General features: G+C 35.2%; 5 protein-coding genes and 1 pseudogene across 6 annotated transcripts; all 6 read left to right on the top strand.

Annotated features, from left to right (window-relative positions):
• Positions 1-20,771: 20,771 nt before the first annotated feature.
• LOC115966685 lies at positions 20,772-21,170 on the top strand. Its single transcript, XM_031085864.1, has one exon. It carries the CDS (start codon positions 20,772-20,774, stop codon positions 21,168-21,170), a length of 399 nt encoding a protein of 132 aa, XP_030941724.1.
• Positions 21,171-31,294: 10,124 nt separating this feature from the next.
• On the top strand, positions 31,295-32,328 carry LOC115969520. The gene is made up of 2 exons (XM_031089186.1): positions 31,295-31,449; positions 31,827-32,328. The coding sequence occupies exons 1-2, from the start codon at positions 31,403-31,405 to the stop codon at positions 32,113-32,115; spliced, it is 336 nt and encodes a 111-aa protein (XP_030945046.1). The 5' UTR covers positions 31,295-31,402; the 3' UTR covers positions 32,116-32,328.
• A 4,400-nt stretch (positions 32,329-36,728) lies between these two features.
• Positions 36,729-38,639, top strand: LOC115966683 (annotated as a pseudogene). Its single transcript, XR_004086397.1, has 3 exons — positions 36,729-37,014; positions 37,049-37,392; positions 38,029-38,639. The product of XR_004086397.1 is annotated as an F-box protein SKIP22-like (transcript).
• A 15,126-nt stretch (positions 38,640-53,765) lies between these two features.
• Positions 53,766-55,883, top strand: LOC115968099 (F-box protein SKIP22-like). Its single transcript, XM_031087329.1, has one exon. It carries the CDS (start codon positions 53,956-53,958, stop codon positions 55,549-55,551), a length of 1,596 nt encoding a protein of 531 aa, XP_030943189.1. The 5' UTR covers positions 53,766-53,955; the 3' UTR covers positions 55,552-55,883.
• A 1,990-nt stretch (positions 55,884-57,873) lies between these two features.
• Positions 57,874-62,644, top strand: LOC115968097 (protein SHORT HYPOCOTYL IN WHITE LIGHT 1). Its single transcript, XM_031087328.1, has 2 exons — positions 57,874-58,466; positions 62,087-62,644. Exons 1-2 carry the CDS (start codon positions 58,005-58,007, stop codon positions 62,240-62,242), a joined length of 618 nt encoding a protein of 205 aa, XP_030943188.1. The 5' UTR covers positions 57,874-58,004; the 3' UTR covers positions 62,243-62,644.
• A 1,951-nt stretch (positions 62,645-64,595) lies between these two features.
• Positions 64,596-67,391, top strand: LOC115967493 (tubulin alpha chain). The gene is made up of 4 exons (XM_031086598.1): positions 64,596-64,828; positions 65,607-65,841; positions 65,939-66,309; positions 66,540-67,391. Exons 1-4 carry the CDS (start codon positions 64,736-64,738, stop codon positions 67,191-67,193), a joined length of 1,353 nt encoding a protein of 450 aa, XP_030942458.1. The 5' UTR covers positions 64,596-64,735; the 3' UTR covers positions 67,194-67,391.
• The last annotated feature ends 4,698 nt before the right edge of the window (positions 67,392-72,089 follow it).

Genomic DNA, 72,089 nt, shown 5'->3' with positions numbered 1-72,089 from the left:
GTGAGCTACAGTAGCAAATGTTTCATCAAAATTTACTCCTTCCACTTGAGAGTATCCTTGGGCCACCAGACGAGCCTTGTTGCAGATTACATTTCCTTCCTCGTCAGTTTTATTGCGGAATATCCACTTTGTGCCAATGATGTGCTCTCCTTCCGATCTAGGTATTAGGATCCAGACATCATTCCTTTGAAACTAGAGTAGTTCATCATGCATAGCCTCAACCCAGCTTTCATCCTAGATAGCATCCTCAACCTTGGTTGGTTCAACTTACGACAAATAGTAAGAATAAGACCTAAAGTTAGCAACACATTTATCAACTGTACGCTTTCTTAGTGTAAGTTCATTCATATTTCCCTTAATAACTTTAGGAGGGTAATTTAGCTTGATCCTTGAGGAAGGTCCTTTCTCTTCATGAGATTCAGACTGAAATGATGTAGGAATATTTGCTGAGACTTCTACAACACTTCGAGTACTTGGAGAAACGGGCTCTTGATCAACTTCTTCTTGAACAACTTTAGGCTTTGCAGAAAGAATTTCCATAGGTATTTCCTCACTACTTTTCTCATAACCAGAATCTAAAGCTTTATCATTAACAACATTGATGGTTTCCATCACTTTCTTGGTTCTTTTGTTGAACACCCGATAAACTTTGCTTGTGGAGGAGTATCCCAAAAATATTCATTCTTCGCTTCGGGAGTCAAACTTTCCCACATTATCTCTATCCTTCAAGATAAAACAAGTACTTTCAAAGATTTTGAAATACTTCGCATTAGACTTGCTTCCCTTCCACAATTCATAGGGAGTCTTCTTTGTACCAGGTCTGAAATATACCTTGTTAACCGTATGACATGTGGTGTTGATTGCTTGTGGAGGAGTATCCCAAAAATATTCATTCTCTGCTTCGGGAGTCAAACTTTCCCACATTATCTCTATCCTTAAGGATGAAATAAGTACTTCCAAAGATTCTGAAATACTTCACATTAGGCTTTCTTCCATTCCACAATTCATAGGAAGTCTTCTTTGTACCGGGTTTGAAATATACCTTGTCAACCGTATTACATGTGGTGTTGACTGCTTTTCCCCATAAATTTTTGTCCACATCTTTATTGTGTAACAAGGCTCTAGCCATCTCTTGAATGACTCTGTTCTTTCTTTCTACTACACCATCTTACTAAGGAGTAATAGGAGTAGAAAATTCTTGAGATATACTAGATCTAGTGCAAAAAGATTCTATATATAAGTTCTTGAATTCTTTACCATGATCACTGAAAATTCGATCAATCTTCATGTTCTTCTCATTTTGCAATTTTGCACACAAAGCTTCAATGTGCTTAGGAGCATCTGTCTTGGATCTCCAATCATGTGTCTCGAGCATCACTATCAAGGTACCATAAGCAAGTGTCCATTTCCTTAAATGCAAACTTCATCATAAAGCACATTTCATGCTTGCTTGATAAATCAATAGGAATGGTTTTCTCTCTCATTTGCCATTTATGAACGAAACCTTTAATATTCACTCTTCTCAGACGAACTCCTTTGCACATTTTCATTTTGAGATAGTCTAGTTTCTTCTTTGTCACACTAAGACCTTTTTCAACAATTATCAAGACAGCTTTCAAATAACTTTTAGACTTACATTTTCTGAAAGATTCAATCAAATAGAGATTAGAAAAGTAAGATGCATTTGAAATAAAAGATCTTTTCATGCCGCTAGTGGCCACAACAATAGGGGTCAATAGATCACATAGCAAAGATTAAACCTAATCAGAGTGTGCCCGCTCTGATACCACTTGATAGGTCCAAAATGTATTGACCCCTTTGGCAATAGCGTGGTAGTACAAACAAATCACCAACTAAGTTAAATGCAGCAGAAAATAAGTTTGATACAGGTAATTTGTTTACGAATAGGGAAAACCACCGAGGCAAAACCCCATTGGGTGAATTTAAGGTCACCACTCCCAAAAATCCACTATTATCAATCACAAGTGGTTACAAGTAAAAGGAATCCCAGTATCCAATACCAACCTATAGTTGAACCCTTACCCCAATACCGAATTGGGCTTGTATTGTAGTGGCAATCTCTCTGCTCAATGCAAGAATCCTAGTACGTAACTAACTAATGATGCACGGATCCCAGTACATGACTAACACACTAACTTGAGGAAGATGTTAGCTGCAAAGTTCTTCAGTTCATCCAACAATGAAGATCATGGCTCCTTGGTCACAAAACCCTTGTCGTAAAGACACAATAACTTCTATAGAGAATATGATGAACTTGAGTAATTTCTGTCTCCGATCGCAATATGCATGTATTATCACTTTGCATCACCTTGCATTCATGTGACGGCTCTAAAATAATCCTTATATATGTCTAAGGTTGTGAGAAAAGAAACCCTAAACAAATACTCATGGATATGCGTGTAATTATATTTGGAAAACTTAATTTTGTAATTCTCAACAGATACAGCTTGTGTCAAGCTTCTGTCGAACTTCAATAGCAATTCTCGATAGAAAGGATTCTGCCGAGATTTAATGAGCAGCACAATCTTCACTTATTTCTTGGTCATATTTGCATGGCTTCAATACTAAACTTGAACACTTGTTCCTTGAAGTACTAAACTCATCCTAGATCTACCCAATTACAAGTAAAGTGCATTTTATCAAAGGATTAGCCAATTATATCAAATATGTCCTTAACAGAAAGGGTATATGAATGCTCGAAAATGTGTGAAAACACACGAGCTTGTTTAGATCCCCAATTAAAGATTACAGCTAGATTGCTTTTACTCTAACTTATCTAAGTGCGAAACAAGAGTAAATGAAGTGCAATAAATCGATAAAACTACTCTAGTACATAAGCATGAACAACAAGCATTAAAAGTAAAACACAAGAGTAAGGGAAGAGAGAATGCAAACACAAGATAACATGCCGATGTGTTATCGAAGACGAAACCGAAGAACTCGATGAAAAACCTCTCCACTGCCCTCTAAGCGGTAATCGATCCACTAGACAATTAGTTTGGATTCATGGGTTAGCAAGAGACCCTCCAAGCCTAATCTACCCGATGTACCTAAGCCCTCCAAACTCCTACTCCAATAAGGCTTCTTGGAATCGTGTTTTGTCTAGCTTTCTGGATCCCGCAACAAGCTTAATGTTACATCCGCCATTCTTGACTTCTTCCAATGCTTTCGAGTAGCACCAAAACCTCACTGAACACTCTAAAAAGGTGTGGTAAATGTTTGGATTATCAACCTCTCAATGGTATAGAAATTGAGAGGTAAAAGTTAAGGAAAATTCACAAGTAATTGTGTAGAGAAATGTGGGTATAACAATCTCTAACTATCAAGGTTTGTGGTTAGGGTTTTCTCTTTCAAGCACTCCTCAACATCTATGGGTAATATTAGTATATATAGTGTGGGTACAGAAAGTATTTATCAGATAGGACAATCTGGTAAAACAGAATGTTTCGCGAGTGTCTTGCGGGAAGGAAATCATGGACTAATTTTAGATTTTCAAGAAAGGAAATCTGTCCAAAAAAACACCAGCAGTACCAGCATCAACTCCAGTAGAAGCTGCAGTAGCTCCACATCTCACCAAAAAAAAAAAAAATATATATATATATATATATATTTCTTACCATCTTCGTACATCTTAAAAGATATCAAACACTCTTCCAAGAACATATTACAAAGCCCTTCTCATGGAAGACATATAATTATAATGTTAAAAGCCCTTTTTATGAAGGACACAAACTTATAATACTAAAAGCCCTTCTTATGGAAGACAATATCACTCATATTTGACTAAAAACTAAAAGAGTATTACATGGAGAAAATCATTTAAGTGCATGATAAAGGGGATAAACTTAACCAACCTATGCACACGGTTGGACATATTCTCTCTCCCTCTAGTTGAACCCATTTTTCCCCTTCAATCATGAAGTCACCACGAAAGGATTCATAATATCATACTGTACCACTGGACTCATTTTATTATGTTTCTGGAAATGTTATAAGTTCACTAATGTTATATGGTTGGAGCCACAAACCACATAAAGATAAGTCATTATGTCTTTATCTTTGAATTTACATTATTGAATATATTTTACTTCATTATCATTGTACTATTGGACTTATGTTATTATGTTGTTGGAATGTTATCAGCTCGCTAATGCTATAAAGTGGGAGCCACAAATCATATAAAGTGATGTTATATGGCTGGAGTCAGAAACATACAAGATAAGTCAATGTTTCACTACCTTCAAGATTACATTATTAAGTATACGTTAACTCGTCATTATTGTACTGCTAGATGCAAACTATTATAATTTTATCTCACTATTTAATAAACATGGATTCACTAATTGATGCGGGAGACGCAAGAAGATTATTATTTAGTATTATTTATGTTTGCAAGTCAATTGTATTTTTATATTTTAGGTCCTATTAGTTTATTAGGCTTTTAGTATTTTAATTTAGAAGTAAGGTTATTTTTGTAATAAGACAATTAGGGTTTCCTAGCCAATTAGAATTAGAGTTTAACAATCTTTTATAAGCAACCTATTGTACTCCTTGAGAGATATTTGATATTTTGATGAATGAAAAAATGGTCATTTGGTCTTTCTTTGGTCTGGTGCTGACTCCAGGTCTACCCTAGGTGCTGACTCCTAGTGGTTTCCTCGCTTAGTGCTGACTCCAAGCAAGGTCTAGGTGTTGACTCCTAGGTCATATATCTTTATTTTATTATTATTTCAGTTTTGTTCTGGTTGTCCTGTGTCAGTTTTGGTATCAGAGGAAAATGATGCGGGAGATGCAAGAAGATTATTATTTAGTATTATTTATGTTTGCAAGTCAATTGTATTTTTATGTTTTAGGTCCTATTAGTTCAATGGGCTATTAGTATTTTAATTTGGAAGTAAGGTTAATTTTGTAATAAGGCAATTAGGGTTTCCAAGGCAATTAGGGTTTCCTAGCCAATTAGAACTAGGGTTTAGCAATCCTTTATAAGCAACCTATTGTACTCTTTGAGAAGATAGTTGATGTTTTGATAAATGAAAATATAGTTGATATTTTGATGAATGAAAAAATGGTTGTTTGGTCTTTCTTTGGACTGGTGCTGACTCCCAGTGATTTCCCTGTTTGGTACTGACTCCAAGCAAGACCTAGGTGCTGACTCCTAAGTCATATCCCTTTATTTTATTGTTGTTTCAATTTTGTTCTGGTCGTCCTACGTCAGTTTTGGTATCAGAGCAAACACCAATCTGTTGAAGCATCATTACAAGAAAGAACCAAAAAATATCACCCAAAAAAAAAAAAATTACTTTCATTGCCATCTTTCTCATCCCATCAAACCACAATACCCACACAAAAGCCAACCACCATAAAGGAAACCAGATCTAGAAAACCCATAATCCACTCCACCAAAACAGTATCGCAAGAATTCATTAATACCAATCTCACCCCATCGTTCCAAAGCCGCTACCCATAACCATCACAAGCTGCTAGAAGGGACAGCCACCACAACCACAACACCATCGGAAGCCTTAGCCTCGCATGCCGCTGGTTCTACAACGCCAAACTTGCATCTATCCAATCTCAAAGGTAATGCCTAACCTAGTCCTTTTTCTTTTTAACTCAAGTACCCTTTAGTCTTTGAAAACCCTCATCCGACCCATTTGATAATCAAGTTCCCCCTCTTGTTTTTTGACCCACTCAATTAGGAAGCCTTTTGGATTTTAATATTCCTTGACCCAGTCCAATTAAACTACACAAACCAACCCAAGTCAGATTTTAAACCCAAGCCTTTAAGTGAGTGCTCATCCACTATCCTAAATAAAAAAAATAAAAAATAAAAAAATAAAAAAAAAAGAGAGAAAGAAGAGCACGAAATCCAAACCTATCAACAAGCCCAATCCTAGCAACTATTTGGGAGAATAGTCTTAGAAGCCCATTCCAACGATTTGTTCAGAGAAAATCACAGCAACTATTTGTTGAAGCACTATTTTAGCGAATCATGGTAATATTAGAAGCACCTTATTTTGATGGTTGTAAAACTTATCCACGAGATTTTGTCAATTGGATGAATGGGATGGAGCAATTCTTTGAGCAAGCAAATTTTGCAAATAACAAAAAGGTTAGGTATGCCAAGTTGAAGTTAAGAGGTAAAGCACAAAGGTTTTGGAAGAATCTTGAATATTTCCGCTATCTACAGTATGAACCTGCCATTAGTGTGTGGAAAGATATGAAAGAAAAGTTTTGTTATGAGTATTTGTCACCATACTATCAAGTTAAGTATCTACCACAATCTCAGTGTGGTACTTTTCAAGTTGAAGCAAATACGATGAATCCTCATCATCATCCCATTTCATGTCCTTAGCGCACTTTTGAACAATCTATCAAGGAATTATCTACCAAGGAATTAAAGGAATTATCTGTAAAGCTCATGAAAGATGTTCAAGACAGGATTGCTCAGATGAAGCAAAAGAAGACTCAAACCAATTCAATTTGGAAACTAAGGATACTTGATCACAATGAACTTATTGCTACACCAATAAAAGACAACATTGATGATGATATCTTGGTCGTGGAGAATCCTCCAGCAACACCAAAGCCTAATGTTGACACAAACGTACATGCCTTAACAAGTGTTGCTTTAACATGTGTGCAAGGAAATGAATTTATTGAAGAGCAGCAAGGTGAAGAAATGGTTCCTAAAGAGAGTATTATGTTAGAGGGTGCACATAATGTGATATTAAAAGCTAATGAATCCGCTTTTGATCAGCCTTCCATGGTGCATGAAGACAAACAGTTCGCAAAAGTGGAGAAAGTGGAGAAAGTGGATAACATAGTGCTTCCAATTGTTCAAGATAAGATTACATTGATTTTGTTATTCCAGAAGAGTTTGACATGGTGGAATTCAATATTTTTCTTTTCTCTATGCTCCCTAGGGTGATTCTAGACTTGAAGCAAGTGTTACTTGTTAGCATCCTAATCCTTCAACGCTTTAGAACTAGAGGTCGAGTTTTCTCCAACCAGAGAAGAATGATGCGAGAAACGCAAGAAGATTATTATTTATGTTTGCAGGTCAATTGTATTTTTATGTTTTAGGTCCTATTAGTTTATTGGGCTTTTAGTATTTTAATTTAGAAGTAAGGTTATTTTTGTAATAAAACAATTAGGGTTCCTAGCCAATTAGGATTAGGGTTTAGCAATCCTTTATAAGCAACCTATTGTACTCTTTGAGAGATGATTGATATTTTGATGAATGAAAAAATGGTTGTTTGGTCTTTCTTTGGTCTGGTGTTGACTCCAGGTTTACCCTAGGTGCTTACTCCTAGTGGTTTCCCCGCTTGATGCTGACTCCAAGCAAGGCCTAGGTGCTGACTCCTAGGTCATATCCCTTTATTTTATTATTGTTTTAGTTTTGTTCTGGTTGTTTAGCGTAACTAATGCTTCAATAATAAACATATGTATTAATAAATTGAATCCATCTTACTACTGGATGCATATATCATTTGGACATGAACCACTGTTGGACATATATTATTTAGACATAAATCATCGCTGAACATATACTACATGAACCACAGCTGGACATAAACTACTTGACCATACATTATTTGGACATAGACCATGGCTGGACATACCTTATTATGTTAAACATGGGCCATAAATACAGACTATTTTGGACATCCCATTATTGGACAAATGACACTTAATTAATTATTCTTTAATATTGGATATAACTTAATATACATAATTATGATATTCAACTCGTCATTTAATCAAAGCTGTTATGCTAAACATATTATTTATTTATTTTAACCATTATCACAATTCTTAGACTTTGGGTTTTATCTATTTTGTAGGCTTAAAATTGCATTGAAAGCCATTGGTCTATGCAGCCCAATGTTGAGTTCCGAATTGAACTCCCTAAAACAAATCCAGATTTATTAAAGTCACATCCCCAGCAAAAGACACATGGCTACACACAAAAGTCTCCCCCGACACCAATGAAACTCCTTCCTAAGTTGGAATCGACATAAACTCTCCAGTGAGTCATAAAGGAAGGATCTTCCCCAATGGATCCTACATCGTTAGAGACTTTCTTGTAAGTCAAAAGCTACTTAGAAAAACTCCCTTGTGAGTCAGAATCATCAAGTAAACCCTCGTGCATGTTGGGAAGCCCCTCGAGTGAGCTTTCCATTCAAGATCATCACCATACTTGTGCATATATCCTATGGGAATTGAATATGTAGGCACAGATATGTAACCTTTTATCTCATAAAAGCACCTTATTTGTTTGGTTGATGGTTGAGGTCATTGACCATATTTGTTTTTCTTTTTTAGTGACTCTAGGATAGTGAGTCACTCACCTTTTGGTTCCAATTAGCAAACTAGGTTCTTTGATAGTGAACTTGTCATTGCTCATTTCTCGAGTAACACCTATAGGACTTCGGACATACAGATCTCACAGAACTCTGCAGAGTTGCACCCTACCCCATGTATACGTGTTGTTTGCCGTGTGTGTGGGTTGGGCCCAAGTCATATAATGAAACAAAATTTTTTGTCTCTTATTATTTTGATTCTGTTAGCAGAGCTCACAAATCAAAAGAGAGGCATTTGTAGACACCGCATTTTGTACCCCTTACAACTTTGGCCCCCGTTCGCCAATGATGTTAGAATTCTAAAGTCTAAGGTTGGTTTAGAGCTAATCAAATGAAAATTGACTTGAGGAAAGTGCTTGTGAAAAATATAACTTATTTTTGGACTAAATAAACTATTTTTGGAAAAAAAAGAAAAAGAAAAAGGCTTCAGAAACCCTAGGGCATGTGTATGCATACACAAGTATACGTACATATGCTTCATGCATATATACGCATACACATGCATGTGGGCGCATGCTAGGGTTCCAAAAGCTATTTAAGGCAAGTTTTTTGCATTTAAACTAGGTTTGAAACGAATCCCACATTATCTAGGAGCCACCCAAAACCCCTATTTTTGGACTATATAAAGCTATAAAATGTACTTTTTCAAGAAGGACGAATTCCAATGGTAAAACACATAAGACTCACTAGAAAATAGTGAATTAAAGAATGAGTTTTTCACAAAACATCCTTAAATCAAGTTTTGTTTGATTGGGACCTTTTTTGGTCTTGATCTTTGAGTTCTAAAGTTTACTAACTTATTTTGAATTGGTTATGACTAGATTAACTGAAGGGTGTAGACACTACATTTTGTACCCCTTACAACTCAGGCCTCTGTTCCCCAATTATGCTAAAATTCTAAGGCCCAAGGTTGGTTTAGGGCCCAATCAGATTCTAAATTGACTTCAGAAATGTTAAATTGAAAAATATAACTTTTTATGAGTAAATAAATCTAATTTTGGAAAATAAAGGCCAAGGGAACCCTCGTCCTGTGTTCGTAGGCAAAGACCTACGTACGCAAGTCTGATGCATATGTACGCAAGCACGGACTTGCGCACGTAGCTAGGGTTCTAGAAACCTATGAAAGGCAAGTTTTTTGTATTAAAGCTAAGGTTTGGAATGAATCCCACATCGTTTGGGAGCCATTCCAAACTCTCATTTTTCAACTATATAAAGTCTTACATGGTATATTTCAAACACGCGAAGAAAATCTTAAGGGAGAACATAAGATTTACTAAAAATAATGAATCAAAGAGGGAGTTTTTCATAAAACATCCTCAAGTAAATATTTTCTAATTGCGGCCTTTTCTGGCCTTGATCTTTGAGTTTTAAGATTACTAATCACTTCTTTGTTTGATTGTGAATAGATTTGACTGAGGTGAACAGTCAAAATCAAGCCTAGGAATTTTTGTTTTGAGGTATTGAATTCTAAACTCTTTTCTTTCATTTTTGCTTTAATCTTGTTTTTGATCTTATTTCCTTACTTTGTTTGTATTTAGATATGTTTGTTTAGCCTAGGGTTTAGTAGTTTGTGTGTTGAAAAGCATGTTAGGCTGCTAGATTTATTGTTTTAAGTCCTGCTTTGCTTTATGTGTTTCTGAGTTTCTGGGTTGGGATTCATCAGGCGTGTATGCGTTTGCATAATTCTGTATGCGCACGCAGACTTGTAGTATGCGTATGCATACAACTGGTCTACGTATGCAAGCTTATGTATACACACGCACACTCTTACCCAAAAACCGTAATTTGAGTTTTCTACTTTTGTTTCTTTGTTTCTTTTACATCATATGCCTCTGTTTGGTTCCTTTTTATGCTTTTTAAGTCTCTGTTCCACTATTTAATTACTTGTTTGCCACTAACATGCTAGATTAGGGTTTCTTTTTATTTCTTGCTTTAATGCCATGAACATGCATTCACATGGCCATCCATTGATGCAAAGGTATTGAGGTGCAACATGGTAAGTCATGCATTCCCAGGAACATGCATTTGTTTGTTATAGGAGCTTTATCTTCCTTTGATGAACACGCATATGCAAGTTTATATGCCATGTCTAGAATATGAAAATATGTTTGATGGTTGCCCATGTTTTCTACCTTGATTTCATATGTACATGTTTCTATTATTGGATGAGATGAGATGATTACCATGATAGATGTATGCTAGGGTTTGTAATGGTATGAGAAGCATGATAGATGTATGTTAGGGTTTTGGATGAAATGCCATGTTATATGCTTAGATGTATGCTAGTGTGTGTGTGAGTTTAAGATGCAATATTGAACATGCCTTTAATGTGATTAAGACGTAAGACACAATGAGTAAAAGCCGACCCACAAGTCGGGTGGTTTTGGGTGCTTAACACATTCCCAAAATTGTACCTAAACTCTGAACCCATACTCTGGTAGTAAGATCAGTCCTTCCACGTGAGGGTGCTATATATATGGTTCCTAAACCATAAAACTAGGTGGCGACTCATTTTCTCCGCCCCAGTCCACTCGGTCGAGACATACTCCTCAAACCACATGTTGTGCCCACAAGGGGAATGGTCAAAATCAAGCTCTAGAGAGTTCTAGTGTTAAGGTATAGTTTCTAACTTTGGCTCTTTACTTTCCTTTGATTTTCTTTGTTTCTTTACATTTTTATACGTGTTCATGTGTTTATAATATGTTTGTTTAGCCTAGGTTTACTCTTTGTTTGTGTTTAAAGCATGTTAGGTTGTTAAATTCTCGTTTTCTGAGTTTTTGTTCTATACCTTCTAGTTTCTGTGTACTAGGTGTGTATGCGTATGCATGCCTTATACATGCGCACGCATACTTATGATATGCGTATGTATACAAGCATGTGCACGCATACTCATGATATGCGTACGTATACTACTAGGCTGTATACGCATGCCCTATATATATGCATGCATATCTTTGTCTAGAAACCATAATCATGCTCCTACTTGTTTTCCTTTTATTTTATTCACATGTTTTAGCCTCTGTTTAACCCGTTTTGTCTGTCCTTGAGTCTTTTTATTTTTATTTTTTAACTTGTTTTGTTTTGTTTTATTCCTTTTATGCTTAGTAGGGTTTTAACTCATTTGAATACCATGAACATGCATATGAATATGATCACGCATTAATGTATGGGTGTTATGATGCGGTAAGGTAAGTAAGGTAAGTCATGCATTCACATTAACATGCATTGGATTTGTATGATAAGCATGATGTGATGGATGGACTTGAATATGCTTAGTTGAATACCATGGCTTTGATGTTTGGATGTTATAATGTGTTCATTTTATTTTGCCTTATGATGTTTCTGCCTTTGGATAGGTTCTCTTAATGCCATGATAGATGAATGTTTAGGCTTAGGATGATTATGACATGTTGTTTACTTTTAATGCATATTAGTGTGTATGTGGGTTAGAATAACATGTCAAATATGCCTTTATGAGATTAAGATTAATATTTGGAACATAATGAGTGGAAGCCGACCTACGGGTCAGGTGGGGTTGGGTGCCTAATAACTTCCCATCCTCATACCTAAACTCCGGACACGTGCTCTGGTAAAAGATCAGTCCTACAAAGGGCGCTATATTTTTGGTTCTTAAACCTAAACTAGGTGGTGACTTCATTTACACCCTCCACCATGGTCCACCGGCCAAGGCGTACTCACCCAAAACACGAGGATGACTTGTCGTGGGCACTTGCGTCCATAGGTATTGTTGTTATGAAAAGAAAATTGATCTTTGAAAGAGTGTTGGTTAGGCATTTGCCTTACTTGTTGCCTCTTGTGTTTTGGAGACAATGGTGAATGAATATTGTGGGCGTTCTTGAATGAAAGTGTGAGGTATTTTAAGAGTGTATTTTGGTATATGCATTTTTTGAATGTGTACTTTTGTGGAGGCATTTTTTTTAAATGACGTTTTGTAGAAGCATTCACATAAATCAAGTTGATGGGTATTTTATTTAACATTAATGGGCCAAACCCATTTAAATGTTGACCCAATTAACCACATAGCCTAGGTGTGTGAATTAAATTAATTTCTGGAATATACTGGGCCATTAGCACGGACCAAGTTCATGGGTTGTAAGCCTTCAACAATTGGTGAGCTTTCTTTTATGATTAATTGGTTTTTATGGGCAATGGCGGCTAGGGCTATCTAGAATGCACGCAACAAATTTTATTTTGAACACACTCAGTTACACTCGAAATCTATTTTAGAGGGAGGAATGGGTCTGTTGGAAGAATATCAGCGGCTTGTGTCTGCCCAGAAAAATTCTTAAGTATCTGTTGAGCCGTTTGGTTGAGATACAACTTCTTGTAATGTCCCAGTTGTTATTTGGGACCCTTTTTTGTTGTTGTTTTCTTTTGTCTCTTCCTATAGGGCTGAGTCCTTTTCTTTGTATACATCTTTTTTTCTTTTGCTGTTCATCAATACAATTTTCTATGTTTTATCTCAAAATAGGTTCTTGTGGGCCCTTTCTAAAGCTTATTTTAAGTCTTAATTCATATGGATAATGGGCCTTGATTCGACTGGGGGGGGGGGTTGGCTATAAATTTGTTTCTCAAAATTAGCAATTTTTATCATTTGAGAAACCAAAATTATCAAAATTAGTAGGCCTTGGATAATTTTTTTTTGGGCCCAATTCAACTCAATTTTAGTTGTTTATTTTCAAGGATATTGGACTGTGGAATTAGATTTTGGACTGACATTGTGGGCTTTAAGCTTGCTAGTTAGTCGTCCAAGAAAATTCCTTTGACAAAGTTGTAATAGTAAAACTACTTCCTAACAAACCAGCAACCCACACTAAAAACTCTAACCAATAATCTTTTAACACCTATACATGACCAACATTTTGGGATGAAGGGAGTACCATTTACTTATACACAACATAACAATCACTTAGTATAGATAGCAATTAAAGACTTGACAATTAATTCAATTTATTTTAAGATTCTAAATTGTGTGAAACTATTGTGGACATAGCACTATTTTAAGGTACTCATAGCACTTTTCAAAGGTACTCACTACATTTATTAACCAAGCATATTTATTGATAGACATTAAAATTTATTAAAAAATTAAAAAATAACTAAATTTATTGATAGACATTAAATTTTTTAAGGAAAGATAGACATTTAATAACTAAATTAAAAATAATTTATCGTGAGATATATTAATGAGTGCTAAAACAAAAAAAGAAGAAGTATATTTAATGCTAGACAATTAACTATTCATATTCATTAATGTAGGAAAAATTAATTATAGCGAATCATTTCTGTAAACAAACATGTTTATTGCAAGACATTTAAAAACCAAACTATGAAAAAATTAATTACAATGTAGAGATTAAATTCTATAAGGATGAAGTGTAAAATTCATATTTTACACCATCTAATAAGTGATTGTCACGTCAGCATTTTACTTAAAATTCAATACACCCTACCACACCTAATAACATCTCAATAAATTCCTAATTTGTTTGGATTTATATATGAGTATTAGAATTGATTGAGTATGATTGTGTTTATTCTTAAATATGTGATAAGATGATGTGGTATATTGAGATTGAAGGGGTAAAACATAGGTTTTACACCATGTCCTTATAAAATTTAATCTCTACAATGTATATTTATGGCAAAAACACATTTTACACTAGCTCACTTTGCCCAAAAACCATTTTGATTTTTTAAGTTGGTCATTTTAGTATGCTATCTTTCTCAAAAATCCCCATAAAAAAAAATATATATTTCTCAAAAATCATTTTGGTCCTTTAAATTTGAAGGTAGCCATTTTAGTTAGGTAACTTTATCCAAAAATACTCAAAACAATCAACTTAGAAGACTAAAATAATTTTTGGATAAAGTTACTAGACTAAAATGATCAACTTCAAACTTAAAGGACTAATTAAACGACCAACTTCAAAATTAAATGAATAAAATAATTTTAAGCCAATATTAACAGGCGTAAATTGCATTTTTACTTATATTTCAAGAGTAATGCTACAATTAGAAATTATTTTATAACATTTTTACAAAATATTGATATGACAAATTTTTACTAGTTCTAATCTGGCTCCACTACTAACATCACATTTTTATTTACTAATAATTATTTGGAAGATGCTAAAGTCACATCAGCAATTTGTAAAATTGTTCTAAAATAGTTTGTGTTGGTAGCATTACACATATTTTAATGTGAGTACATTTTATACGCAAGAATATTTAACGCTAGAAAATTAAAAATGCACATTTATTAATGTAAAACAAAGTAATTTGTACAAATATTAAAAAAGCTTATTTATTGCAATAATTTTAGTTCATTGATTTATTGCAAGAAATTTAATATCTGAGCAAAGACATTTAATAACCATGTATATTTAATATATTAAATATTTCAAACACATTTATTGAGACTTTTGTTAATGAACGCCAAAAATGGAAGGTGGGAAAATTGCACCATCCACCGTTGAGGTTTACTAAAATTACATTGTCCTTCCCTATATTTCTAATTGTACAAAGACCTCCTTCGTTTTTTAAAATAAACTACAATCACATTTCTTGCAACTCAACATTCTTAAATCTTCTTCTCAAAAAAAAAAAAAAAATGTTAAATCCACCAAAGAATATCATCAAAAACCATATGGCACAATTTTTTCCCTATTTAAATAATTTGAGTATGACATGGAGCTAAGCACAAAATAGCAAAAGGAATTCACATAATTTATCAAATTGCACAATTTCTTTCTAATTCTATGTTAAAAAAAACTAAAGAAAGGCAGAGGATGAAGGTAGTTTGGGGGAAATTTCCCAAAAAAAAAAGTATCCTTTCATCATTGCAAATTATCAATAAAACGATGATGACTTTCCCACCATTTTGTCAATTATTTTTTTACCTTTAGAAGAAAATAAAGTAAAACTACAAATAAAGAGGTGGAAAAACATTGCACACTTTTGAGATCAGTATTTTTAGGGTTTGTGCCCTAAAATCCAATTTATTGACATGTTATAAATAATTAAATTGTTTAATTATATGAGACTATTTATAAATGAACTAATGAGACATTATCATAGTCCTTTAGATGCATTGTATATGATTTATGTGATTTAGTTACAAAAGATATAAATCACAAGTTCCTTGTAAACTTAAAATATAGTTCGTAGTTGGTGATGAAATTGGATGTTTCATCTGCGAAGACTATAACACATTAATTAAGATGGTTTGTCTTAATCATAAAAGTCTCTTTTAGTTGAGTTGTTGATATGTCTTAAGTGTGTAAGACATATTGAACTGGACCACTGTGTGATTAATTATTCAATTAACAATTATCACATGAATAATTAATCTCACGACTTCTAATTTCATAGACTCTCAATCTTGAGAGGATAATGAACTCGATCATGAAATGTAAGTTACTTTGATATATTAGGAGTGAGATCTAGTTTAACGGTCAAAACCTCAGTATGTTGGGTAACCACACGTAGTATTGAGAGAACACTATTCTCAAGATGGAATTCATAATCTCTTTATATAGAGACACGAAATATTCCTCTTGAGATAAGTTTAATGAGAACTGGTTATTCAGGGCCGACCACTTTAGTAAAGAGTTACTAAAATTCATATTTTATGAAATTAGATTTCATAAATATGAATAAATAAAAAATTAAACTGGGTACTCAAGGAATAAAATAGTTGTTTACAAAGTGACAGTTTATTATGACTTTATTCACTATTGATATTTCATGGACGGGTTAAATGATATTATATTAGCGTCTAGGGATAAAATTTATTAATAAGGTCTAGAGTGCAATTATTTTTCCATAGTGGTACTTGTTATATAATTAATGGTAACTTTGGGCTTATCAAGAATTGATAGATAAGTCTGAGACCTATTGGAGTTAGAGCCTTAATAGTCCCTTTGGTCCCATCCCAAGCCACACACTTAAGCCCAATTGAGTTGGCCTAAAAGGCTAACCTAATTAGATAATAAGTTATTAGTTAATAAGAGTTATTAAATAAAGTAATTGCTAAGGCAGTTAATATGTACGCATGATTAAAAGAAGAGAAAATAGCTTTTCTCTATAGAATCTTCGAAATATACTTTTCCAAAAGAAAATCAACGTACTCAAGAATTGATTGAGAGACCACTCATCTTGGGCAACATGTGGAATTGGGATGAAGATTGAAGGTATTCTCAAGTTTTGTTTTTGAATTTTACTACCTCAAGGTACGTTTTCTCTTCTTTGTTCTAGAATTCAAGATTATATGTTATCTCTCATGAATGAAGTAGATCCTTGTGTTACTTTCGCTGTGGGCTTTGTATGAGATGCGAAACCAATTTTTCCAACAAGTATGTCTACGTTGATGCCCTGTATAAACAAAGAACTCATTAACACAAAACTTTTCATGTTGTATAATGAGGATTCCACCTTACACCATCTTTTCTCTCAAAATCAAAAATCAAGTAGCATTTAATTAGGGGCAGCAGATTGCTCCTAAGAGAGACCAAGCCCTCAAAAAGAGACAAGCATTAGCACCTCTCTTTTGGGGGTTTTGTGGAGTTGCCACTTATTTTTTATATATTACAAAAAAAAAAAGAAAAAACTAAAAATAAATACATCTTACATGAATAACATTGAGTTCTCATTAATTTGAGCAATTACAATTGATAGAAAAGCACTTTACATGACTTTGTTCCCTAGTTACAGTCTAATAAAAGAATTACATGGTCTTGTTTTCTAGTTACAATTTACCAACGATAAAGATAAAGCACTATTATACAAATCAAAACCTATGGTTTGGGGGCTAGGTTACAGAATGGGAAGGTGTTATGTACCCATTCTGCCCAGACAAAGTCCGGTTTTCTAGACTCTAAATGATCACTAAATACCCATATGCAAAATGTTAATGAGATGCAACAAAAGTCATGTCAAATTCAAGATCTAGGGTTAAAATACTATTTAAGAATCCTGATCTACAATCTTGTTTTGAATGAAAAAGTTTGATGAGATTTTTTGATTAAAAATTTTGATCTAAATTTCCATGTTGAGAAAGAATGAGTTTATAATAAAAATTTAGATCTGATTTTTTTTTTTTTTTTTGAGAGAGAACCAATTTTTATGAAATTGTAGATTTTTGTTGAAAAATACAGATTTGGTTTTGTTTTGAAAATATAGATTAGATTTTTATGAAAAATAAAGATCTAGTTTTTGTATCTTAAAAAAAGATCGGATTTTTATGAAAAATACAGATATTGTTTTGTTTTGAAAAAATACAGATCAAATTTCTTATGAAGAATACAGACCTAGTTTTTTAGAAGTAGAAAAGAATGAAATTTTTATGATAGATTTTCTTGCAGATCTAAGATCTTAAAGAGGAATTTAACCCTAGATTTATGCACGTTAATCAATCAGTGCATTAAAATCTAAACTAATCATGTGAATTTTTTTTTAAAAAAAGAAAAAAGGAAAAGCATGCAATAAACATATTAAGAACACAATTATATAAATAATGAAAGAAATAAACACATGTTCATAAAAGATATGGTAGAAACAAAAGCATGCTTATAAGAGACAAGATAAAAACATACATGCATGAATGTATTCTGCAAGAGGGGATTGCTTTAGAAGTCAGAGAAAATAAATCTCTCTGAAATCTAAAGTATGATCACTTAACAGAAAAGAAATTCTTAAAGCAAAGCTTCTAGAATTTCTTTAGCATTAAGGGGAGAAGGGGTGCTGAATGATTGGTGGTCTCTCTATTTATAGAGGTGTTAGTTGCTTCAAAATTAAGCTAGGGTTGCTTGAGAATTAAGGTTGCATTTGGATAGCTTATTTTTTGCCAACTTATTTTAATATTCGGCTTATTTTTGTTACTATTCATGGGTCTTACTGTACTATTTCAACTAACTTTTACCTTTATTTATGGTACTTTTAGCAAAAAGTTTTCAATTTTAGCAAAATAAACGGATTCCAAATAGATCTTAAGTTAGATTAGCTTCAAAAATAAGCAAAAGAAAAAATAAAAATGTGGGGAACATCCTTAAAAAAAAAAAAAAAAAAAGAGATTTGGATAAGAGTAAGCTAATTTTTCAAATCTAAACACATTTTAGTATTTTGATCATATCTCTCTACTCAAAATTTAGATTAAGCTGAAAGTTTGACAACTAAAGGAAAATTCGATTCTCTACAACTTTGCCAGAAATAGCATAGTCCGAAGTTCGAGTTTTACTATGCCAGAAATGCCCTGGAACATGAATCTAAAATCTGTTACATGACATGATGCACAATGAGGTTGAAGTATATGTTGATGACATGATTGTGAAATCCAAGGATAAAGGGGGGCATATCACCAACCTAAGGAAGTTTTTTGAAAGGATCAAGGAGTACAGACTGATATTGAACCCACAAAAGTGCACCTTTGGAGTAATTGCGGAGAAACCGCTAGGCTTCTTGGTGAGTGATAGAGGGATAGAGGTTGACCAATCAAAGATTAAAGCCATTTTAGATATGCCTCCACCCAAGAGAGAAAGAGATAAGAGGATTCTTAGGCCAGTTACAATACATCAGCCGATTCATCGCCAAGCTCACCTTTACTTGTAAGCCCATCTTCAAGCTCTTAAGGAAGAATGAACCCCATACATGAAAAGATGAATGTCAGAAAGCCTTTGAACTTATCAAGAAATATCTTTTTCATCCACCCATCCTAGTGCCCCCGAAGCAGGGAAAGCCATTACTATTTTATCTCTCGATTATAGAGAATGTGGTTAGAAGTATGCTTACACAAGAAGGTGATGATAAGAATGAGAGAGTCATGTATTACTTGAGCAAAAGTTTCCATGATTATGAGACTAGATACACCCCCATAGAAAAGTCATGCTTTGCTTTCGTGTGGGCTATGTAGAATCTAAGACACATCATCCCACCATTGTAGATATGGATAATAGCTAGAATGGACCCGTTAATGTATCTATTTGTGAAGCCTTCCCCAAGTGGAAGGTTATCAAGATAGTTGATCCTATTGCCAGAATTTGATTTGAAGTATATGGCTAGAAAAACCATCAAAGGAAGTGTCGTGTCAAACTTTTATGCCGAGAAACCCATAGAAAGAGAAAATGGTAAAGAAGATTTCCCAGATGAGGATATATTTGACATCGAACAAGGGGCATGGAAGATGTACTTCGATAGAGCTGTGAACTAATATGGAAATAGGATAGGATTACTTTTAATTACCACTAATGGATCTCACATACCTTTGGTAGTCAAGTTGAACTTCGAGGCAACCAACGACATGGTAGAATATGAGGCTTGTATCACCGGAATGGGGGCTCTTTGAGAGTTAGGGATAAAAGAGGCAAAAGTCTTTAGAGATTTAACTTTGGTCATAGCCCAAGCACATAAATTATAAAAGGTGAAGGAAGAACACTTCAAGCCTTATCAACAATATCTAAAGGATTTAACCAAAACCTTTGACAAGATTGAATACAATATCATCCCCAGAGCTCAGAATTAGTTTGTAGATGCTTTGGCTACCCTGGCCTCAATGGTTGATATACCCGAGGGAGTATGGACATGACCTTTGGAGATCGAGCAAAGTTATGAGTTGGTAAACAAGGAAAAGGTAAAGTCTTTAGTTTTGACTATAGAAGAGGAAGGAGTCCCTTGGTATTATGACATCATGAAATTTCTAGAATTGGGAGTATATCCTAACGATGCCGATAAGAGAGAATGTTGTTTGGTCAGCTCTACATAAGGTCATATGATGGTATACACCTTCATTGTCTAAAGAAAGAAGAAGCTGAAAAAGTCATGGAAGAAATCCATCAAGGAATTTGTGGTCCTCACATGAATGGGAGAATGTTGGCCAAGAAAATCCCAATGATGGGATACTATTGGAATACAATGGAAATCGATTACGTAGACTTTGTAAAGAGTTGTCATGATTGCTAGATATATGCAAATTTGAACCATGTACCACCCGGTGAGCTATACAGCATGACCTCTCCATGGCCTTTCTCAATATGGGGCATAGATGTGATTGAAAGAATAGCCTCTAAGGTCTCAAATGGACACGAGTACATCCTAGTGGCAATTGACTATTTCATCAAGTGGGTAGAGGTAGCCTTCTACTATGTATTAAAAGCCAAACATGTGGCTTGATTCATAGAGAACAACATCATTTGTCGATTTGGGGTACCATGTGAGATCATCTCAGACAATGGTTCCCACTTTGAGGGAGAGATTTGAAGGATCATGGAGTTCTACAACATTGAGCATCACAAGTCTTCACCATACTAACTGTAAACCAATGGAGCCATAAAAGCAACCAATAAAAACATCAAGAATATCCTAGCCAAGATGGTAGTGACATACAAGGATTGGGCCAAAAAGCTTCTGTTTTCCTTATGGGATTACAGAACTTTTATCCGTGCACCAACTGGGGCAACCCCCTACGCTTTGGTTTATAAGAGTGAAGCAATACTTCGCATTGAGGTGGAGATACAATCTTTGAGGGTGATAGTAGAAACCAAAGTCCTAGAAGAAGATTGGATGAGGGAAAGATATGAACAGTTGGCTTTGATAGATGAGAAGAGAGCTAGAGCATTTAATAAGAAGGTGAAACTTAGAAACCTTAAGGAAGGAGATCTAGTCCTAAAGGTACTTAGAGACGAAACTTTCAATCCAAGGGGAAAGATGAAGTCAAGATGGCCTAGGCCTTTTATTACCAAGGAGATCATGACAGGAGGTGTTATATGAATCATAGATTTGGATGGAGGAGAGATGCTTCACTCAATCAACATGGATAGACTCCAAAAGTATAACATTTGAAAGAAAGAGAGAAAGCCTGCTAGGTTGAAAACCCAAAAGGGCAACCTAGGCAAAAGTTAAGGCATAGAAACCCTGCTAGGTTTGATAGGTTAAAAATGTATTAACCCCTTGTGATGAATTAATTGATTAATTAGCCAAGTTTATTAATTAATCAAATTAACATACCCTAGGCAAAAGTTAAGGCATAGAAACCCTGCTAGGTTTGATAGGCTAAAAACGTATTAACCCCTTGTGATGAATTAATTGATTAATTAGTCAAGTTTATTAATTAATCAAATTAACATACAATGTATGTGGCAGCACAAAGAAATCACCAAATAAACTAAGTATGCAGCGGAAATTAAATTGACACGGTGATTTGTTTACGAATGGGGAAAACCTACATGGCAAAAACCTCACCAAGTGATTTTAAGGTCACCACCCTCGAGAATCCATTATTATCACAACAAGTGGTTATAAGTAAAGGAATCCTAGTACCTTATACCAACCTACACTTGAGCCTTTGCTCCAATACCCAATTGGACTCGTTTAGTAGTGACAATCTCTCATTTTCAATGCACGGCTCCTAGTACGTGAATAACCAATTGCATGGATCCCAATACGCGACTTGATCACCAACTTGAGAAGGATGTTGGCTGCAAAGTTTTTTAGTTCATCACACGATGAAGACCATGAAGTTGCTTGGTCACAAAACTCTACGATGTACAAACATAGCAGCTTCTTCAAGAGAAAGAAGAACTAGGGCAAACTAGATTTCCGGTCACACCTTTCTTCACGCTTGTGGAATTGTGCTCTTATGCAACTGTGTGTAACCTTTTACGGCCCTTAAAATAATCCTTATTTATGTTTAGGATTGTGAAAAAAGAAAGCCTAAACATACATTCACGGATTGGATGAAAATTAGATTGAAAAACTAAATTTCATAAATCTCGATAAATAGCCATCTATCGAGCTAGTTGTCAAGCCACGAGCTTTAGCAGCTTTTAAACTTCGATAGATGCTAGCTGTCGAGCTTTAAAATTCTACACTTTCTCACTTGATTCTTGGACAGACTTGCATGGCTTTAACACTTGAACTTAAAACTTTATTTCTTGAAGCATAAAACTCATTCTAAATCTACCTAATTACAAGTAGAGTGCATTTTGTCAAAGGATTAGCCAACTACATAAAATGTTGACATATGTTCCTAACATCAAATCACATATGTTCTAACAAGGTTGAAAACCCGAAAGGGCAATCTAGGCAAAAGATAGGGTAAAAGACCATGGGCATGGCAAAAATTCTCACAAGAACGTCATGGGAAAAAGTTACATGGCACAGAAAAAAGAAAAGAAAAATGAAGAAAAGAAAAATAAAGACAATAAGCAAAGATAATAAAATGGTTGATTCTTTTATTGCTCAAATTAAAAGATAATAAATTGTTTCCATGGGAGATTTGGAACATTCCAATCCTTTATTAAACTCAAAAGAAAAGACATGAGAATCATAAAGTGCAGAAAAGTAAAATTTAGGGCATATCAAGGTAGTCAATCAGTCCTTTTTCTTTTGTTTGACTTCTTGTAATCCTTCTCTTCCCTATAAACCAACCTCATGTTAGTGGATAACCAATCCTTGTACCCCAAAGTTGGATGGAGGAATTGAGGAAAGCGGACATCCCTAGTTATCATCCTCTATGAACAAGTTTTGCGAATTCTGCCCAAGACCCTCTCAGTAAATGCCAAGGTATGGAAGGAACCATCATCACTAGGAGCTCATTAACGATCTCCAAATTGCCTCGCAATGCGACATGTAAAGTAGTAAGAGCAACGAAAAAGCCCAGCCAAAAGAACACAGTTACCTTTGCAGCCACGATTGACCATGTCTGTGATGCACCCCCATTCCACCACCCATTGGACACCTAAAGGGGAGAGACGCATTAGGAATTCAATGAACTCGGCAGGATCCATCTCTTATTTTTGGGCTTACGGTCACAATAATACTTTGGCAGATATTGACTAGGAGAAATAGTGGGAGGATGAAGCAACTGGAGCCTCCTATATAGCCATATCTGAAGGAGAAAAAGAAGAAAGAATGAGTGTTGAGCAAAAAAATGAGAGATAAAAAGGAAAAAGAGAGAGAAATATTCAAAGACAATATAAAGAGCCTCGATGGGTTGAAAACAAAAAGGCAATCCGTGCAAAAATTAGAGGAATCCCGCTAGGTTGAGAACCTAGGCAAAAGTTAGAGATTATACCTGAAGGAGGAAAGGACCCCCCCGCAAAGAATGTTACTTCTCTTTTATAAATGGCATCCAAGCCATTGAGAGTTTCAGCCAAGATAATGATAATTGGGCTTCCCTGTCCACATAAGATGTCTCATGCACCAAGAAGTACCTCTCAAGGATGCAAAGACAAAAAGCATTGAGATATTGAGAACGCTTCACCCCGATGAAAGGGACATCCTACTGAGAAAAATACTTGAAAACCATCTAAACATTCAGCTTATCAAGTGTGCACCATCTTTTGGCCATAGCTAGAGGAACCCCTAAGAGTTGATGAGCTAGGTTAGAGAGATCTTCTTCAAAAGTGGGAAGAATAATGGTACCAAGGTTAGGCTCGCCCATGATTACACCAAATTCTTCAAGAGCGGGGCATAATTCCATGCCATTGAATTGGAAGACATGCCAAGTAAGGATCTAAAATTCAGTAACAACTCGGAGAAGAAGCTTGTGCACTCTAATTTGATGATAGAAAGGAATGCCAGAGAGACCAAGATGCATCTTTGAAATTGGGACTAAGCTTCTTAATCCATGTTGAAACTTCTAAAGGAGTGAATTCTGCCATTTGGGGACCTTATAGAGTGTTTTCTGGGCTTAGAATATGTTTTATGAAGATTTGGAGGCCTTCTGCAACTATTTTATACTAAGGAGAGTCAGCTATTTTATACTAAGGAGAGTTAGCTAGGGTTTTTCTGCCTGGCGACATGCGCACGCATGGTCAACACTTGCATACGCATGTGTGCGTATGCACATGCAAGCAGGCACATAAATTCGAATTCCTTCTCCTATTTGGAGTATGGTTCCTCCACCAAGGCTTCCCTCATAATTCTTACGACCTAGAGGATTACTCAAGGCATGCTTAAGCTCAGATTTTCAAGCATCAATGAAAAGAGAAAAGCAAGACAATATAAAAAAATTCCCATGAGTTGTAAATAAGTACATGTCCTAAATAAAAGTAGAAATATAAAAGATGTTTTTAAATTCAACCCAATGTCTCAAATAAAAGCCAAAGTTTAGAAATAAATGCTAAAGAAAAGAAAATGAAATAAATAAAAAAAATTTTAAAAAATGGAAATATGTTGTGTGTCTAGGTCTGTGTCTCTCTATCTGAACTACAGGATCATCACTGGTAATGCCTCTTCCTTGGCCGATAGTTGGGGGTGGTCTTTGGATTGTCACCATCATCATCATCATCTCTCGGGTGGGCAAACCCTTAAGGACCATAAATCTACCTAGAATACTCGGTCACCTCTAGCCTGAGGTTCCCAGCAAGCCAAACAAGCTCCTCATGCTCCTCCAAAGTGGGCTGAATTTGAAAAGAAGACAGTCTTAGAACAAGTGTTGAGAGATGGAAGAAAAGAAAATACAATACAAGGATGAAATAGAGCTCACTGCTTATGTGCCATCTAGAAAAGGGTAACCCATGACATTCAGGTTTCGTCCCACAGGACGCCTTCGAGCAAAGCCATCAAGGTCGTAGGCATAATCAACCAAGGTAGATGAGGGGGGTAAATAAGGCTACCACCAGTAGGACAAGCCGCACCCTGACATAATCATCACCGTTGAGTTTCACCATGTGCAAGAAAGTGCAAGAGAAGAGAAAGGAAATTGAAAAAGAAAGAATATACTCTCGTAGAGAGAGAGGGCATGAGACGAGTCTCATTGAACATGACATAGTCCAGGTCATCCATGAGCCGTTCGGCATAAGGAATGTCACTCCTCCACAATAGTACTTAGCATCAGTTATGGAAAGCGGGGCAAGCATGAATTATGGAGGATCCATCGGAACCCGCGGTGCATCCACGCCCACCAGTTGACAATAGACCCTCTCTACCAAGTAGAGGACCCTTAAACCAACACTCTCTAAGGGCTGCGTAATCCTAGAAGCCATGATGGCAACTGCTTCCAAGTTAGGGTCTGTAGCAGGAGGAACATTGGCGCAAGAACTCCATATGACCTGTGACAACACATAGGGTCAGAAAGGGGACCCTAGGAAACATGCAAAAGAAAGTAATAAAAGAATGTATAATTTCTACTCACCTCTTTAGAAGAATGCCCATCAAAGTGAGCCCTAACCGAAGGAAAGCTCCTTATGTCCACCTCCGCTCCATGAGCAATGAGTCCGTATCTCATGACACAACACTGAAAAGAGAAGGCACAATTTGCAAGATGACAGTTTGCAAGAAAATAAATGACAGTTGCAAAATGATAGTTTACAAGATAAAGACATGAACATAGCTTACAAAAGCATGAGAAGCAGTTTTGTAAACCTAGATGACATATGGAGGAACATAGTTTGCAAAGGAATAAAGTACATGTTGGTAGGAAGCTACAAAAAGAGAAGGAAGAAAGAACTAACCTTAAGGAGCTTCCAAGGCCCCACCAGCTAGCGTAGAGTCCCCCGACTGACTATGTCTAGGGATGAGTATAGTTAGGCAAGACAAGCCTGACCCCAGTTAGCTTCTTGAGCTTCCCCGAATTCATGGAAGAGAGCCAGGCATCTGCCCACCATCCGGGCATAATCCTCAGGCATCTCCTGAGGAAGAGGTCTGTGGTTTGTCTCAAGTTCAAAGTAACGAACAATCTCTATTGTGTGCCTCCACCCTACCAGATCTATGCTCAGCTGTATACCTGACTCAACCTACAAATTAAGGAGTGACCCATCACATCGAAGGCTAATCATCTAATGGAAATCATGGGGAGTCACTGTCATCTCCCTCTCAGTAATGTGTAAGGTGTGGGTAATGTCCCACCACCTCTCAGCCAGCGACTACACCAAGATGGTACTAGTATAACTCTTTGGAAGCAAACGGAGGATGGGCTCAAAGTCGGTTGTGTGCACCAAGGCCTTTGAGTCATTAGCCAAGGCCTTGTACCAAGAAGAGATGTGACTAGTGCTACCCTTATTTGAAAAAGGGGGTGGGATTTGCAAAAATATGAAAAGAGAACATGAGAATTTCCCCTGGATAAAGACATAGGTGAAAAGAAGTCAAAATAATGAAAATTAAGGTTTTTGAGTGCTAACATGCGCATGTAGGCCCACGCATGCGTGTGCTGGGTCCTTGCATGCGTACACATATTGGACCTTGTATCCATATGAACTAATGAACACAGACGTGTACGCAAGAATGAAGCATGTGTACACGTGAATACAAGCTGCACATGCATGCTCGATGCATGCGCACAGACAGAGAGGGCTTCTCGATATTTTGGCTAACTTTTGATCAAAACTCATCCTAAACATGTTCCGACCCGTCCTAAGGCATCAGGTTTTCATCTAAACCCATCACACAACAAAACTCAAGCATTTAAAAGTCTAAAAATGGATTAAAATGGAAGATCAAAGCAAAACTTGAAAATGAGAGAAGTTTGAAAAACTTACTAATTTGGCCCTTGCACCCTTTAAGAGATGATTTTGTGGCCTATATGTCAATGGAGGGGATTCAGTTAGCCTTATAGCCCCATTCCAATGTGTTAGATTGAAGACATCACCAGAAATCAAGTAGGAGGTTTTCTTGGTTTTGGACTTGGGCACCATGGAGAAGATGAGAGAGTTTGGGAGAGAAATAGATGATCAGATTATGAGAGATAAAGAAATGAAGAGGAGGCAGAAGGTTTTGTAGAGGGAGGATGGAAGTTGAGGAGTTAGAGAGAATATGAAGAGTTGAAAAAGATAAAGAAGAGCAAGAAGAAAAAGAAACGATTGGTAACTGTTGGAGAAAAATGAAGAGGTGGAAAGGTCTGATAACTAAACTACATGTAGTTTAGGCCTCCTACTAAACTATGTGTAGTTTAGGCCTCCTACTAAACTATGTGTAGTTTAGCAAATATATATATATATATATATTTCAGAATATCCCCAGTGGACTCCTAGAAGGGGGGTAAATGAAAAGAAAAATTCAAAAATTCATCCAAAAATGACAAAAATACCCTCAGTAAGATAGAAGACACAAGAACTCTCAAAGCATCTCCAGTGGATTGAAAAGATCAAGAACATCCCTCAGTGGATTGGAAATCACTAAGGGAACTCCCTCGTGAGTTAAGACCATCAGCCAAGTCTCCAGTAAGTTACAAAATGCACAGTTTTTCCCAAGTATCATGGAGGACTCCCCCACGAGTCCAAGGCACAAGAACAACTCCCTCGAGGGTTGTGAAGAAAAGAATTTCCCCAGAGAGTTGAGGAAACTCCCTTATGTGTAGAATCAACACAAGCTCTCCCAATTCCCTAGTGAGTCATGAAGGAGAAGAAGAGAATTTTCCCCCAATGGACTACACACTATCAGAGACTTCCTCGTAGGTCAAAATTGCCAAGAAGGCTCCCCTGTGGGCCATCAACACACTCCTCAGCAAATCATTCTCCCCAATGGATCTTACACCAAGGACTTCCTCGTGAGTCAAAATTACCAAGGCCACTTATGCACTTATCACAAGGGAATTGAATATGCAAGCACAGGTCTTATACAAGTTAGAAAAGAAGAGTACAAAACTTGTGCACATATCCCGAGGGAATTGAATATGTAGGCACAATAGAAGAGATAGAGATAAAGATAGATACAAAAGTCACTCAGAGGCAAGAGCCTCACCAAAATAGAAGAGATAGAGATGGAGCCAAAGACAAGTATTACCTAGAGACTCAAGCCACTCAGAGAAGTTTGAGGCAAGAGCCCCAGATGGACACCATAGATATATATCCTTTTAAGCTCATAAAAGCATCTTGTTTGTTTGGTTAATGGTTAAAGCCGTTGGCCATGTTTATTTTTTCTATTTTAGTGACTCTAGGATAGTGAGTCACTCGCCTTTTGCTTGCAATTGGCAAAATAGGTTCTGGGATAGTGAACCTATCATTGCTCATTTTCCAAATAACAAAGGTGGGACTTCGGACATAAGAATCCCACGCAACTCTTCGGAGTTGCACCTCACCCAATGTATGTGTTTTGTTTGCTGTGTGTATGGGTTGGGCCCGAGCCATATCTCAAAAAAAAAATGTTTTGTCTCTTATTCTTTTGATTCTGTTACTGAAGCTCATGAATCAAAAGATGGGCATTTGTAGACACTGTATTTTGTACCCCTTACGACTTGGGCCCCTATTCCCCAATGATGTTGGAATTCTAAAGCTCAAGGTTGGTTTAGGGCCTGATCAAATTAAATTGACTTGAGGAAAGTGTTTTCGGAAAAATATAACTCTTTTGAACTAAATAGACTATTTTTGGAAAAGAAAGGCCACAAAAACCCTAGGACATGCGTACATATACATGCATATGCGCACGCATGCTCAAGCTCTGCATGCCTATGCTTCATGCATGCGTATGCATACACGGGCATGTGTGCGCATGCTAGGGTTCCAGAAACTATGAATAACAAGTTTTTTATGCATTAAAGTTTGGTTTTGGAAAGAATCTCACATCGTTTAGGAGCCATTCCAAGCCCCCATTTTCTGACTATAAAAAGCCATACATGGTACATTTTTAAAACACACAGAAAATCCAAAAAAAAAAAAAAAAAACACAAGATTCATTAGAAATAGTGAATTAAAGAGGGAGTTTTTCACAAAATACCCTCACGTCAATATTTTTCTGATTGATGTCTTTTCTGGCCTTAATCTTTGAGTTTCAAATTTACCAATCACTTGTTATTTGTTTGTGAATAGATTGATTGAGGGGAATAGTAAAAATCAAGCTAAGGAGCTTTGTGTTTTTGAGGTATAATGTTCTAGTTCCTTTCCCTTTTCTTTTCCTTGTTTTGATCTTGTTTTTCTTGTTTGTTTATGTTTTAATATGTTTGTTTAGTTTAGGTTTACATAGCTTTTCTGTTTTTAAAAGCATGCTAGGTTGCTAGATTTGAGGTTTCTGTTTTGTTGCATTCTTGTGCTTTAGGTTAAGGTTTAGGACGTGTATGCATACACATGCTTACTGCTTGTACACGCATACTCGAAGTATGCGTACACATAAAACTGGGCTGCACATGTAGGCCCTATGTATGTGCACACATACTCATGCCCAGAAGCCCTAATCCAAACCATTTTACTTTTGTTTCTTTATTTTACTTATATAATATGTATTTACCTTGTCTTGTTTTATGCTTATGAGTCTCAACCTCCATGTTTGTTTGCTTTGTTTGTTCTTTGTATGCTAGTTTAGAGTTTTAACCCTTTGTTTTTGCCATGAACATGCACATAACATGTCCATGCATTGATGCATAGGTGTTGTGATGTGGTGATGTAAGGCATACATTCACATGAACATGCATTTGTTTGTGGATATGATCTCGTTTTGTCTTGAGGAAGATGATGTGAGTTTTGATGAACATGATGTGCAAGTTTATATGCCATGCCTTAGACATGCTAACATGATTGTTTGACTACTACCATGTCTATGTTTTTGCCTTGGATATGATATAATGCCATGTATGATAGATGTATGCTAGGGTTTGAGATATGATGAGATGCATGATAGATGTATGATAGGGTTTGTGATGATATGATGCCATGTTGTTTGCTAGATGTGTGTAAGTCTAGAATGATAAGTGTTGAATGTATCTTTAATAAGATTAAGACGTAAGACACGATGAGTGGAAGTCGAGCCACGAGTCGAGTGGGGTTGGGTGCCTAACATCTTCTCATCCTCATACCTAAACTCCGAACATGTGCTCTAGTAGTAGATTAGTCCTTCCACGAAGAGCACTATATATATGATTCCTAAAATTAATCTAGGTGGCGACTCCATTTTCCTTCTCTGCCCTGTCCACTTGACTGAGGCGTACTCCCCTCATTGCGCCCATAATGACACCCTTGTTGACCAAAATATTTGAATAGCACAACTCAAGGTTCATATGTATGTGTGATGAGCAGAATATTCACACCAAAGCAGTAAGCGCATTTTCAAAACATGAGCTTGATGATTTAAAAAAAAAAAAAAAAAATTACAGTTGATTACTTATTAATACACCTATAAAATAATATACTATAAAATATAAATTTAGAGTTAATTACTTATTAATACACCTATAAAATTATATACTATAAAATATAAATTAAGAGTTTGAACTTTGAAGCATAAAATTTTGTTGATAGTAATTCCATTAATTTGTTCCATTAACTAAATCAAGAAGGGAAGTTACTGTCATCAAACATGAATATACAAATGAAAATAAATATACACATATATTCATCTAATATATATATACATCTTATGCCCTAAAGCATATGAATCAACTGCTAGAGAATATTCTACCCAAAAAAGAAGAAGAAAACCACTGGAGAATAATACAATAAAGAAAAAAAAAATAATAAGGGTGCCGTGCAGAAAACAAGCTAGTCAAGTACCCACTAATCAAGAAAGGAAGAAAAAAGAACGATAGCCCACCCTTTTTTTTTTTTTTGAGAAGGACGATAGCCCACTCTTCGGAGAAGAACAATATCATATATTAATATTCCCAGTTTTTTTTTCCTCAATATTCTCCAGTATTGAAACAACACATGAGCAACAAATAAAAGTAAAGCATATCATAGGCCGTTTTTTAATGCATTGATAGAACATGAGTATTCCATATTGATAATCCAGATTTTTAATTAGAACCGCAGATTGATAGAAAGAACCTGCGTGTCTGAAATGGAAAATGCTTTGGGCCTCAACTTTAATGATTTCGCTTTTTATAAATTTTATACTTTTTTAAGGGACCTTCACCGCGTGTACTAAAGAACAGAACTTATTCTTTGGAGAAATTCAGACACGGCAAGCTCCACATTATATATGCTTAGTGTAGGCCAATTGGACTTTCATCAAATCCCAGCTTCAAATCTTGCAAGCAATATCTATCTTTGTGCCCATATACTTTGCCATTTTCTGTAGTCCTGTATTTTCTCTCTTTTTGCTTTTCTATTATTTTTCCATTGCAACTGAAGATCATGGCTAGAGGCAGCGCTGCAAAAACAACAAAGATGTTAATGCTCAGGTGATGTTCATCTATTGATCATGTTGATTATAAGTTTATAATTTATTATAATTTTGTAAAGGTTCATGATATAGGGTGCATGTTTTGGAATTTCTTGATTTTGCAAATTATGCTTTTCACACTTTTTATTTGTTGTCATTTTTTCATTAACGTGTAACCATGTATGTGTTTTGGTTAGCCCAGCTAGTAAAATCTTTTATCATTAACATTATGAGACGGACGCTATAAGTTAAAATGCTATTATATCAAAAAATTAATAAAAACTAATTGCAGTAACGGGCTCCATTAACTGAGATCTAAATGCAAATATCTTTACATTTTTGGCAAGCGGGGTGATATTAATGGCACATACTAATTGATATGATTAACTCATGCAGGGAAGCTATGCGAGTTGATCGTGGATTCAGCAAGCATGCAGGAGGAGCAGATTGGCATAAAAAACCAGCAAGTTCAATCAATCCTGGTGACAATAGAAGCTACTCGCCGTGCTGGGTTCCGCATCCACGGACCGGCATATACTACCCAAAAGGCCAGGAATGGGTGATGGACGATCTTCCTGAGCAAGCTGCTTCTTTAAACAGGACCCATTGGCTTAGGAACGTTGATGGTGTGGACAAAGCAGACCACAATACTCCATCTGATCTTTACCTTCATACTAGTGTGTGATAACATTCTATTGTGAATGACCTGACCTTAATTTAAGTCAAAATTGATATTTGGAGATCTTTTATTAGAGATGTCTACAGTTCAAATTCATCATCTCTTGCTTAAATTGTATCACCAAAATTCAATACTTATTCACCAATAATGTAAAAGTAGATGATTCGCTCTAGACTAATAACATGAATAACATGAAAAGTTACAAAGAGTTTTGATTAAGGTTGTAGCCATCAAGAGTTTGGTACTAAGAATAATTGTGGTCCCTTTGTGTGAGATATCAACTTTGTGCCTTAAAGTAGGGAAGTAGGGATGAAAAAAAAAATTAAAAACCATTCCACCTGATCTGTCTTTATCTTTTTATGTCTTGTGAGGATTTTTCCTACGATGAAAAAGTGACAGAAAAGGAACAGTTTTGCTCTTGCCTAGCCAAAATTTCTATATTAATATATATTGTATAACTGAATCTTTTTTTAATGCATATTTTATTTATAATTTATTTGTATATGCATATTCTATTATTATTCTCCAAAACACATTTTTTTTTTTATCCTTCTTTACATTTATTTTCATATTTACCTCATTAGTATCGAATTCATCTTATTATGAATGACAAAATATCTCCAATCCAACTTCCTTGACCTGCCATGCACGTGTTCCACATGAATTTTTCCCACCTTTAAGAGGAAAAGGGAAAAGAGCAGAGAGATGGGGGAATTCCTAATCTGACAACATCACCTCATGTTGCCATAAGTACTAACATAAATAAAACTTAAATTTTGAGAATAAAAATAAGGGAAAAAAACCTTTCATAATTAGCAATAACATGGATTTCATGCTAATAATCCATGTGAACACAATGTACCCATAAGTACTGGCATTTATCAATAAGTATGGAGCTACAAAATATTTTACAATTGTTGAGGTGATTTTTTTTGGGGGATAAGTTCAACCATTTTGGAATAACCCACCTAGTGTATATATATTTTTTCAGGAATAATTTCAACTTAAATAAAAACAATATCAATGATAGACCCAAATAAAAATTAATAAAAACTTATCAATCTCAATTGTAACAATTATTGTAAGATATACTTAGAAGTTCGTATACTGTTAACAAGCACATTGTACACTTTTAAATAGAAATGTGCATCCACAGCCCAATACATTTTAAACTTTTAGAGCATCTTCAATAGATTAGCCAAAGGCAATTTTTGAATAGCAAACCCAAAAAATCAGCTCCAATAGATTCTTTAAAAGCAAAACTTTTCCAAATTTTTTTTGAAGTTGCTACAGTAATTCTCTTGTCTAGAGAACTCTGTAGTAACTCCAAATCATTATTTTATCTTTAAAAAAAATACCTAACTGAATAAAAAAATATTCTTTCTCTTTCCTCCCTTTCTCTTTTCTCTTTGTTTCTTCACTCCCTCTCCCGCAAGTAAAATTATTACATACAATCTAAACAAAAACACAAAACAAAAAATGCAATAAAATTACCAAATACAATCTTCTTATAAAAAAAAAAAAAAAAAAAAAAAAAAAAAAAAAAAAAAAACCCATTTCAACTACATGTCGTTGGCAATGGTAAAGAGGATGAGTGGCGGTGAGAGCAAAATAGACGACAAACGATGAAGATGACGTGATTGTCTCTCTCTTTCCTGGTGAAGCACAATGCCGATTTCCTCTTGGTGATTGCCCTCTCTCTCTCTCTCTCTCTCTCTCTCTCTCTCTCTCTCTCTCAAATCCAGATGGTGAACTGTGTATGGCCTTTTGATTTTTAGGTGTTTTAATGGGCGAAATAAAATAAATGTGTGGCCTTCAACCTTCTAGCTCTTTTTTTAAATAAAAAAATAATAATAAGTTTTTATTAAAAAAAACTACAGCTAATTTTTTTTAATGGAAATTAATTGGAAGTTAATGAATAGTAATAATAATCTCTATAATTAAGATAAGATATAATTTTTTATAGAAAAAAAGGGATAATGATAAGTTAATGGATATTAATAATTAAAATTTAAGGGATGATATCTTAAATTAGAAGTAGACTATTAAAAAATAAAACCCTTGAAATTTTTGAAGATTAAAAATTTAATCGGGAAAAGTAAGATTAAAAAATGAAGATTAACTTTTAACAAATTAAAGATTAAAAAAATAATAAAGGAGGAGGATGGTTGATTAATCGTCCATCAACTGGGAATTATTGTTTTGCGGGTAGAGATATATTTATGTTTTTTTTTTTTTTTTGTTCGTACTAATTTTTTGCAAAGGAAAAAAAAAAGTCTCGAATATTTTTGGTGAGGTGCTATTTTGTTGTATCAAGTGTGCAATAGAAAAAATATAATGCATTGCTTGAAGTTGTGAAATTTAATCTCTTTGGATGGGATTTGAAGTGGGATTTATGACCTTCAAATTCTCTTTTATTTGTACGAACGAAAAAAAATAAAAAAAAATAAAGGAGAATTAAAGAGAGAATAAAGAATAAATGAAGAAATAATATTTAAATGAGTAAGGATGGCAAAAAAACCCCGACCTGCGAGTACCTGACTCGATCCAACCCTAATGGGTCAGATTTTACCCGATCCGTGAAGCAAATGGGGTGGATTTGGGTTTTATAAACTTAACCCGTAGCGGGTTCCGGTATTATGCATACCTGGTCCAAACCCAACCCGTATATATAATATTATTAAAAAAAATTAAAAACCTAGGTATAAATACTACTCTACCACTTCTAAATACATTTCTCTAACCCTAATTCCTCACCTCTTAGTCGCCACTCTCTCCTTCATTCTCAGCTACCCTCCCTCTCCCTCACTCTTTCTCTGTCTCTCTCTCTCTCTCTCTCTCTCTCTCTCTCTCACTTGCTGCTGTCGATCCCTCCTCCACCTCACCGGTCTCGTCAGTCCCTACCCCCTTCACCAAGCTGCTCACTCATCCACCTCACCATAAAGATCGCTAGCTCCTCCCTCACCACGCCACTCACTCCTCCATCTTATTGCAGATGCTGCTCACTCCTCCACCTCGCCACAAACGACACTCCTTCTCCTCTACCTCTCTTACCTCGCCATGATTGGAAAAAGGAGGGATTTTTGTTGGTTTTTCGTGGTTCTGTTTTTGGAGTTTTGGAGGAGTTGAAATAGTGGTAGGCTTAGACTCTGATCTGATTTGTATTTTCTTTTTTCTTTTTAATTAAAGATTTGATTTGTATTTATGGTCTTAAACTCTAATCTGTTGGGGTTTTTCATGGTTCTGTTTTTGGAGTTTTGGAGGGGTTGAAGTAGTGGTAGGCTTAGACTCTGATCTTATTTGTATTTTTTTGTTTTTTGTTTTTTTGATGAAAGATCTGATCTGTATTTATGGTCTTAGACTCTGATCTGTATTATTGGGCATAATTTTTGTGCTTTTTACTTTGTTTTGCATTCTTCCTGTGATGGTTTTTGTCCTACACGGCTTAAAGATTCAGACAAATTTTTTTTTAGGCCATGATTGGGCCTGAGGTGGCAAGGTTCGTGGAGCCTGATGGGGGGCGGGTTTGGGGTTAAAAAAAACCCGTTTATTAAACGGGGCAAGTTTAGGATTCGAAGTCAGGCCTGCGAGTCGGGTTCAAGCATTAAAAAACCCACCCTAAACCTAACCCTTTGCCATTCCTAATAAATGAAATAGAGTAATGATAGAGAGTTGGTTGAAAATTGTATTTGAAAAAGAAGATAGGTAAAAGTTAAAAGGAACTGTAAAATTTTTAAAGAGACTGTTGGAGATACTATAAATGCCTAAGGGGCTGTTTGGATCATCAATTTTCATGACTCATAACTCTAAAATGGTGGGACCCATAGGTAGAAGTTCGTTTGGCATCACCATAACTATGTTTCCATCACTCAATTCTTTGATTTTTAAGTGATAAGTTATGGAAATTGAAAACACATTTTAGGTGTTTTCAGTTTCCAAAACTCATAACTCAATGGCATATTTGTAATTAAACACACATAGAGGACCCACTAGTCATAACTCAGCCGCACCTTTTGACCAATCTACCCTTTTTTCTTTTTTTTCTCTCCTGGCTTCAGTCTTAGGTGTTTTACTTTTTTTTGTTCTTTTTCTTTTTTCCTTTCTTCTCATGGGTTTGGTCTCAGGTGTCTTCCATTTTTTTTTCCTTTCTTCTCTTGGGTTCGGTCTCGGGTGTTCTTTCTTTTTTTTTTTTTCTTTTTTCCTTCTTCTTTCACTGGGCTCGGGTTTCTAGGTTTTTTTTTTTCATTGGGTTCAGTGATCTGAGTTTTTTTTTTTTTCCTTTCTTCTTTCATTGGGTTCGGGTTTTTGGTTTTTTTTCTTCTTCTTCTTCTTCTCTCACTAGGTTCAGTGATCTGGGTTTTTTTTTATTTATTTTTTTTTCCTTTTTGGTTCGGGTTTCTAGGTACTAGGGAAAAAAAAAAAGCTACACCGAGTGACAAGTATGGAGCCCACAAACAGTGTGAAAAATATTGAGTGATGGCAAGTAAATAGTGGTGCCAAACAGGTGTGGTATTTAAAACACTCTCTTTACGGTTTTACAAAGATTTCACAGTTCTCTCTCTCTTTCTCCGGCGCTTCTCCTTTTATTTTGGATAGTTAGGTTGGTTTCGAAGACAATCATGAAACTCAGACTTAGGTCCCTTGAAACCAAACAAACCTTAAAAATCGAACTCCCAAATTCCTCCACTCTTTAACAACTCAAACAAGTACTCTCTCAGTCACTTTCTTCTTCCTCTTCTCTTCATCTCTTCTTAAACCGTATGTACGACCTCCATGCATCCTCTCCTGAAGCCTATCTCCAATCCTTCGGTATTATCTCTAGTGACCTTATCTTCTTCACCCTAACCCTGGATAAGAAAACCCTAGAGCATGAAATCTTAGACTCTAAGACAGATATTAATATGAGTGATTCAACAAAAACAACAAAAAAATCTTCAAGAAGACGAAGAAATTTCTGGGTCTGGACCTTTTGGTGCCGAATCCATGGAATTCGATAATGGGTCTTCTGTTTTGTCTCGAAAGAAGTATTTTGAGCATTATTTTCTAAGGAGGGTATTGAGGGAAGAGTTGGGCAATGGTGTTCGTAGTGATCACAAGCTCATGGTGATTGCGATTCATGCGGTTCTTTTGGAGTTCGATTTTTTTGGGTTCAATTCAGTTTCAAGTATGCATGTGGACCGATTACATCTCCTGAATGTGTGGCCTTCAAAGCCATTCACCCTTTGCTACCCTCTGCCTTATAATGTTGCTGAAAGTGAGAGCATTGATTTGAAGTTTCAGCATGTGGGTCATTGTATCAATATTTATGGGTCTTTTCCTAAGACCTCGTTTGGGAGGAGGGAATAGAATAGAATGGAAATAAATGAAAAGAATAATTTTAGAATATTCTTCCCTTCCCTTGTTTGGGAGTTTTAATGGAGAGAATGCAAAGTCATTTCCCTTATTTGAGAGTTTAAGTGGGAGGAAATGGAATGGGTAGAAGAAAACACTCGTTCCTCTCTATTCCCTTAAAATCTCAAATTTTCATTCCCTCTAAAGTTGGGAGGAATGGGAGGGAATGAGATTAGATTTAATGAATTTTTTACTAAAACTCCCCAAAAAACCCTTATATATTCAACCTTTTATTTTAAAATAAGGGTCTAATGATAATATTGTCATAAAATGATTCAATTTCATTTCCTCCATGTTACTACCAAATAAGATTACTTACATTCCATTCATTTTCATTCCTTTCCATTTCTTTATTTTAAAACATCCAATCAAGGCTACTTAATTCCATTCCATTCCATTCTTTTCTATTCCTTTCCCTTACTTAAACATATTTCATTCCATTCTTTTCCATTCCCTTATGATCATTTCATTCCATTCCATTTCATTCCTTTATGAACTCCCAAACGAAGCCTAAAGGTGGTGGTTCAGGGTTGCACCGTGTGTTTGAATGAAAATAGGTTTGTGCCGGCTTTAGAATCCTTGTGGGCAGCTAATAGTGATTCCAATGATGAAATTAACAATCAAGAGGGGTACCCTGAAATAGAGGTTTTTGAATTTTGGAAAACTGTGAAGGATGAGATTGCATTGCCACTTTTGATTGATCTTTGTGAAATGGCTGGTTTGGTGTTGCCACCGTGCCTTATGCGCCTCCCTCCTGACCTTAAATTGAAGATTTTTGAATCCCTTCCCGTTGTTGATCTTGTCAAGGTGGGATGTGTGTGTTCTGAATTGCAAACTTTGTCTACCTTTAATGAGCTGTGGAAACAAAAGTTTGTTGAGGAGTTTGGAAACAGGACGGGAGCGAAGGGATGGATCATTGGAAGAAAAATTTTAAATCATTTTGGGAGCGCAAGAAGAAGAGGAAGAGGGAGAGGGAAGGTAGAATTTCGCGAGTATTTCCTCAGGTCCCTGTGCCAATCCCCTTTTGGAGACCATCGCTAATTTCCCTTATAATTTGGAATTATCCAAGGACTACTCCGGTGACTCAGAGTTTCTACAATAATGGTCTAGTGCTGGAAGTGAATCTATCAGAGAAATGAAGAATTTCTATATCTTTTTCATTAATGACAAAAATGAATGTACAAGACTATATATAGATTGACCTAAGCTACGAAACTGATCTGACTCAATAACAGAGACTAACAAACTCAAATAACTAACTCCTACACGTGACTGCATACAGAAACTAACTCTCCCACGTGTGGGCATTTATACAGAAACTAAACTACTTGTCGTTTCTGCATAATACTAATGTCGTTTATGCAGTACTTTGTTCTTCACTCAGATTAAGCTCTGCTGTCTCATGCTCTGCTCTTGCTTCCTTGTGATCATCTTTACTACCATTCTGATACTCCCCCTCAAGAGCAGCTGGTGTGTGTATATTCATCATCCCGATCTTGTCAACAAGATTGGAAAATTGATTGTACCCCAATGCTTTGGTAAGCATGTTTGCTAATTGACAACGAGACCTCACATGTTTAAGCTTGATAACACCTTCCAAAACTTTATCCCTGACTACATGACAGTCTATTTCAATGTGCTTGGTTCTCTCATGAAAAACGGGATTGGAACCAATGTGCAATGCTGCCTGGCTATCACAGAACAACAATGCTTCTTTGTCATGTTTAACTCCAATATCCTTCAAAAAGTATAAAATCCACACAAGTTCACATATTGCAACTGTCATAGCTCTATACTCAGATTCTACTGAGAACCTGGAGACTGTGGACTGCTTCTTTGATTTCCAAGACACCAAAGAATCTCCAATGAAAATGCTATAACCTGTTATTGACTTCCTTGTATCACAACATGAAGCCCAATCAGCATTTGCAAAACCTTTCAAATGTAAATATGTCTTGGAAGAGAATAGGAGACCCTTCCCTGGTTCATTCTTCAAATACTGTAAGATTCTATAGGCTGCATCTAAATGTGGCTTTCTTGGTTTGGACATGTATTGGCTAAGCTTATGAACAGCAAAGGTGATGTCTGGCCTTGTGATGGTCAGATACAATAACCTCCCAATTAGCCTTCTGTAGGTGCTGGGATCTTTGAGCTCTTCTCCTTCCAATTGACTTAACTTGAGACTTTGTTCCATAGGGGTCTTAGCTGGTTTACACCCTAACATACCAGCATCATTAAGCACCTCAAGAGTGTATATTCTTTGACAAAGGGCAATTCCCTTGGCTGATCTAGCAACCTCCAATCCAAGGAAGTACTTTAAGTTACCTAAGTCTTTGAGCTTGAACCTAACAGAGCCTTGAATCTGTCTATCTCAGCCTTATCATTACAAGCTATTAAGACATCATCCACATACACCAAAAGCATCATGAAAATATCACCTTGCCTCCTAGTAAACAGTGAATAGTCAGCTTTGGACTGAGTAAAACCAAGCTAAAGCAAAGTGCCAGAAAACTTGGCAAACCATTGCCTGGATGCTTGTTTTAGCCCGTACAAGGACTTATTCAGCTTACAAACTACCTCCCCCTGGTTATGAAACCCTTGTGGAAGAGCCATATAAACTTCCTCATCCAAATCACCATTGAAAAAAGCATTGTTCACATCCAATTGACTAAGAAACCAGCCTTTTATGGCAGCCACAGCAAGGAGTACTTTGACAGATACCATTTTGGCCACTGGGGAAAAGGTCTCAAAATAGTCCACACCCTCTTTCTGTGTAAAACCTTTAGCAACTAGCCTTGCCTTGTACCTTTCAACTGAACCATCAGCCTTATACTTGATTTTATACACCCATTTACACCCTATAGGCTTCTTACCAGCAGGTAGAGGGGTTAAAGTCCATGTTTGATTTGCTTCAAGGGCAGCTATTTCAACAGTCATGGCCTCTTGCCATTTGGGATTAGAAGCAGCTTGATAATAATAGGTAGGCTCAACAAGAGAAGAAATGGAACAACAAAAAGATTTGTAAGAAGAAGAGAGGTGTTGATAAGAGAGATGTGAAGATAGTGGATGAGAAGTACCTAATTGGGAAGTAGGGGCAGCAATGACAGAAGATACCTGGTTGTAGTGGTAAGCTTGTAAGTAGGAGGGTTGTTTGACAGCTCTAGAAGACTTTCTAAGAGGGATAGGATCAACAATAGGATTAGGGGGCTCAACTGGAACCTCATCAAGTAAATCATCATCAATAGAATGATGAATATGAGTGATGGGATCATGAGGTACAGCAGGAGCAGATTTAGATTGAATTAAAGGATCAAAGAGAGGATTAACGGCTGGAACACAAGACACAGGAATGAAACAAGGCTACTAGACAGAATTATTTTAATTGGAAACAAATGGAAACACATTTTCATGAAATGTGACATCTCTAGAAACAAAAATAGTGTGAGAGGCAAGATCAAAAACTTTGAAACCTTTAACATTGAAAGGAAAGCCAAGAAAGACACACTTCCTTGCCCTTGGAGAAAATTTGGATCTGGTGTGAGAAATGGTGGATGCAAAACATAGGCAACCAAAAGTTTTGAGATTAGAATAGTCTGGAATTTTGTGGAAAAGAAGTTCAAAAGGAGTTTTATCATGTAGCAAAGGAGATGGAAGCCTATTGATGAGATAGGCAGCATGTAACACATAATCACCCCAAAACTAAAGAGGGAGTTGGGATTGAATTTGTAAAGCTCTAGCTATGCAAAGAAGATGCTGATATTTCCTTTCCACAACAAAATTCTGTTGTGGAGTGTAAACACAGCTAGTTTGATGTATAATTCCATGAGAATTGAAGAAGTCAGACATGTTAAACTCCTTGGCATTATCAGTTCTAATAGCTTTGATTTTAAGGCCAAATTAAGTATGAACCATAGTATAGAAAGAAGAAAATAACTGCCTAACTTCAGATTTAGACTTCATTAAAAATAACCATGTTGCTCTTGTAGCATCATCCACAACAGTTAAAAAATATTTGAAGCCATCTAAAGTAGGAGTTGAGTAGGGACCCCATACATCCATATGAATTAAGTCAAAAGCACAAGAACTGATATTATTATGAAAAGAAAAGGGCAATCACTTAAGTTTTGCCATAGGACAGATTTGACAACCTTTGTTATAAGAAGGTTTTAAAGAAGGAATTACATGACACAAACTATTGAGTTTGACATCAGATGGGTGCCCCAACCTGTCATGCCAAATAGATGAAGGTTAAGAAGAGACTGATGTGGAAGTAAAAGCAGTGAAATAACCAAAGGCATCAGTGAGGTTGTGAGCAGATAAGAAGGTAGCAAATGAAGAGCTAGAGGATTGTTGAAGGCTATTTGACTGCAACAGGTACAATCCATCAAGTGCCTTTCCTACCCCAATCGTTTTCCAGGAAATAAGGTCCTGAATGAAGCAATAAGCAGACAAAAAAACACAACAATATGATTGTGAATGAGTTAAAGAACTAATAGACAAGAGATTAAAAGAAAAAGATGGAACACAAAGGACATTTTTAAGAATTAGGGAAGAAGAAAGAGTAATAGTCCCAATGTGAGTTACTTGAGCTGATTTCCCATTAGGTAATTGGACCAAAGACTGCCTAATAGCTGTGATTGAAGTTAGCAAATCCATTGAGCATACAAAATGATCAATTGCACCAGTGTCCAAGACCCAAGTATTACCACCATAAGCCCTTCTATTTACCACTTGAGCAGCAAAAACACTATGAGAAAAGTTCATACCTGCCATTGCCACATTAGCAGAAGTGGAAGAAGGAGTTGCTGTGGCCATTGAGGCATCTGATATATGAGATGATGTTGCAAAAGAAGGATTGGATGCACTAAACAGGGCTAAAAGCTGCTGACACTGCTCAGGACTGAAGGCTGAAAATTGATGCATTGGTGAAACAAATTTTGAGCTTGACCCTGAGGAGACTTGATGTGCCATAGCAGTCTTATTCTTGAACTTAAAGCCTGGAGGAAACCCATGTAATCTGTAGCACTTGTCCATAGTGTGACCAGTCTTGCCACAGTGGGTACAAACCGGCCTATCTTTTCCCTTTCCACCAGAATTAACAAGGTTGGTAACATGATTGACTTGATCAGTGGACACTTTAGCAGCCAAAACAGTAGAATCTACTCTAACAACAGGTGCATTAGGGATTGACCTTTGAGTCTCTTCTTGGATCATCAAGGAATAAACCTTGCTCAATGATGGAATAGGATCCATGAGCAACACTTGAGACCTAACTTGGGAAAAAGACTCATTTACTCCCATTAAGAACTTCATCATAGACTCTCTACCTTGTAAATCATTGAGTCTTTTGTTGATATTGCACATACACTTTCCACAAGAGAAAGAAGGGAATGGACTAAGGCTTTGTAACTGATCCCAAAAAACTTTCAACTGAGTAAAGAAATTGGTAATGCTCATCTCACCTTGATGTAATTCTGAAATTTCCTTTTGGAGATTGAATACCCTTGGTCCATTGGTTTGTGCAAAACGATTCTTCAAATCAGTCCATATTTCTAGAGCAGTATCTTCATATATGATGCTTGCTTGAAGCTTTGAAGAAACTGAATTGGTCAACCAGGTCCCAACCATGTTATCACATTGAATCCATGCTTGCACAGATGAAGGAGTAGAAATCAATGGAGATGAGAGAGTCAGAGTCCCATCAATAAATACCAATTTGTTCTTGGTGAGCAATGCCTTTCTCACAGCTCGAGCCCAAGCTGAGTAGTTTTCTCCACCAATTAAAGGCTGCATAACTAACACTAAGCTTGGATTCTCAACATGATGCAAGAACAGGGGATCATCCATTGGTGAATCTTGTGAAGAAGGAGATGGATTTTCAGGTACAGAACCATTAGTTGAACCAGTTGTATTTGTGTTTGTGGCAGCGGAAACCATTGATGACAAAGAAAAGGAATTTTCTCAAAAACAAAGTGTTTTCCTAAGAAAATTGAAAAGAAATTTGAGAGAAAAAGAAACCCTAAAAATTGGGGATTTGCTCTGATACCATATTAGAGAAATGAAGAATTTCTATATCTTTTTCATTAATGACAAAAATGAATGTACAAGACTATATATAGATTGATCTAAGCTACGAAACTGATCTGACTAAATAACAGAGACTAACAAACTCAAATAACTAACTCCTACACGTGACTGCATATAGAAACTAACTCTCCCACGTGTGGGCATTTATACAGAGACTGAACTACTTGTCGTTTCTGCATAATACTGATGTCGTTTATGCAGTACTTTGTTCTTCACTCAGATTAAGCTCTGCTGTCTCATGCTCCGCGCTTGCTTCCTTGTGATCATCTTTACTACCATTTTGATAGAATCCCTTAGTAGAAATCAGGAAGTTGTAGATTATGCTTATGCTTATACATCAATAAGTCTTGTGCTCGGCCTACGAATAGAATTAAGGTTGGCTGACTCGCAGTAGTATAATAACGTTTGAAAGTTTCAGTTGGTTTTGGTGTTTATAGGATAGGACTCAAATTCCTGGTATAGAATTTTTATTTTTTATTTTATTTTAATGAGAAAAATGTTTATTGGTATTTTTGCGTGCAAAGTTTGGTTGTAATTTACAGGCACGTTATTTGTTGATTTTTTATCATAATTTTCTTGTTGATATAAGGTGACATGAAGTGATTTTGATGCATGGAGTTTTTAGATTGATTTTAAGTGAATGATCCGGCATTTTGGTTTCCTTCTCAATAGTCCTCTAATGTAGAAGTTCATGTTCAAATTCTCCCACCGAACCATTGAATCATATTTTTTTAAGAAAAAAAAATAAAACTAGGTTATAGCATGGGTTATATAATTCATAGTGGGTGTGAGCATCATGTTAAGCCTCATTAATATTGATTGATTTTGTACCCGATTGATGCCAATCAATGCTAATTGAAAGATTTGAGGGTAATTGAAATCTCAGATCTCGTAAGACCTTCCCAATAATGTGTCCAGAAATTAAGGGTCCATTTGGTAATGTTGTTCTAGTAACGTTATTTGTATTTTTTGAAAATAAGTACGGGTGAAAAATTATATAAAAATACGTGTAATGTTGTTTAAAAATTAAAAACATGTGTTTAAACACATGTACCAAACGGGCCCTAAGACTACTCTCTATTCTTTAGCTTCTATTGGGGATGACAGTACGTATTGGATTGCTTCATACAATAGGAAGGTCAATGTTAAAAGTGCCTACATTTAGCTACCAACAATGATAGGAAATCTTTTCAATTCAATGGCCAATGGATTTGGAAAGTTAAATCCTTCCTAGAAATTTTTTTTTCTCTGGTAGTCTACATGAATGGCTCGGATCTTATAGCAAAATTGAAACAACTATGACGCAAGCCTAGCTTCCTTGGAAAACTAAGGTTATGTTTGGTAACGGTTTTTGTTTTTTATTTTCAAAAACTTGTTTTTGGGAATATAAAGAAAAAAACAATTTTCTTATATTTTTGAAAGCAAAAACATGTTTGATTAGTTGAAATTAAAAAAGATAGTTTTTTGAAGAAAAAAATAGAAAATACTAAAATATGTTATTACTAGGATTTGAAATTTAATGTTAACTCATTAAATGAGACAGTTTCATTAAATTAAACGCATGTTTTCATTGACTTTTGAAAATTAGAAACTGAAAACAACCTTTTGCATGTTTTCAGTTTCCTTCACAAATTGAGTTTTGAAAATAGTTTTTGTTTTCTGTCCATTTTGAGTTGCCAAACAAGTTTTTTAATCTCAAAAATAGAAAATTGTTTTTGAAAACAAAAAATAAGGGGAAAAAACAGTTATCAAACATACCCTAACTTTCTCTTATCCTTTTTTTCCAAAACAAAGCTGTTGATGTTAATCTCTAGAAATCCAAATAGAAATCAACCCAATGTGCCATGAAATCTTTGTATTATGCTCAAACTTACAAGATGCAAATTGACTAATAGGTTGTTAGAAGTTACAAGTTAGAACCATCAGCTGGGAAAGGCATAGTACAGGATGGGCTAAACTAAACTCGAATGGGATTTAAGAGATGGCCTGTTTGGTAGAGGTGTTTGAGTATTGTTGTTCAAAATGATGTGAAAATTGTGGTTAAAAAAGTGTTTTGAAAACATGTATTAAAGTACTCATAATGCAAAAAATGTGTTTGATACTATATTTCTTGTTAGGACATATGTGATTCACTTATTAGGAACATATGTCACTATTTTATGCAATTGGCTAATCCTTTGACAAAACGCACCTTACTTGTAATTGGGTAAATCTAGGATGTATTTAATATTTCAAGGAACAAGAGTTCAAGTCTAGTATTGAAGTCATGCAAATCTGTCCAAGAAACAAATGAAGAAATGCTGATTTTTTAAAGCTCGATAGCTGCTCGACACCTCTCGACAGCTAGACTATCTATCGAGCTCTTGAGCTTCTTTTTATTGCAATCTCGATACCTCTCAATAACTAGGTCGATTGATCGAGCAACTTTCTATCCCCTTAATAGCTCCTCGATAGCTCTCAATAACTTCTCAACACTTCTCGATTGATCGAGCAACAGGTCTCGACAGATAGCTATCTATCGAGGTATCTATCAAGAATTTCAAAAATAAGTTTTTCATATCTGATTTTTGGCCCATGCTTATGTATTTGTATAGGGTTTCTTTCCTCACAACCCTAGACATATATGAGACTTATTTTAGAGATTATCACATAAGAGAATACGAAGGGAACATATGCAAAAGCTGACCAATGCCTTATTCTCTCTAAAAGAAGCTACTGTGTCTTTGTGCCTTAGGGTTTTGTAACCAAGTACTTCTTGATCTTCATTGTTGATGAAATGAAGAACTTTGCAGCCAACATCTTCTTTAAGTTGGTAAGTTAGTCACGTACTAGGAGCCGTGTATCATTGGTTAGTCACATACTGGGATCCGTGCAAAAAGGGTGGCGTTCATATATTGAAGAGTTCAGAGATTCTGAAACAGTAGAAGGTTTCTGCTGTAAGTTCATCTACAAGGATTGTAGAGTTTAGGGACAAAGGTTTTGTACTAGATTTAAAACTTCTCTTTATTATAGTGAATCGCTTTTCGGGAAGATTTCCTCCCAGGTTTTTTACTATGAAACTAGTTTGTTTCATTAGTTTTCCTGGGTCATCATATCTTGTCTTATTTATTTTTCCGCAGCATGATATTGACATGATATTAATGTTAGTTTGTTTTAACAAGTTTTATTCATAATAAATCTAATTAATAATTTGGGTTTAAAACTTGTTAATTCTTTCAACCGGGGTCTAAATTTCCCAACATTTCTAATAACATCTTTTCAAAAGTGAAAAAAATATAATTGTGTGTGTGTGTGTGTTTTTTTTTTTAAGTGATGACATATAGTCTAATTAGTGGGACATACAGTTTTTTACTTATTTACAAAAGTGTCATTGAGCAACGTTATTTGAAAACTGAAAACTGGTAAAAGGAGTTGTCTAAATTTAGTATCTAAACACCCTAAAATGAGAGATGTAACTCAAACACTCCTAAAAAAAATCTCTTACCAAACGCGTTGTTTTTTTTTTTGGGTCCACAGTTTTTAGTGTTTAAATACTGAAAACTATTATTTGAGTTACCTTACCAAACAGGCCCTCATCTTATCATATTCAAAATTTTACCATTAGCAACTATATAAGTAAAGCTGAAGGCCAAGATTTGATATCTAACTCTAGTCATTCTAAGATTTCCATTTTCCATTTCTGCCCTTGTGGATGATAATTTGAGGGGTAGGAATAAAATGGAGTATAGTTTAAAAGGATAAGTCATAAGTGTAAAAGAGTTTATAATTTAAGAGGATAAAATGTAATTCCTCCTTATTTGAATGAACAAAAGAATTGAAGATTTATTAATTAATACTGGTCTTCTCGTTCCTTTCAAAATTTTGGCTACGTCCGCTTTATCCAAGTACAGGTTAAGTAAAAATTTAAAAAAATAAATAAATAATATTTGATTTATGCAATGATAAAATCTCGGTTTAATTCCAAGAACACTAAAAAAAAACTTCTCTCTCCAATAGTGAGAGCTCTTCAACCCTCTGGGCACTATTACCTTGCTACCTCCACCGTTTCTCAACCTTTCCCTTCCCAATCCCTCCCCCAATCACGAGTTGGTATATGGTGTACCCAGCATATATGCCAGGTCACTCACACACTGAAAGGTCCGACACACTGTGGGGCCCACCTATGTGTGAGAGACACGGCATATATGCCGGGTACAACATATAATTTTTGCCCAATGACGCCCTTTCTCCTTTATGATCTTTTTACCACAGCCATCAATTCAGTTTGAATTTTGCTTACATTTTCATCTTGTAACTTGTTATTTCTGTGCATGCTTGTTACGTGTCCACACACTTATCAGTCAACCTTTACTTCTCACTTTACACCCCACAGTTGAACCTAAAAAATAAATATACTCCTTTAATTTATTCCTTTTGTCCTTTCATTTTTTAAAAACAAATAACACGTTGCACCTCATCGGTAATATTTTAACAAAGTTAATGTGAATTCTCATAGTTTAAGGGAATAAATATAAAAAGGGTCACAACTTAGTGGTGATAAGCATGAAAAGCATTATAGCTTAGTGGGGGTAAAGTGTGCATTTTCATAATTGAAAGAGGTAAGTGTAAAGTGAGTAGGGGTGTGCATGGGTCGGGTTAAGGAGATTTTTTGACCCAACCCACCATGATGGGTCAAAAAAATTCAACCCAACCCAACCCATCACATAAGTCCAACCCAACGCAACCCAACCCATATGGGTAAGGTTGGGTTGGGTCAAATTGAAACCATGGGTTGGACAATTTTTTTTATTAATTATTATTAAATTGAGCAGAAAAAAAAATATCACATTTGTCACCTGAGTTAATAAAAAAAATATATATTAATATATAAACTAATATTCCAACTTAGTTGTAAACAAAATATGTTTAAGTATCCAACTGAGTTGATAAACAAAATATAAATGAACTAGTATTCTAATTCACTTATAAACAAAATATATATGAGTTCCTAACTCAATTATAAACAAAATATATCTAAAATTTTTAAATTTTTTTTATTAATTATATAATATATTTAAATATATATTAAAAGAACTAATAGGATTTTATATTATATATGATAGTAGGAACCGAGAAAGTGCTCTACAGCTGATTTTTTTTTTAAATTATTAAATATATAATATATTTTTAAACATATATTAAAATATGGGTAGATCAGGTTGGGTTTGGCAGGTTTGTAATTTTATGACCCAAACCCAACCCGACCTGTTATTAAAAAAAAATTTGTAACCCAGCCCAACTCACCAAGCCCTAAAACCGACCCAACCTAGCGGGTTAGGTTGGGTCAGGTCAGGTTTGGCGGGTTGACGAGTTTTCTGCACACCCCTAAAAGTGAGATATAGTTTAATGGGGGTAAACACAAAAGAAATCATACTTTGAGGGATAAAATGTAATTTCTCTTTATTTGTATGAACGAAAGAATTGAAGATTCATTAATTAACGTTCTTGACCTTCTCGTTCCTTCCAAAATTTTGGCTCCATCTACTTTATCCAAGCACAGGTTAATTTAAAAAAATAAAATAAAATAAAATAAGAAACATAATATTTGACTTATGCAATGATAAAATCTAGGTTTAATTACAAAAACACTCAAAGAAACTTCTCTCTCCGATAGTGAGCTTTTCAACCCTCTGGTCTCTATTTACTCATGGATTTGGAAAAACATTATAGGCTATCATAATCCCATTATTCAGCAGGGGAGATGGTTTGGACATTCATGTAAATCATCCTTTGTGGGCTAACAATTACCGACAGAATTTGAACCGAGAAGATCAAAATCTCAATCTAGTGGTTGATCTAGTCAATAACTCCACACACAGTTGGAACATTAACACTATCGTAAGCTTATATCACCAATCTGCTAGTCATGAATCTTACATATTTTCATTCCTAAAACTGAAGGGAGGAAAGATAAAATATTGTGGAAACACTCAAGCACAGGATATTACCAAGTCAACAAAGCCTATAATCTGCTCCATAAAAGTTACATGGAAAACAATTCGAACCTTGAAAGACACCTGGACATACACAATGATGTATGGACTGTATTATGGAAGGTGAAGTTACCTCTAAAAGTACTTACTTTTGTGTGGAAACTTCTCCATGATTGTCTTCCAGTCAAGCTAATGTTGGCTAATAGAGGAATCCCAGTTGTGGATGTTTGTCCTATGTGTAATGGTGAATCTGAATCTCCTTCACACTTGTTCTTATACTGTGATTTGGCTAGAGATGTTTGGCATGGCTTAGAGCTTTCTATTAAAACCACTGAGCTAAACCAAGTCTTGGTGAAGCCATGGTTAGCAAGGTGTATTCTGATGAATAGGAAGCTGGATCTAAAGAATCTGAAAATTCTCCAAACTATGTTTACCACCTTATGGACAATCTGGAACCACAGAAACCAAGTGGTACACGAGGGCAAATGTCCTAATCCAATTGAAATTATACTTACCTCCCAAAATCTCTTGTGCAGGTACCAGAATGCCTTTAACTCTGATCAAGTTCCAAGCGTTGAACCCCGCTGCAACAACTTTGAGGGAGAGAATGGCAACTTATCAAGATCGGCAGCAAAAGAGATAGGAAGACTAGAAGAAGTGGATATGCATTTGAAGCTATTAACAAGGAAGGAAACAAGATCTTCATGCAGGTAAGAAGCTAGGATTTCACCATATCATCGCACTTGCAGGAAGTAAATACCTAGAGCAAGTCTGTAGCAACAGGAGAAAACCTCAATGGCAAGACCTAGCAATGCAAGCAGATATTCAAACTCTGAGGCAGCAAGGACTAAAGCTTAGAATAATAACAGTTCCTGGAGTAATTTTGACTAATGTACTTGATGTGGCCCTAACAGCCACAAAAATGCCTATTCACCACACATGGGTTCATCTAGATTTTCGTAATACTTAACCCTATAACACTCTATGCTTTGTATTCTTTGTTGTTGTTCTTAATGTTAATGGCAGGATCGAAAAAAAAAAATGCAGGAACACTCTTAAGGATTGGGTTAGTTGCAAAGACACCCAATGAAATTTTAGTTATTCTTTATAACATCATGAGATTTCCATATCTATCGAATTGGTCCCTATGAGTCTACGACTAACTATTGCTTGCTTTAGTTTTTATAGGCAAACTAGTCATAGACCCATGCAATGCGTGAGAATAGATAATTACTTTGTAATTTTGATAAAAGTATAATTTGTTCTCCGAAATTTTTTGAAAATAATTTTCTCTATCAAAAAATTAAGAGAAATGTTGTGTTGACAATAATTTTACAACAAATCATATGTATCAAGTTGTTATTAGTTGACAAAAAAGTAATTTTAGTGATAGGTTTAATTTAGAACCAATAACAACTTACCAACTATGACTTGTTATGAAAACGTTGTAGACATAGCACTTCTAAAAAATTAAACAATTTCTAAAATTATTTCTCATCTCAATATCTCTACAAATACAAATACATCATTCTATTATTTTTGGGTGTATTTGATTGATATTTATCCATTTTTTAGGTGGTTCATACTCCTCTAAATTATGTTATAGTGCATTATGTTTTCCTAATTTGGGCTTTTAGTTTTAGATTTTAGATTATGCTATTTTTTTCAACAACTTGATTTTCTTTTTAGAATTTTCTCCTCTTGAATATCTAGAATACAATTATACTTTTTAACCAAGTATTAGCTCAAACAAAAATTAAATCATAACAATAAAAAGGAGAGAGAGAGGACTTGTGATAGAAAACTTAATTCAATTCAATTGGTCTTCTTCATATTTTATCCAAATTCAGTTTCTTCATATAGCCAAGCATACATCTTTGTGGAATTTCTCACATCCAATTGGTCTTCGTGGATTTTGAGGCTTTGTCCAAACTTGGATAATCTTTCACCCTAGCTAGTCTTTTTTTTGGTTGTCAATTGCTACCTTATATAGTTTTATACATGTCATTTGATTTAATTTTCTTTCCATTGACATCAAATTCTACAATTTGGCAAAAGTCTTACAGTGAATTTCTCTAGAGTTTTGACTTCTTGATCTCCGATGGCGCATCACTAACAAAATTAAAAAACCTGAAGAATATAGGAAAAAAAAAAAAAAAAAAAAAAAAAAAAAAAAAAACCTTCACTTTAGAGGGACTTTCCAAATTTATAGGAGTGAGGTAGAGCAATTGCAAAAATATATAGACAAAAAATCAGTAGTTTTTTTTTTTTTTTGGAATTCTAATAGAGTAACAGTTGAATAGTTTTCATGACTACTTGATTGGGGAGAGAGAGAGTCATAGAGTTGAAGGAAGTTTGAATTATTATCAGATTTGGGTTTGATGATATAATAAATGGAAAGCTAAAAAGTTAGGAAATGTTAATTAAGAGTGTAGGAGGCAAAATTTTAAGCCAATTATAAAATGCCACATCAAAATTTAGTGGAAAATTCTAAATTAATGTCATTAAATTAATTAAATCAAATGATGACATATGTCATCTAAATTGATATTAATTCCTCTAAAACGAGGACATCGCTTCTCATTTTCAACACCAAGTTTTCAAGAAGTCAAATCTCTAGAGAAATTCTACCTCAAGAACGAATGAAGAACATTAAAAAAAGTTCACTTGAGTCATTCTTCCAAGACTTGAAGTTCTATTGGAATCAAGGTCAAGAGTCTCCATGAACTTCAAAAGTTCTAAATCATTGAAGTTCAATGGATCAAGCCTCTAAAGCACCGAATAATTTCAACCAAAAATCCAAGAATCTTCAAAGAACTTGAAGAACATTCGAAGGACTTGAAGAACTTGAAGAACAACAAATCTCTAACAAGCACAAAGCCAGAGATTTGTTGCGAAGACCGTTCGATTCATCTTCCAACCAAAGTCAAGAAGATTTCTTGTTCAAGTCAAGTTCAAAGAAGATAGAATTAGAGGGTATTTTTTGATAAAATAATCAAAACAGAGATTGCACTTACTACTTGATTAATACAAAATTATATTTGAGGAACACTTTTCAATTGTTTGATTTTTCACAATTGAGAAATTTTGTGTTTACAAAGAGATAGAGTTTTTTTTTTTTTGGATGTGATTGGGAAAATGTAAATTTGCAAAAGGAATGAGAAGAAAAAGAAAAAAAGAAAGTTAGTGGGATCAATAACATGGACACTGATGTAGCTTAATAGGAGCGTAGTAACAACAAATATTACACTTCAACTTTTAGATATATACATATATATATATATATATATATATATATAGAAGGTTGATGAGGTGATAGCTAAGTTGGACTTTTACAAACAGGGGTATTATTTGTTATTTTTATATGAACCCACTATTTTTTTTTCTCTACTACTCATAATCTGTCATGACTCAGGTAGACAATTGTGACAAAAATTATAATTTTGATCTCTATCTTAAAATTTTTGGCAATTTTATTTTTTAGGCCTACAACTTTAATGACACAACATGTTGCACCCCTTTCTTTGTTTCTCAAAAAAAAAAAAAAAAAAAAAAAACCTTTAATGACACAATTTTGCATAAGTCTAAGTAGGGGTATTCACTAAACCGCACAAACTGTACCAAAACTGCCCACAAAATGGCATAACCACACCACACCGTAAGTAACAGTGCATCGCACCACACCCTCTCTATATATTAATATATTTATTTATTTTTAATATTAAATATATTATTAATAATATAATAATCATTTTTTTCAAAAAATAAAAAATAGTTTGATAATCCTAGTAAGTGTTGACTAGAAAAACCAGTCCAAAATTAAAAAAAAAAAAAAATTTCAATAATTTAAAACTTAACCCAAAATAAAGGAAGAAAATTAGTTTTGGTCCGGGCAAGAAAAGCCCGAAATTTGAAAAATATATCGACTTCAAACCATTTAAACTGTATTTTATACACTACATTATACATGTGACTGTAAAAATAAAGTACGGTATGGTTATAGTTTTGACTAAACTCCAAATCGCAAAAATAAGGTACAATACGGTTATGATTTTAACTAAACTATACCTTTCTGATGTTTAAAGGCCCAAAACTGGAACACAAATACCCCTCTAATGGGCCTATAGCAAACGGTGCCATAGCAAAGGCCACTATAGGCCCAGTTCTTTTTTAGTGGTGGTAAATGGTTGCCTTGGTCTCGAAGAAAAGAGGAGAAGTTTTATCCTCAACAGTCAATAGTCAGAAAGCATAGTCTGATCAGAAACTCCATTTCCCTTTCCTTTATACCGAATTTCAGCCCCCTTTATCCTTATCTTTCTCAGTTTCTCTTTAAAAACTCAGACAAATTTAAGCAATAAACACTCAATCTTGAATCTCATTTTCCAAAATCCCAATCATGAAACTCAGAGTTAGGTCCCTCGAATCCAAACAAACCATAAAAATCGAACTCCCAAATCCCTCTTCTACTCTTCAACAGCTCAAAGAAACCCTCTCTCAATCACTCTCCTCTTCCTCTTCCTCTTCCTCTTCCTCTTCTCTTCATTTCTCCCTAAACCGCAAAGACGAGCTCCACGCGTCATCTCCTGAAGCCACTCTCCAATCCCTCGGTATTACCTCCGGTGACCTTATCTTCTTCACCCATAACCCCACTGCCTTCTCTTCCCAATCCCAATCCCAATCCCAAACCCTAATCCCCAATTCCTCCTCGTCCGTACAACAACAACCTCCAAACCCTAAACCTAACCCTAACCCTAATTCCCCAAATCAAAACATGTCTGAAAAGGCCGAAATTACTCCCTCAGATCAAGAAACCCCAGAGCATGAAATCTCAGATTCTGAGACTGATGTTGATATGAGTGATTCAACAACAGCGAATCTTCTTCAGGAAGACGACGAAGAAACCCTAGGAGGAGAAATTTCTGGGTCTGGGTCTGGACCTGGACCTGGACCTTCTGGTGCTGAAACCATGGAATTGGATGATGGGTCTTCGGTTTTGTCTCGCAAGAAGTATTTTGAGCATTATTTTCTGAGAAGGGTATTGAGGGAAGAGTTGGGTGGTGGCGATGGTAGTGATCACAAGCTCGTGGTGATTGCGATTCATGCGGTTCTTTTGGAGTCTGGTTTCGTCGGGTTCGATTCGGTTTCAGGTATGCGGGTTGATGGGTTTCATCTCCCGGATGTGTGGCCTTCAAAAGCTTTCACCATGTCGCTTTGCTATACTCTGCCTGAGCTTTTAGGTACTGTTAATGTTAATGGTAATTATAATGTACCTGAAAGTATTGTTTTGAAGTTTCAGAATGTGGGTCATTGTATTAATATTTATGGGTCTTTGGCTAAAGGTGGGTTGGGGTTGCACCGTGTGTGTTTGAATGAAAATAGGTTTGTGCCGGCTTTAGAATCAGTGTGGGTGGTGAATGGTGATTCCAATGATGAAATTAAAAATCAAGATGGGTTTCTTGAAACTGAGGTTTTTGAATTTTGGAAAATTGTTAAAGATGGGATTGCATTGCCACTTTTGATTGACCTTTGTGAAAAGGCTGGTTTGGTGCCCCCACCGTGTTTTATGCGTCTCCCAACAGAGCTTAAATTGAAGATTTTTGAGTCTCTTCCTGCTGTTGATCTTGCCAAGGTGGGATGTGTGTGTTCTGATTTGCGATATTTGTCTTCTGCTAATGAGTTGTGGAAACAGAAGGTTGAGGAGGAGTTTGGAAATGGGACAGAAGCAAAGAGGTTGTTTAATTGGAAGGAAGAGTTTCGATCATGTTGGGACCGCAAGAAGAAGAGGAAGAGGGAAGTTAGACAATGGCGGCAAGGGTTTTCTCATGTCCCGCTGATGAGGAACCGTCATCATTTTATGATCCCTAACATATTGTTACCTGGACAGCATGACCACATGCCATGTTTTTTCGCCCCTTCTCCTTTTAGACAAGTTGAAAGGTTTCGAGGGTCATGGAACGTTCCCCATTGTACTTTTGAAGGATCTGATGATTAGTCTGGTGACTCAAAGTTTCTACCATCATGGTCCAGTGCTGGAAGTAAATACCTTAGGAGGTATCATAAAGTCATAGATTATGAGTATATATAAATAAGTCTGATGCTCAGCCTACTACTACAATTAAGGTTCGAATACCCGCAGAACTATAGTATCCTCTGAAAGTTTCAGTTGATTTTGGTGTTTATAGGGAAAGACTCAAATTCCCGTTATTATAACTGGTGTGTATGACTTTGGAAGAATTTTTGTTGAGTTTCTAAATATTGGTATTTTCATGTGTAGAGTTTGGTTATAATTTAGAGGTGCATTATTTGTTGATTTTTTTAGCACAATTTTCTTGTTGATAATTATTTGAGGTGACATGATGTGATTTTGATGCATGGAAATTTTAGTTTGATGCATTCTGGTGTTCTTCAGTCAATAGTCCACAATAAACGTAGTTACTTTTGTAAGTAATGCTAACTAGGGAGTTGGATTTGTGGCATTCAATCTTCATGCCTTTTTATTACTAGTGTATTTTGGGCATTATCTTCTTGGTTAAACTTAATCTGCACGTTTCCTTGGTTGGGACTTTCTCTATAGCCCTTAATTGCTGAAATTTGTATCTTAAAACTGACCTCACACTTTAGTCCACTTTATTTATACAAATCATTGTGCATTGAATACATGAATAAAATAACTGATGTGTGTGCTTGTGCTTATTGGTTAAGTTGGAGTAAAAGAGAAGGGCGTGGTTGAATATTATCCTGTTAGATGATAGTAACTATCTGAATTGCTGACTTATTGGTGTGAAGTCATGGTTGAATGGAAAGAAGGACATGCATGCCTTATTAATATTTTCTATTCTCTCTTTGGACTCGTAGTTAACTCACCGCTGTTATGGTTCAAAGATACAACTTGTCGCAGTTATTATGGTTAGAAAATGGTTACGAAACTTGGAGAAGGAAGTCCAGGAAGCTTGGCAAAGTGATGTAGACAAAATGACTGTAAAAGAACTAGCTTTAGGGGATGAGTGAGGTATTTCCTAGTGAGTAGGCTAATCGGCAATAAGTTAGTATTGAGACTTTGGGCATATTGCCCCTATTCACTATTCAGGTTGTTTGGTCCGAGAACATTACTGAGTTATCATCTGAGATCCAATATCATCACAATTGAATTCAAGTTATCTTGAATTCTTACTTATTTCAGCTCTTATGATGTCTGCTATAGAATGATGCTGTTGTAATTGCTTTGCCGAGTCTTACAGTTAGGGTTTTTTTTGGTTACCAAAGTCAGATACGAAGATTCGAAAAAGAAAGTGAGTTAGAAAAGTAACAGCACAAAAAAGAGGGTAAGAAGCAGCAAAAAGAAAAGCATCAAGTGGCTAAACCTAGTCTGCTTTTGCTGGATACTTTTGCTAACCTGCTTAAACCAGCACCTGACTAATAAATTCACGAACCTTGCAAATGTCACTGATAATCGGTGCCAAGGTCCAGCAGCATTTTCTTCTTCCAACCTCTGTTTGCCATCGTCTTTTATTTCTAGCTTTTTAGAGTATTTGTTCATGTACCGTTTTTGAAATAATCACTTTTTCAATGAATAACTATATTTTAACCAACTTATAGCAAATAAACAATGAGTAATAATTTACACCCAATGAGGTAAACTTATTTTAAGCTAGACAAAACAGTAACCCTTTAAGTCTTTTACTACACCGGACTCCTCAACCCAAAAATGGTGTGTGTGGGCACCATCTTAGACTCATTAATTACTCATTGAACAGACGTGCTTCCTTATCAGAGGACACTTGTTGATTTTTAGGTTCTATCTATTTTTTAGATTTTATTGCTTGATGATCATTTCAAATAAACCTCTTTTAGTGCTAATTCTTGGATCATCTTTTATTATTATTATTATTATTATTTTAAATTTTTTGGCTTTTCAAACATAATTCTCTCTTTTGAGTTTATTTTTTTAAAGTTATTTTTTCAAAACACAATTATACGTAAGTGGTCATAATTTAAATCATATCGTTTTTTTTTTTATTGAAAACACGATTAAGATAAATTGTTAGATTTTAGTAGTAATTTTTTTTTTTTTTTTGGAGAAGAATAACTTTAAAACCTTTTTTTTTTTGGAGAAGAGTAACTTCTAAACATTATTAGTTTAAATAAATAATATTACTAAAATAATAGTATTATTTTCAAAAATTAAGGGCCTGATGATTGATGTTGGCAACATGGATGACATGTCGTTTTGCAATTAGGAGAGGAAGAAGGTCACTGAAAAAAAAAAAAAAACGACAACCCGTTTATTTTCCATCCCAGTCAAACTAAGCACCACAGCAGGCTGCAGGCTGCAGGCTGCAATCTTTCTCTCTTTCTTTTCTTTCAAGTCTCAATTCTGTCTGAACTCTGAAGCCTCAAAAATAAAAAAACGAAAAACACCTGAAAGTGAAAGTGAAAGTCACCGGCATGTCATTCTCGGTGACTCTACCACCTCCCTCTGTCTCCTCTTTCCCTCACCCCAAACAACGTTCTTCATACTTGGAAAACAATTTCCCTCTGAATTTCAAATCCAACCTCCAACAATTCCAAACACTCTCTCGCCTTCATCTTCAAACCCAAGTTTCTAGAAGAACCCAAAATTTCCCTCGTGAAGCTCCAATAGACGAACCTCGCAATTGGCTCGACCCTGTTGATGACGAAGATGACGTCGATGAAGACGAAGATGGAGACGAAGAAGATGAAGATGAAGATAGGAGTTTAGATCTTCTTGTACGCTTCCTTCAGAACGTGTTCAAGAAGATCTCCAAGCGTGCCCGCAAGGCCGTACGATCGGTTCTTCCTGTTTCTATACCTACCAAGCTGGTGGGGTTTTCTGTTAATGGAGTTTTGGTGCTTGCGTTTTTGTGGGTTTTGAAGGCTTTTATTGAGGTAATTGTTTTTATGAATTGGGTTGTTTTTAGTTTTCATGTTGGAATTCACTGTGATTTTTGCTCCTTATTAATGCTTCCATGTTCTACATTAGCTAATGGTGAGTTGCTTGTGAAAATTTTTAGTGATAGTAAGTAGTCATTTTCTTCTCAAAAAAGACATAAGAAATTTTTTTTTTTTTTTTTGTGTGGTCATTTGTGAAGCTCAATCTTTAGTTATTATGTAGGTTGGTGTTATGAGTCTAACTTATCTTGATCAAATAAAAAATGATAGCTATGTGTTTTATTGATTCAAATAAATTAGTTGGAATTAGAATTAGGATGATTTATGATTAGTCTTATTTATATAGATTATAGGAACTAGGAAGTTAGAATTCATATTTATCTAACTGGAAGTCTCTCTCTTATAAATTAAGATCTTGAAAATGTATGAAGAATAGTATGATATATTAAGTTATAAATTGTTAGTTAATCTAACTTGGAGGTTTGGGCTCCCTCAAAGTAGTCAATTTATCAAATTTTGAGGCCCAACCAAAAAAAAAAAAAAAAAAAAAAAAAAAAAAAAAGCCCTTAACAGTTGGATTGATAGGATGGATTGGGAGTTTTCTCAAAAAAGAAGAAGCAGAGAGAGAGAGCGAGAGAGTTGAAAATGTTACTTGAAACTGTGGAGGAATAACTCGGAGTCAGAGGGTTCTGAGATATGTTGGGTCTAAGTGGAAGAGGAATTTTTTGTACAGTCCAAGTGAACTTTTATGGTTAAGCTAGGTGGGCAGAAGAAATTACTCATATTGACTAATTGTAGCAGCTGCCTTGACATAGCAGCAGAATGATTGTGAGAATGTTGCCCACACAATATGAGGTGGGGTGCTGGTTGTAAATTTCCAGTTTCTGCTTCTTGCGGTTCACTGTTTCATGACTGTAAATTTTGTTCAATGACCCAAATTGTTCAGGACTTTGTTACGTGCACTCATGTGCATGTGTGCTAGGCATTAGATTAGTCTAGACTGTATATTTTACGACGTGGAGATAGAGCTCAGTTAATTGTATCCTTTATCTTGTTCCTAAGGTTCTATGGTTTCAGTTTGCTCTTCCTAGATTTTCATGATTGTATGTTTACTTTTTTGACATTTCCATGTTTGGATGGGTCCATGGGCATGATCTACATTTGCTGGTACAAAATGCCAATTGGTCTCATTGCTAAAATGCATCAAGAATGTTCTGGCTTTGCAATCAGTTCTCTTAATGTTGTTTTGTTTATGTATGAAGAGTTCTGGTTGTGGGGTATCAGTTTCTTCCTGTTAATTGGCCTATCTTAATTAGGGATGTCCAACTTTAACTAAATAAGTTATTAGGATTTGTTGGATTACTGATTATGATTGTCAAAATGCCTTTCTTTCTTCCTTTCTTTTTTATTTTATTTTTTTATGATGATGATGATGGGGAACGTCTTCAAGGCAAGGCCCTTTGGACCTACCCCTACCCCTGTTGGATGGCCCTGCCCACAAGAACTGTGCATTGGGTAATCCCAGGACTTAATACCGGGACCTTGAGGGACCACACCCCAAGGCCTAGCAATCAAGCTAACCCCGTGTGGCCATGATTGTCAAAATACTCTATCAAGGCCATAATGGAATACAAAATGGATTCTATTATGTTATGTTCCATTTGATGGAGAAATTAAAATCTTTATTCAAACCATTTGACAACTTTACTCACTGCAGTGAGAATTAGATGAAAGTTATTTATCATAACTGAGGTCATTGCATAATTAAAATTTTACATAGGAGGAACCTCCATTTTGCAAAGTTGTGATGTTGGTTGGAAACTGAGAAAGGGAAGCTCACTGTCAAACATAAACCCATTATCAGTCATCCATTTAATCTTGTTCTGCAATTAACTGTTACTGTGATTCACTGATATTGTGAAACCTTTTTGTTTATCTACAATCTCTAATAAATCATGATCTCTGTGCTCATGTAAATTCAGAATAGCATGTATCCTGCCAGTTCTGTGAAGTTGGAAGTGAGGTTCAGTTATGCAAGGGAATTTTCTATTTCCAATTAATTTGAATCTTGTTTCCAGGCATTTTTGTGTCATGTCCAATCATGTAAATTTTTATTTTCTATCTATTATCAGGCTCTCAAGTTCAACATTGGAAGTTAGCAAATGATTTATTTATTTATTTTATGACCATCTTTGCATATGCTATGGAACATCTTAGTGAGCAGTGTGGTCTTTGTCTTTGTCAACAAGAATGTGCCCTTCAATTGTTACAGCTCTAATCATTTCTGGCTCATGTAAGATTAGAGTTAATCCTGTAACTCCTGTTTACTTTTATTCATTTATTACTTATGCGGCATAGTATCACAATAACAAAAGAGAGTGATAGTTAATTACAGAACAAGATTAAAAAATATGAAACCTGTTCTTGTGAATCTTTGGAAGTTGGTACTGCACTGCATGTGGTAACAGAAAAGGCAATGGGACCAATGTGAGTTTATGTCCTTTGGAGAATGCTTAGTGATCAAATCTATATTTAGTTGCACTTTCGAAGAATAGGAACTTGAGCTGGTGGATTCTCTTTTTTATTTGCTTTATTTTAATGTACGAAAAAGTGAAGGGCTTCACTTTGGAAGCTAAAGCGTGGCGATCAATTTGATGTATTATAAGGCCTTCAAGAAGTTTCAATGGTTGGCATTTTGCATAGAAAAGCATTTGGAGTAGTAAAGTTACTCCAAAGGTTGCTCTTTTCATACGGACAGTAGCCTTAGGAAGAATTTTAAGTTTTAACTATGAACAAATTAATTGAACAGAACATCATCTTGTTCGGTTGGTACTGTATGGATGTGTAATTGTATAGGTGAGTCTACTGATCATTTGCTACTTCATTGTATAGTTGCTAACAACCATAGGTCCTTTCTATTTTAGTATTTGGCATGAAATGGGTGATGTCTCAGAGAGGGTGATTGGTGTGTATGTCAGTTGGCAAGGATTGTTTAGACACTATAGAAACAAATTGATCTGAAATGCAGCCGACCTTCTTTGCCTTATGTGGACAGGTTGGCGAGAAAGAAAGTTTTAGCTGAAATTCTCATCTCTACGAACTTTGTATGAGGGGTCTAATGTGGTTGGCAGTGTCTCTTCTTCTTTTGTTGATTTTATTGATTATATTTGATTGTGATTTTTGAGGAAATTCTTTGTATACTATTACTACCTGTGTGCTTAGATTTCACTTTTTATTGATAGAATTTTTATATCACTAATGTTAAGAGAAAAAGGAAAAAGAAAGTGCAGTGACCACCTATGGTTTCTTAGTCCGCTCTGCATCTAACTTATGCAAATATTGGCATACTTGACACTCATAAAAAAATAAATAATAAAAATTATTTAAATATTGGCATATTCTGGATGTGGCATGAGCTGCCGTTATGTGTATGCTAAGAAACATGGCGTCTAAAGCTTGATGTGTGGATGAATGCTGCATTTCCTGTATTTAGTAATTCTGTGTTCTGAATAATCTGTGGTACTTCTTTGTTCTGTAAGATTGATTAAGCCTCTGGATTTTTAAAAATATTTTTTTAATAGAATTTTTGTTGTTCATTTTCTGTGTATGAAATCCAGGTTATTTGCACCCTTGGAAGTGTAGTGTTTGTAAGCATCTTACTTATTCGGGGGATATGGACTGGGGTAAATTATTTACAAGAAAGCCGCAACCCGAGGATAAATAAATTTGATGATGATCACCGTGCATGGAGTGGTACACAGCCTGCAGGTTGACTTGTCCTTTCCAGAATTAAAACTGTTTCAAGAATATTGCACCATACAAGAATAGTGGCATCCTAGATAGTTATAACAGGAAAAATCAAGGATGGTGAGATGGCAGCAGAATAAATCTCTCATAGAAATAACCACCATTGCAGTTTTTATGAATATGATGGTGTCCATCAGGAAGATCCAGGAGCAAATTTCTTTTTTTATGGGATATGTTTTTTATGATATTGATGGAATGGATGAAGAATCAGAGATGTGAAAAGCTTTAGTTATATGTATAATGTATGGGTGCTAGGCAATCCTCTAGCATCATCAAACATCTGATATGCATTTATTCTATTCTCATTAAGCTTGATCTTTGTCATTGGGTGGGCACAAGAAAATTTTTAAGGTCTGTTTGGTTTCTCATGATTTATTTAGCTACTTGATGATCTTCATGTTAACCAGACGTTCTTTAATAAATATATATGTTGTCCATTCTTAGAGCATTCACAATGATGCTTGCCAAAAACCAATTTTTAACAATCCACGCTACAAAAAAAATTCCCTTTATCAATGATGTCAAAGCAAAAAATTTTTGGCAACTTGCTACAGTGAACTGTCATCTCTAGCAGTTCACTATTTTGGATTTTGATAAAAAGTTAAAAACAGGAACCCCAATGTTATAGAAAATTACTATACTAGTTTTGATTCAGTATTTGGGTTTTGTTTACCATCAGGTGCTTCCATTCTTGTTTTGTATAGCCTGTGAGAGAGTACCTTTTGCATTCCTCAGGAAGAGGTTGATGACATGAGGAAGATGGGAAAGTGAGAGGGAGTAGGTGAGACTAATAAATAGTCAGGGTATTTTTGTTACACCATGTGTCTCAGCAGTTTCACCTCTCTTCTCTCTTCATTTTAGAGAGAAGATTTGTGTGAGCCTGGGTGGAAAATGCCTGGGCCTACATAAAAGTTTTATTTCCTCTCTCTTAACCAAACAACACACACTCATTTTCTCCCCAAAATTTTTCATCTACCCTATTTCACTTCTAAACAAACGCACCTTTATTTACAAACTGCAGGCTTGGCCGGCTTGTTTTTGTCATTAGCAGATTGATGCATCCAACAAAATCTCACTAAATGAGAGGTAAGACGCCCATTGATATTTCCAAAGGAGCATTCTCACCTTTTTTGTATCTCTCAACAACTGGCTGGCTATGTGGCTATGCTCTTCAGCAATCGTAGTCTGTCAAAATGAGCCAATGCATTGTATAAAGATGGGTCCACCTCCACCACCAAAATAATGATAAGGATTGATTTCAACCTGTGTTTGAATGTAATGGTTGCTTGTATTGATAGAAACATGATGATAACCTAATGTTTAATCATCCACACCTAATGATAAAATACTCCTCTCTCTCAATGATTATTTTCACACTTTGATAAAACACTCATCTTCTAACCATGTACAAATGGAGGGTACCTATGTGTGTATATATATATTACTAGGTAAAGCTGAAAGAAAATTTAATTAGGTTTTAAATTAAATTTCAATTATTGTTTAATTTTATGCCACGTATTCTATTTAAGTTTTAAAAATTTTTGTTCTAGGTGAGTTAATGAGATGCAAATGACGAATTGTCTAATATAAATAAATCATCAAAAACTCAATAAAAAAAAGAAAAAAAAAGTAAATTCATGTGCATATCCAAAAGAAATTAAAAGAAAAAAAATAAAAGAGAGAGAGTATAATTTGGATCCATATATGTGTGTAATTGTATTTTTTTTAATTGTACCTTATATATGCATGAATTATATATTAGTTATGATAAATAATGGTGATTGATAGAAATGAGTATTGATAATGGTAATGATAGTGGTGGTGACAATAACACATAGGAATAAATAAAGGTAATAATTTTACTTTACTTCTCTTAGATTATTCTAGATTAGAGCAATTTTGATCGACCCATCCCATGTATATTAAAATAAAATTATATATATATTTATATATATATATATATATATATATATCTCTCTCTCTATATATATAAAAGGTTCCCAATGAAAGTATATAGAAATTAAACGTACAAAGTATATATAAAAGGTAAAAGAAACATCCAAACAGCAAGAGCGTTGATGGAGGAAAACCCAAGCGGGGTAGAGGGAAAATCACAACCTTACAGCCAAACAGATTTACAGTAACCCTTCGAGCGGCAAATAAAATAATTCAAAAATCCAGAAAATATAACGAACCATGGTTAGAAAGATGGTTACCGTAACAACCAATAACAGACAGTCAAGTCATCCACCTTGTCTCAACCACCACCTCGGGTTAAAATGATATCTCACTCTATAAATACAGCCAAACCCAAACGCTTAAGTCATATTTGAATCGAAAGGGTTTTCACTTTTCACTCAGATCAGAAGGCGTCTTGATAAACGCCTTCGTCTTACCGTGAGAGCCTCTGTCAACTTTTTCTTCAATTTCTTCGTTGTAGAATTTCCTTCAAATTGAAAATGAGAGAGTGCATTTCGATCCACATTGGTCAGGCCGGTATTCAGGTCGGAAATGCTTGCTGGGAGCTTTACTGCCTTGAGCATGGCATCCAGGTATACTTCTCTTCTTCGTATTCTTGCTCGCTATTTATTTGCTGTGAATTTGTACAAGTATGTGTGTATTTGATTTCTCAGATCTGTGATTTTCGAACTTCACTGCGGTATGAAGTAGCATTTTTATTGATTTTATATGAGATCTGAAAAATTTCAGCCTCTTTTTGCTGTTACGATTTTGCTGCTTTGCTTTTTCATTAGATCTACGTTTGTTTGTCAATATGATTGTCCTTTCTTGTACGTTTGTTTGGTTTTTGTTCGGATCTGTGCCTTTTATCACTGACATTTAGTCACGCGCTTCGCATTTTTCTTGATTCACTTCAGATCTGTGATTTTCTCTGAATTGTTTTTGAAATTGAGTGGTTTAGTTGTTTCAAATGTTAGATCTGTGGTTTTAAGCATCAGATCTGTCGTTTCTGTGAATGTGGAGATCATTTTCATGGTTTGTTAATGAAATTTTAGGATTTAGTGGAAAGCAATGAAGGAATGAAAGATTGTGTTTCTTTTGCAACATCGGTGTTTTATCTATGAATTAAGGTCTAAATTGTTCTGAACACTGTAATCTATTTGCTTAAATAATGTTTAATTTTACACAATTCAGTTCAGTGATGGTTTGTATCTTAGCGAAAATATAATTTCTATATTCTGTGTTATTAATGACTGTTTTTATGGTTTTTGAACTATAATTTTGGTGTAAAAAAATTTTATTGTTTGAATTAGTTCTTGTTTAAGCTTTGGATGATTAATAAATCGCTGAACTGCTATTTTATCTGTGTAGCCTGATGGCCAAATGCCAGGTGACAAAACTGTTGGTGGAGGTGACGATGCCTTCAACACCTTTTTCAGTGAAACTGGTGCTGGGAAGCATGTCCCTCGTGCCGTGTTTGTTGACCTTGAGCCCACTGTCATTGATGAAGTGAGGACTGGTACTTACCGCCAGCTCTTTCACCCAGAACAGCTCATCAGCGGCAAGGAAGATGCTGCCAACAACTTTGCCCGTGGCCACTATACCAGTAACCATCTTACACTTTTAAAAAAAAAATGTTTTTTGTTCACTAAATGTTGCATTTTTCAATGAAAGCATCTGAAAGAATTCAATTCTTGTTTCAGTTGGCAAGGAGATTGTTGATTTGTGCTTGGACCGTATCAGAAAGCTTGCTGATAACTGCACTGGTCTCCAGGGTTTCCTGGTTTTCAATGCTGTTGGTGGAGGCACTGGTTCTGGGCTTGGTTCCCTTCTCTTGGAGCGTTTGTCTGTTGACTATGGCAAGAAATCAAAATTGGGTTTCACAGTCTACCCTTCTCCACAGGTCTCCACATCTGTTGTTGAGCCCTACAACAGTGTCCTCTCCACCCACTCACTTCTTGAACACACCGATGTGGCTGTGCTTTTGGACAATGAGGCAATCTATGATATTTGCAGGCGCTCCCTTGACATTGAGCGACCCACCTACACCAACCTCAACCGCCTTGTCTCTCAGGTAATTGTCTGAAGATCTTTTGCTAGAATCAGAATTGAAATGTTTTTGAAATATGTAATTCAATGTGCAAGTTAATCATTGTATATAACCTATAATGCTTACCTTAATATCTGAATAGTGGTGCCACATGAATGTTGATAGATTTTGAACGTGTTGTTGCCTTTTTGGTAGTATCGCAATAACATGTTTGCTGTCTAACAAGGTTTTTTGTTTGTTTGTTTGGAATTCAGGTGATTTCCTCTTTGACTGCCTCTCTAAGGTTTGATGGTGCCCTGAATGTGGATGTGACTGAATTCCAAACCAACTTGGTTCCATACCCCAGAATCCACTTCATGCTTTCCTCATATGCACCCGTCATCTCTGCTGAGAAAGCATACCATGAACAACTCTCAGTGGCTGAAATCACCAACAGTGCTTTTGAGCCCTCATCTATGATGGCCAAGTGTGATCCTCGCCATGGCAAGTACATGGCTTGCTGCCTGATGTACCGTGGTGATGTTGTGCCTAAGGATGTCAATGCTGCTGTTGCTACTATCAAGACCAAGCGTACCATTCAGTTTGTTGATTGGTGCCCCACTGGGTTCAAGTGTGGTATTAACTACCAGCCTCCAACTGTTGTTCCCGGAGGTGACCTTGCCAAGGTGCAGAGGGCTGTTTGCATGATCTCAAACTCTACCTCTGTGGCTGAAGTGTTCTCCCGTATTGACCACAAATTTGATCTCATGTATGCCAAGCGTGCTTTTGTGCACTGGTACGTGGGTGAGGGTATGGAGGAAGGAGAATTCTCTGAAGCCCGTGAGGACCTTGCTGCTTTGGAGAAGGATTACGAGGAGGTTGGTGCTGAGTCTGCTGAGGGTGAGGACGATGAAGGCGATGAGTATTAAGGATTTTAACTAGTTGCTGAGATGGTAGTTTGTTTTTTGTTTGGGTAGTATCATCTTTTGGTCTGCCTTATAATGTTTGTGTATGTGTGCAACAAATCTCAGTTGTTCCCAATTTTATCCTACCCAGACTGATGTTATTGCTGTTTGATACTTGTTTTATCGTTGGTTTTTAATTTGTGGAGTTTCTTTTCTCTTTTACCTTTTTTATTCTGTCTTAAGCTGCTTAGCACGTGTCAAAGTAGAACTAGCGAAAATTCGTGGTTGAGTTTCGTGTGGGTGGGAAATTTAACTAGTCGATCGAATGGGTCCTCTAATCTTTGACGAATCTCAAGAATTGTCTCATTTTAAAAAAATTTCCCGGTTTAGTGGTAGTGTAGAGGGCATAGTTTTAAAAACCGGTACGGTGAAAGAACCGGAATAGGGAGTGTTTATCGGTTTTATGGTTCGACTGGGGTCCGACCGGTGGTCTAACCGATGATGTCATAAATAATAAATAAATAAATATTAATTATATAAATAAATAAATAAATAATTTTATAACTAGTAATTTTAACTAAAAAATTAAATAATAGTCAAACATTAAATATTAACTTACCAACTTTTGGACACTACTTAACAAAATTCAACCAAAAAAAAAAAAAAAACCATAAAAAGGTCAAGTATAAGAATTACAAACCATTTTTAGTTATTCCTTAATTTGTCAAATAACACAAAGTAAGTCACCCCCGAGTAACAATATCATTGCCCACTTGATTTTTTTTTTTCCCACCTATCCTACACTTACACGTGTATATCACCCCACCACTCATCTTGAAAATCTACTTTATAGTTTAGCCCCATTGGACCACACGTTTATTCAAACTTTCAAACCAAATATCTGAAGTCTGAACTTATTCTTTCGGTCTTTCCTATTCTACTTTTTACTAAACTTTCATTTCCCTCTTCAATATTCTTTCCCTCTCTGTCTTTCTCATCAGTTGGGTATGTGCAAGTGCAACTGTGCAAGAGCAGCAAACAAAGACTGAAACGGATTGAATAAATCATTGTAAATTTGCTTGGTTTTTGGACTCCTTCCTCACCACAAAGATAGGAGATCTAATGATTTTGGGGTCACTGTTGGTGTCTTAGCTCTTAGGCTTCACCACTTCAGGCTTGAGAGCATTTTCAAAAGCAAAAATCTCTCCCCTCAACTCTGAAACAAAATCCCTCTCTCTTTATTTTATTTTTTTAACAAAGCATCTGAAGTTTTAATGAAGAACCGCTAAAAAAGACGTAGTTTTGTTGTTTTAGGCTGGGAAAGGACAAAAAAGGTATAACCGGTCAGTAATCGGTTCAACCGCGTCGGTTTCCGATTTTTAGATTAAACCGGCCGATTTTTACTGTTTCACGGTTTTTATACTATTTTCGGTTTTTTAACATAACCGGACCGGATTAAAGACCGGTTCCCGATTGAACCGGTCGGACCGGCCGGTCCGGTCCGGTTTTTAAAACAATGGTAGAGGGTAAATTGTAAAAGGGTGAAATAAGGGGGGAGTAGAATGGTTAAATCTATTTACCAAAAAAATAAAAAAAAGAATGGTTAAATATTTTGGTTAGATGTCTTAAAAATTAGGCGAAATTATAATATTGGTTCTTAAAGATTACTTGCTAAGCATTTATGTTCTTTGAAGTTTTAACTTAAGTGTCATTGCTAATCATTTTTGTTCTTTTAAGTTTTAGTTTGAGTGTCATTGGTCCTGAAGTTTGAAGTTTTAACTTCTATTAGTTTATTTGCTTGTGTCTAAATGATGAGGCATGTTTTAAGTCGAAGTAACAATCTATTTATAATTAAAAAATTACACATTAGGGTAAACCCAAATAAAAACACATCAAACCCATTAAAAATTGGGTCTTTCTCTATTTATTTTTTTCTCCTTTTTCTCCAAAGCCAAACAAGGTTGGAGGTATCTACATAATTGCATTAAAATTGGGACTTTCTCCATTTATCTTTTCCTCTTTTTTCTCGAAATCCAAATGAGGCTGGCTGGAGGTATCTACGTAATTGCATCTATACATGACCAAGCAGAAATCTCTCGAGCAAAACATACCCATCTTTCATAATAAAATTGGAAAAAACCAATATGTATTTGATCAAATGGTTAACCACAAATACTCAATAGAACAACCACTACCCTTTCAGTTTCAAGTTCAACGAGATATATGTATCTAAATGTAAAATAAGTGTTTATGCGAGAGATCTGGCTAGAGTGTTTGAGATGAGTGGCATGGGGCTTGACGAAGAAAATCTAGGAACTTACATTTTGGAGAAAGACTTCATTTTAACGGGGTTTGATGGGTTGAAGACCCACATTATTTGGGTTTATCTGGTTTTGATGTGTATAATGTGGTGTAATTTTTTAACTATAAATAAGTTGCCACATCAATTAAAACATGACACATCATTACTCCATTAGACACATGCAAATAAATTAATGGAAGTTAATAAAGGGACCAATAACTCATATATTTAAAACTTCAGGGACCAATAATGTTCACTTAAAATTTTAGGTACAAGGGTGAGTTTGTTTCAACTATTCAAAATCATGCTTTTCAGGAAAAAGAAAAAAAAAAAAAAAGGCAGTGTTAAAAAGTGCTTTTTAATTTGGGTTTTTTTTCAAAAAGTAAAGTGTTTGCTAAAAACGGTTAAAAAATGCTTTTTAAAAAAAGTTGAGTATCTGGTAAGCAATTATCAAAATTGCATTTTGAGATACAAATTACTAAAAATGACAATACATATAAGAGAATTCTTCATACTTTTGTGTGTGTGGTTTTTAATGGAATACACAATTATTATCTTAAATCCCAATAATTTGGTAAGGTATACCTCTACAAAATAAATTTTTATGGAAAATTCTATGTTTACATTGTATTGTACTTGCAATGTAAACTTACATTGTAAATACACAAAAAATGATAAATGTTGTACAAATTTATGTTTTAAATTTTGCATTTATTACACTCATTAATGTTAAAACTGCCACCATTTTCCAAAGAGCAGCTCATTTATTATACTAATTAATTTTGTATTTAGGGTAAATTGCAAATTACATCCCTAAAGTTTGGGGGTAATTGGATTTTACACCCTGAAGTTTTGAAATTTGAATTTTACCTCTAATGTTTGGGGGTATTTGGATTTTATATTATAACGTTTCAGAATTTGGATTTTAACTCCTATATTTCAAGGGTGTTTAGATTTAGTCTCTAAAGTTTGGAGTGTTTGGATTTTACACCCTAAAGTTTCATATTTTTGGGGTGTAGAGTCTAGACACTCATAAACTTTACGGGATAAAATCTAAATTTTGAAACGTTAGGATATAAAATCCAAACAACCTAAACTTCAGGGGGTAAAATTCAAATTTTAAAACTTCAGGATGTAAAATCCAATCACCCTCAAACTTTAAGAGTGCAATTTGCAATTTACTTTTATATTTAAAAAGAGTTGCTTAGTGCATGTATTCCACGTAACCCAACCCAAAACCTAAAAATCAAGGAGGATTATATAAATTATTAATAATTATGATATTTATTTACTTTGTTTAAAGAAATAGATATAAATTAATAAGAATAAAATTAATGATTTAATTTTTACTTTATTAAAGGGTCATAATCTCTTTTTTGCCCCTTTCAATTCTTCCATTTCGGTGGATTTGAAAGTGATGAGTTTTGAGAGAGACACCTTCCAAATCTCTTTAAATTATTTTTCCTCTACCATTTAAAACATCCACCTCTACCATTAAAAAACATCCAAACAAGGTTCCTTTACCCTCCCCATCCCCAAATAAGTGTCAAGTTCGAAAGTCATAATCTTACATTTGGATGTATTTCTGTTTTCGATTTGCATTTGGATATATTTTGTTGATTGCTTATTTGTTAAAACTTAAAAGGTACTAAGAAAATGAAGGGCAAAAAGTTCTTTTAGGTACGTGAGTCCGCAACAATATGTTCAAAACATCATCATTAGCGTGTACTTTCAGACTAGTTGGGCCATTGTTTGTGTATTACCACTTAGAGCCCATCTGAGCCAACCTACCATTTGGGTTGATATGTTTTCTTCACTATAGCCCACCTTTGTACTAGTGATATTTGGCCCATTTGCATGTACTTCCTTGGTCTCGTTGACCATTAGATGCATAAACTTTTCTCTACTCTCTAATAGAACTGTTCTTGAGTCCTAATTTTTCATTTTCTCTCAATTTCCATATAAAAATTCTTTTTTTCAAGTAAATTTCACTAAGGGGTGTGTTAATGGATGGCTTTAGGACAATTCTTAATAAATTATTTTAGGAAATTTTTAACATTATTTTCATGGGAAATATAAAAGCAGTCAAAAAAATTACTCCCTCCGTCCCACTTTGTTTGTCCTGTTTGAAAAGTCAAATTTTTTAAGGGAACATCATTTATTGTCTTGTCTAACTTTTAAAAATGTATAAGTTTCCAAAACTACCCTTAAATAAATTTATCAAAAAATTGAATTAGTAAATTAAAAGGGGTATAATAGGAACATTAGTAAATTAATGACTTTTATTTTTAGAAACAGGACAATATTTTGGAACATTCCAAAATGGAATAGAGGACAAACAAAGTGGGACGGAGGGAGTATTTTTTTTCCATAAAAAGTTTCTAATATAAATATATATATATATATATATATATATATATATATATATTCTAAACTAATGCCCTTAGGGCATTTATTAACTTTTTCCTACATCATAAAGTGTGTGTGTACTACTAGTCAATAGACAAAAAAAAAGTTCCTTTTTATAAAAGGAAAATTTGATTATTAATAAATATGTAGATTATCGAAAGCCTTGTAACTTAGCTGGTTAATACTTCTTTGCACAAGCTCAACAGAAA

This window comes from Quercus lobata, chromosome 11 (genome assembly GCF_001633185.2).
Source record: "Quercus lobata isolate SW786 chromosome 11, ValleyOak3.0 Primary Assembly, whole genome shotgun sequence".
NCBI lineage: Eukaryota > Viridiplantae > Streptophyta > Magnoliopsida > Fagales > Fagaceae > Quercus > Quercus lobata.
This window is presented reverse-complemented; position numbering and strand designations above follow the sequence as displayed.

What these genes read in the sequence shown, in the direction of transcription:
- LOC115966685 (XM_031085864.1), top strand. Translation starts at nt 20,772, where the DNA reads ATGGTAGTGACATACAAGGATTGGGCCAAAAAGCTTCTGTTTTCCTTA.
- LOC115969520 (XM_031089186.1), top strand. Translation starts at nt 31,403, where the DNA reads ATGGCTAGAGGCAGCGCTGCAAAAACAACAAAGATGTTAATGCTCAG. An exon ending in ACAAAGATGTTAATGCTCAG is followed by an intron (nt 31,450 to 31,826) that starts GTGATGTTCATC and finishes TAACTCATGCAG; the next exon opens with GGAAGCTATGCGAGTTGATC.
- LOC115968099 (XM_031087329.1), top strand. Translation starts at nt 53,956, where the DNA reads ATGAAACTCAGAGTTAGGTCCCTCGAATCCAAACAAACCATAAAAATC.
- LOC115968097 (XM_031087328.1), top strand. Translation starts at nt 58,005, where the DNA reads ATGTCATTCTCGGTGACTCTACCACCTCCCTCTGTCTCCTCTTTCCCT. An exon ending in TTTTGAAGGCTTTTATTGAG is followed by an intron (nt 58,467 to 62,086) that starts GTAATTGTTTTT and finishes TATGAAATCCAG; the next exon opens with GTTATTTGCACCCTTGGAAG.
- LOC115967493 (XM_031086598.1), top strand. Translation starts at nt 64,736, where the DNA reads ATGAGAGAGTGCATTTCGATCCACATTGGTCAGGCCGGTATTCAGGTC. An exon ending in GCCTTGAGCATGGCATCCAG is followed by an intron (nt 64,829 to 65,606) that starts GTATACTTCTCT and finishes TTATCTGTGTAG; the next exon opens with CCTGATGGCCAAATGCCAGG. An exon ending in TGCCCGTGGCCACTATACCA is followed by an intron (nt 65,842 to 65,938) that starts GTAACCATCTTA and finishes TTCTTGTTTCAG; the next exon opens with TTGGCAAGGAGATTGTTGAT.